Below are 72,089 nucleotides of genomic sequence, written 5' to 3' on the forward strand. Positions count from 1 at the left end.
AATTCGTACGATGCGCTTCCGATTAAATTCTCGATTCCGGAATTCATTTCCAATACGAACAATATTTAATATTTCCGATTCCGGAATTAATTTCCGTTTCGAACAAATATTTAATATTTCCGTTTCCGGAATTATTTTCCGATTCCGATAATATTTCCGATTCAGACAATATTTCCGTTTCCGGCAATATTTCCGATTCCGGCAATATTTCTATTTCCGATAATATTTTCCGATACGTACCATGTTTCCGTTTCCGGCAACATCTACGACTTGGATAATATTTATATTTCCGATACGATCCATATTTCCGTTTCCGGCAATATCATCGTTTCCGGAGTATTCATTTGCTTGCCTTTGACGATCTCAGCTCCCACTGGAACCAAGATCCGTCGATTCCGAATATCCATAGATGGAGTATTTAATGCCATTAAATACTTGATCCGTTTACGTACTATTTGTGTGACCCTACGGGTTCAGTCAAGAGTAAGCTGTGGATTAATATCATTAATTCCACTTGAACTGAAGCGGCCTCTAGCTAGGCATTCAGCTCACTTGATCTCACTGAATTATTAACTTGTTAATTAATACTGAACCGCATTTATTAGACTTAACATTGAATGCATACTTGGACCAAGGGCATTATTTCCTTCAGTGTGTGCTCTTAGGAAAAGTAGGATAAAACATAATGTGAAAGATGCATGTGAAAGTGTGAATAGTTGGTATTTTGGTAATAATGAAAATCACGTGATGCAGTAATCCATAATCACAAATTCTTATTTAAAAGTGGTGTACGATAAATATAGTACCTCCTCTGTTCTTATTTACATGACACAATGGGGTTTTTGACACTATTCACAAAAACTCATTTGACTTCCTTTTTTGGTTTATACTTAAGACAAAACATAGTCGTGTGAAATCTTATTAGATTCATCTCAATAAATATTTTTTAAATATCAATTTTTTAAAAAAAATTTCTTATCAATAATTGAAGATACTAATGTTTGAAACTGCATTGGCAAACGTGTCTAAATAATTGTGTCATTTAAAAAAGAACAGAGGAAGTATAGATTATCTTGTGCGCACAAGGTGTACAATAAATTTATTGTACACCAAGATAACTTTTACATAGTTTTTTGTAACTTTTACTATGTTTTGATTAACTTTTATATTATAACAAAAAACATTGATATATAAACATTTTAAACGGTTAAATAACTAATTTTATACACTATTAGTGATTTTGAAGAAATATTTTTTATTAAAATGAAAAAAAATAACTAAAACATTTATAACTTTTACATATATAAATGTAACTTTTAAGTATTTTAAGTTAACTTTAACTTCGGTGTACAATATTTATTATACACCACTTGTAAACAAGAATTTGTGGAGGAAGTATACCGTAGTATCAGTTAAGTCAAAATACAAAATTAATTACTCCGGTATAAAGTAAAAGTTATCTATATTTTAGTGATAAGTTTTTTCGCTTTAATAAAAAATATCTATTTTAAAATCATTAATAAAGTATTGATGTATCAAGGTAATTATGTAACACTTTGTTTGAGGGGTACGAATAACACTTTAAAATTTTATCCATAAAAAAAATATACTTCATCCATTTTAAAAAATTACAACACTTTGACTTAAACGTTTGCTAAGATACAACTTTGGCCGTAATTATCTATAATTATCTCTTTCTAATAAACTCTTAAAATTTAATATTATCTATTACCTTTATACTAAAACAGACACCAGAAATGACATGTGTCACTTCCTGGTGCAAAAGTTTCCCGCCAAAAATCATTTTTCTAAAAAAAATTATGTTTTATTTTATTATTATTCTCTATCATTTTTCATAAACTATTTATGTACGAAAAAAAAATATAAGTTTATGAATTATGGCAATAATAGATACTCATTTAACCAAATCGGTAATGTTAATATGGAAAACATATTCATTTGATATGTTGGTCACATTAGCATATTACACATATAATATGCATATTAGATGAATGCAATTAAATCAGTATATTCAAAATTTTTTAATTATGCAGTAGTTTGCTGATATTCAGTTAAATATTTTGTAAAAAAAATTTCATAATCCGTGCGTGCAAGGGATCTAATCTAGTAAAAGTATATAATGAAGTTAACTCACCGATATTTTACTTGATAACATTGCTTTTAATAAATTAATAGAAATATATGGTTAAAGTTAATGTATGAATAGTGATAAAACTAAAAGTGCTGTAATTTTTTTAAATAGAAAAAGTAATCTAAAAATTATAAAAGAAGAACATATTACTCTGTAAAAATTATAAAAACTGGGTAAAAATTACCTCAATATAAGATATTTTGCTCCAACAGGGGAGGAGAAAGGCCTAAAAATGGAAAGAAAAGGTGAAAAGAAAGAAACAAGGTAGCATTACTATAATTGTTGACTATGCCAAAACTGGACCTCTTCGTACGTGACCAGCACCAGCCTGTACATTATCTTTCTCTATTCAATTACTTGGTCCCACTTATCACTACCATTCTATCCAACGGCCAAGATTTTCTTTGAGATAATAATCATTTGAGTCCATCCATTTTAGCAACATACAAATATTTATTTTATTTAAAAAATAACTTGTTATTCCAATTTTAGATAATTTTGATTAAACTAATGTTTAGGAATATAAGGCAAGTAGGCTTTATTTCCTGAGGAAGGGGATGATTACTTGATTAGTATTATACGGACTTGTCCTATCGTTGTTGTTCTTGTTCTTGTGGTTGACATTTATGTGCCAGCCTTTGTCTCTCCATTATTGCTACCAACGGTGCTATTCGAGGAAGGACGAAGAAACCCATATCAGATATGTGCCTTCAAACACATATATGAGGGTATGATGGTAATTATACCATTATTTTAAAAGTTATTTGAAGTTTTAACTTCTAAGTACTACTTCCTCTGTTCTTTTTTAAATGACACAATTATTTAGGCACGTTTGCCAATGCGCAATTTCAAACATTAATATCTCCAACTATGGATAAGAAAAAATTATAAAAAATTGATATTTAAAAATATTTACTGAGACGAATCTAATAAGACCCCACACGACTATGTTTTTCCTTAAGTATAAACCACAAAAGGAAGTTGAAGAAACTTGTGTGAATAGTGTCCAAAATCCAATTGTGTCATGTAAATAAGAAATGAGGAAGTATATTTGAAAAATTAACACCATATCTGAATTTATGAGTACCATATTTGAAAAGTGAGTACCATATTTGAACTTATGAGTACCATACTTGAACTTATGAGTATCATATTTGAACTTATGAGTACATAACTCAAACCACATTTCCTAATATATTGTACCACTTTAATTTTATTTTGGTCTGATGATATTTTTGTGAAAACACATATGAGATTGGAATATAGTTCCTCCTATTCGAGGAGCCCATTCACGAGTTCACCTCTGCCCAACTCTCTTTTAACTTCCAAACTAATCCACCCGTGTTGGACTCGTCTTAAAATTTGCACAGACTTAAACTTTTTTTTTAGTATGACGACTAGACCATCTACAATGCTTAACTCGATCTACACCCCTTATTGAGAGTGAGTAGAATGCTAAGAACATATACATTGTAGCTCTTAAAGTGGCTCTCAAATAGCTCTCCAATGAGAGAAAATAAGATGCTAGTTAAAAGCCAACTATACCCAACATTAGGGCTCCAAAGTCTAGAGTGAACTTTAAGTAGCTCTCTATAGTTAAGTGTGGTATGTTATGTGTTCATGACTCTATTACTTATTTGGGACCAAAGTTAGGTGTATGTATATCGATATATGGAGAACTTATAAACGCTGGGTGTTTTTTAAAAAGGGCCAATTGATGATGTCCCGTAGAGATAGAGTGAAGAGTTAGTTGGAGAGCTATACAACATGCACATACTCTTTCTCTTATGAGTTTTTGTATATTATAGGCTACTCAACCTGAGTTGATTTCAAAATTGATCTTGATTTCACCAACATTGAAAACTTTAGTTCAATTCTAAAGGCGCAACGACCTTGGACATTCGATATACTGCTGGTACACGGCGCACACCACATGTCTTTACTAGTCGACAATACGCCGAGTTAGGGGATTAGTAAAGAACTACTATGGTTGTTTAATCTTTTTTGGGTTTATTTGGTTATTTTTAGATTTTTTGATTTAAATTGTTTTGGGGGAAAAAGTTAATCTTAATTTTATTAAATTAATTTAAATAATTAAAGTATGATTAACGGTAGAATATGATATGATTAGTGACAAGAATTGAGGGAAATCTGTTTCCTTGTCTTAGTATTCATTTATCACATGAGTATTTATACAACCTCTATTAAGGCCTAAGCCCATGATAAACTATCAACATAATGTAGCCCGTATTGACAAATATACACATACATAAATAAACCCAATACCCCCCTCAAGTTGGAGCATGCAGATCACAAATGCTCAACTTGCGAAGTAAATATACAAATTTACGCTTTCCTAATACCTTAATAAAAATATCGGCAAGCTGATCATCTGTAGACACATGGCTATTAGCAATTATACCCTCCTGAATGACGTCCCGTACATAATGACAATCGACTTCTATGTGCTTAGTCCGTTCATGAAACACTGGGTTCTGGGCAATGTGCAAAGCGGATTGATTGTCACAAAATAGGTTCATTGCCTGAGGATGTTCAACTCCAATACTCCGAAGAAGTGCCTTGATCCATTTTAATTCAGATGTGACTGCTGCCATAGAGAGGTATTCCGCTTCTGCAGAGGAGCGGGAAACAATATGTTGCTTCTTGGTGTTAGGTTATGACAAATATAAAACATATATTTCATGCGGAAAAACCATAAAGCCAGGAATCCAAATTAATTGCCACATAACAATTAGCATAATTTAGGATGCATACATTCGAAGCGTGCCTTCCCTAGCTTCTCCCGAACCGAACAAGAACAAGTTTAGGACTCCAAGTGTAGTCCCTCCGTAGATAGTCCACAGCACGTTCGGATCCGCCTTAGATTCAATTAACTAGAATTTAGCCTAAGGTTTTATGTTTATTCGATTATAATTTGTGGCAAATTATTAACTTTAGTTTTTAGCTTAAAACTATATGAATACTTGAATTGATGTGTTATAAATTGTGATTGCCATCACCTATTTATAGGGTAGGATTATTGGAACTAGAAACCTACTAGGATTTAATTAACCTAATCTTATTAGAATTAGATTCCAATTAAATCTATTAAGTTAGTGTTTAATTCAACAACTAACTCTAGTAGTTTTAGGAAAATAATAATTAATCCAACTAATCCTAAACTATTAAGGATTTGATGCATGCACGAACTCAACACACACATACGCACAACCCACGAAGGGCGCTGGGCGCGCGCGCGGAGAGCTTGGCCCAACAGCGCTGCAGCCCACGCTTGGGCGTGCCAGCCTGCTGGCCTCGCTGGGCCTGGCCTTGCGTGTTTCTTGGCTGGGCCTTGCGGTGCTTGCGGGCTGCTTGCTTGCCTTGCTGCGCGCGGGCTTCGCTAGGCGCAGGCCTGGCTTCGTGCTGGGCCTTGCGTCTAGCAAGCTCGTCCGATGTTTATTTCGTACGACGCGCTTCCGATTAATTTTCCGATTTCGGAATTCATTTCCGATTCGAACAATATTTAATATTTCCGATTCCAGAATTATTTTCCGTTTCGAACAAATATTTAATATTTCCGATTCCGGAATTATTTTCCGATTCCGATAATATTTCCGATTCCGACAATATTTCCGTTTCCGGGAAAATTTCCGATTCCGGCAATATTTCCATTTCCAATAATATTTTCCGATACGTACCATGTTTCCGTTTCCGGCAACATCTACGACTTGGATAATATTTATATTTCCGATACGATCCATATTTCCGTTTCCGGCAATATCATCGTTTCCGGAGTATTCATAATTTGCCTTTTGACGATTTCTGTTCCCACTGGAACCGAGATCCGTCGATTCCGAATATCCATAAATGGAGTATTTAATTCACTTAAATACTTGATCCGTTCACGTACTATTTGTGTGACCCTACGGGTTCAGTCAAGAGTAAATGTGGATTAATATTATTAATTCCACTTGAACTGAAGCGACCTCTAGCTAGGCATACAATTCACTTGATCTCACTGAATTATTAACTTGTATAATTAATTAATACTGAACCGCATTTATTAGACTTATCATTGAATGCATACTTGGACCAAGGGCATTATTGAAGGAAATAATGCCCTTGGTCCAAGTATGCATTCTATGTTAAGTCTAATAAATGCGGTTCAGTATTAATTAACAAGTTAATAATTCAGTGAGATCAAGTGAGCTGAATGCCTAGCTAGAGGCCGCTTCAGTTCAAGTGGAATTAATGATATTAATCCACAGCTTACTCTTGACTGAACCCGTAGGGTCACACAAATAGTACGTAAACGGATCAAGTATTTAATGGCATTAAATACTCCATCTATGAATATTCGGAACCGACGGATCTTGGTTTCAGTGGGAGCTAAGATCGTCACAGGCAAGAAATGAATACTCCGGAAACGATGATATTGCCGGAAACGGAAATATGGATCGTAGCGGAAATATGAATATTATCCAAGTCGTAGATGTTGCCGGAAACGGAAACATGGTACGTATCGGAAAATATTATTGGAAATGGAAATATTACCAGAATCGGAAATATTGCCGGAAACGGAAATATTGTCAGAATCGGAAATATTACCGGAATCGGAAAATAATTCCGGAAACGGAAATATTAAATATTTGTTCGAAACGGAAATTAATTCCGGAATCGGAAATATTAAATATTGTTCGTATCGGAAATAAATTCCGGAACTGGAAATTTAATCGGAAGCGTATCGTACGAATTAGCATCGGACGAGGCCTGCCGGACGAAGGCCCAGCACAAAGCCGGGCCATCGCCCAGCAAGCACGCGCGCCACAAGCCCAGCCAAGGCAGGCCCAGCGCGCGCCAAGGCCACGGATGCGTGGGCCGCGCTGCGTGGGCTGCTGCTCGCACGCGCATGGGCAGCCCTTGTGGCTGCCGTGTGTGTGTGAGTTTGTGCTCATGCGTGATTCCTAAATCTACAAGAGTTAGTGTATGATTAAATTCCTATTCCTAATTGGATAAATTAATTAAATAGAATTCATGTAGGATTCTAATTTCAATTAATTCGTATCCTACTAGGATTACGATTCCTTTTCCATAACTCTATAAATAAAGGCCTAGGGGTCATTATTTATACACAAGTTTTAAGTATTCAAAACTAAGATTTTTAAGCAGAAAAATCAGCCAATATTCTTGCCTACCTAACCGAAAATATTAGAACCTTAAGGGCGATTCTAGTTGGTCAATCTTAAGGCGGATCCGGACGTGCTGTGGACTATCTACGGAGGGACGACACTTGGAGTCCTAAAGACTTGTTCTTGTTCGGTTCGGGCGCAGCTAGGGAAGGCACGCAACAAAGAGTATGCATCTAAACTATGCTAAATGATTATGTGTAAATAATATGTTTCCTGGCTTTATGGTTTTTCCGCATGATTTATGAACTGTCATATGAATCATAACCTAACAGTGGTATCACGAGCCCCTTATTATTTTCATAATCTAAATTGCATGAACATGGTTAAATATTACAAATTTGCAAGAATTAAAAGGGGTGATTAATTTTCGTAATTGTTAATTAATTGCAAATTGCGTTTATTTAATTATACGTACGCAGTTTTTCGGCAGTTTCTTCGTTACTCATCCGAATTGAGTGATTTTTGTGTCAATTCCGCATGTAAAAGGCATTCTAAAATTTTGACAAAAATAGTATTTTTCTGCCGAACCCAGAATTCTCAAATTCGAAGCCTAACTATGACTTTTCGAAGGTTTTAGTTTTTCGAATGCAAAATTTCGTAAATTTAAGATGTTAAATTAAATATTTGCGATTCTTGTTGATAAATCTTGAATTTTTGATTGACCTACTGCATATGTTTAACAAGTTTGAATGCCTAGTCTTGTTAATTATGCAATCTAATTTGTAATTATGATTAATTTGTTGAAAATTAGAATAATTTAGAATTAATTTGATTTTCATAATTAATTGTAATTTAATTAGAAACCTATGATTAAAAACCACCATAAAAATTGTAAATTTATGATAAATTTTAAATTTTTATGACCTAGACTTGAATCCATAACAATCGGAAATCAATTGGATAATAAATTTTCGATTTTTCGCCCTAAAATTATGAAATTAATATTATTTATTAATTTGTCATTAATTTTAAATATAAATTTTAAATTTTTATGCGATTCGTTCATAAAACTTGCACGCACGAAGCAATGGACGCTTCGTGTTACCCTTAAGGGGTGTTGTATAATGCGTGCATGCGACGACGAGCAAGGGAGCTCGTCGCCCGTGCGGCACGAATGCAATGAGCAAGGGCGTAGTGCACGAGCACAAGGCAGCAGCCCTGCCTTGTGTCGTGTGCCACGAGCAATGAACGAATGGGCATGGGCGAAGGGCGAGCCAAGGCAGTCGCGTGTGGGCAGCAAGCGAGCTGCGCCACAACGCGCGCTGCCTCGCACAAGAGCGCGCAGCCTCGCGCGCAGCGAGCGCAGGCTCGCGTGCCACGAGCGCTGTGCCCAGCATTACTCGCGCGCACAGCGCGCGATGTCGCCCGCCCAGCGAGCGATGTCGCGCCCCAGCGAGCGATGGCTCGCGCGCACAGCGAGCGATGTCGCGCGCCCAGCGAGCGATGTCGCGCGCGCGCACTGCGAGCGATAGCTCGCGTACGATGAGCGCTGGCGCGCGCAGCGAGCACCTATGCGTGCGGAGGCTTGCGATGGGGATGCAGCAGCTATGCGACGAGCGCATGGGCTGCGCGCACATGGCCAGCAATGGCTGTGTGCGTGCGGCCCATGGGCGTGCAATGCGTAGGGTGTTTGCGTTACGATTAGATCGTTTTGAATGTTTAATTTGAAAATTTCAGTTCACGTAATTTTAATTAATTTTAAAATTAATAATTTAAATTATTTTCTTGGATTTTAATTTTGAATATTGTAATTATAATAAATTTTATTTATTCTAATTATTTTACTAAAATTAAAATCATGAATTAATTTAAATAACGACTGAAATTAAATTAAACTTTTTGGATTCAATTATAAATTTATATGAGCTTTAAATTTTAATTAAATTTGTATGTTTCCGGTTAGACTAGAAATACATTTTTATGTTTAAAATTAGTAAAGCATATGAATTTATTGGTTTAAGTGGGAGCGCTTTTTAGTCATAAACTCTTGATTAGGTCTACAAATCCTTAAGGTTAAAACAACTTGATTAGAATTAATAAGGACTGAATAATTGGTAGATTATTGGTGCCCTTGATTAATTGCTGCAAATGTTTACGTGATGCATAATGTGTTTTACTAACCAGCTATGTGGGCCATTCATGATAATGAATGGGTGAATGGTATATATTGTATATGTACTGTTTTGCAGGTTATGAAGTGACTAGTATGGCCCAAATAGGATAGAAAATATGGTCTGCGTACCATTAATTTGAATGTAATTGGTCTAAAGAACCAAAGTTATTTTTCAATTCAAATATGGTCTGCGTACCATCAAATAGTTGTAATTAGTTATAGCTTATCCTATTTGAAGAAAATGGTGCCTCCCACGGAGATTTTCAAGACGGACTTTGAAGTTAAAGCTTCAAGATGAAGTCGGGCCATACTAGATCACAAATATCTTATGCATGTTTTAAGTTATTTATTGTTTTTAAATATGTCTTAAAATGCATGAGATCAAAAGCTTGATTATGTTGCATGATTAAGGATTTTAGTTCACTTAAAATCTAACCAACATAGTAAGAGCTTTAAGTTCCAAACTTAAAAATTGAGTTAAAAGGTGCCATGCCAAAATATACACTTGCTTGGATATCCTTTACATCAATCTAGTAATAGTTTTCGCTCAGCGAGGTGTTACTTATTGGTCCTAAAGGGGCAAGGTACACAAATAATTGTGAGTACACGTTAGTTTTGGTGAAACTCAACGATATAAGTAAGGAGTCCTTTTATGTCGTGGCAAAATCGATAGGTTTACCTAATAAGTTCTTAGACGTACCTATCAACCAAGAATAGTTTCTAGACTATTAGCAAAAGGATTTTGCTTACCTAAGATATTTTAGGATTAAGTCGACAAACTGTGCTTAGTTCTTCAATGATTTTAGGATCTTGGAATCATTTTATTCACACCTGCCGGAACACATAATTCGAATAAAATGCTAATAACTTGTTTGAATTGCATGGTTGCTTTAATTTCAAGTTATTATTCATGATAAATGTTTAGACTTTGCATGCTTCAATGTATGTTTTAATTATTGTTTATAATTAAATATCTTGCACTGCAATAAATCCTTTTAGAAAGGTAACAGTAAATTTCCTCGATTGGTAGTGAATCCAAGAACGATTCACGGAAATGAGAGAAAGTGAGCAATTTAAAATGTACGTTTCTTATATCGACTTTTATGGTTCTTTTCGAATATCAAAATCGAATGGCAAACCAATTGGTGCTTGTGAATTCAAAATACACTGTAGTTTTGAGATCATAAAGCATTGAGTTTAATACGCTCAGCTTTACCAATGGTTAACAACCTAAAATCCTTTTTCCATTTAATTCTCGAATGAGTCTAGTTCCTAGACATTCGAATAGATCGATGCTTAGAGAACTTTAGAAGCTTCTGGTAAGATCATCTAGTTGAAACAGAATATTCAACATAAATTAAAATGGTAAAGAACCTTGTTGGTGACATTGGACATGTCTAACAAAGTATAAAAGTCAACACTAAAGAATTCAATTCTTAAGACTATAAGAAAGGGTACAAGAAATAGGAAAACGAGGAACAAATGAAAGGAATTTACGATTCCGTTTCTACCTATAAGTTTATGTTTAAAGAGAAGTGACCTAGCAATCAAACTTCCTTGGTATCATATACCGCTTGAGGTTCTTACTTCGGTAATAACTCAAACAATGGAAGCTAGGATACACTAATGACCTACAAGTGGGAAATGAAGCATGGCAATGCTACATTAGTTGTAGGGTCATCTAGTTTGTTTTAAGTCCTTTCAAAGGCTGGAACTTAATGGCTATTTTTTTCCATAATCAACATACCTAAATTTCTGTTTTCAAACACAGAAAGACTCACATTCAAGAAAAAACAAAAACAATGTTTGTTTGTTTATTTGAATAAAATGGTCAATTACAGGTTGAGTCAATATTCTTGATTAAAACAAACAACTCTTTAAAGAACTTTACTAGGTTCAAATCAAACCCTTGATTTGAGTTCCATTAAATCTTTGGCATTGTTGCTTAGACCATATCAACAAGTTAACATTCATAAGCTCTATTTTGATAGACTTTTGAAAGTTGGTTGATTTCTAGATCAACTTAAGACAAGCTAGTCTTACTTGTTGAAAGTAACAAAGAATATGAACTATTGTTAGAACGCCTAGACGATAGAGTTCAAAGCTAAAGAAAGGTTTTATGACTTTATTATTTCACATGGATTTGAGTGAATATAGGTTTATTTACTCAAATGTGATATAAGTTGAATCTGTTTGGCTAGTTCAAAGATTCAGAAGTATAAAATCCACTCGGCAAGAAATCATAAAGATCTAGGTTAGATCATGTTGATGATTACTTGAGACCAAATATGATCATCAATGATTGTGTGTTGTAATTTCACAATCTAGCTCCATAAGATATGGCATATCTACGTTGGAATGATCGAAGTCAATTAGTACTTGATTCGATCAATGATGAATCATAAAGACTTTTCCTATAATTTCTAAAACAAAATGCTCTACTACCACCAAACTAAACCAAATTCGTCAAAGTTATTGAAAAGTAATTTCAGGATATCTTTTCAATTATATATATCTAAAGAGTTGCTAAACTCAGTGGGAGCTTAGTGTTTGTTATTCAACAAACTAAGGCCCAAGTCTAGATATATGTTTCATTGTGATTTATTCAAATGAGACACAAGGGTATTGTTTCTACTACGAATTTTTGAGAACATAATGTTTGTTTGCTCGAAATAATGTCCTTTTGGAGATTCGTTTCCAAAATGACAAGTGGGAGAAAATAGACCTCGAAAGTTTTCGAGGCGAACAACAAACATAAACGGACATTCCGGAGGCTTTTCGAAGTGCTTCAGAAAATCCGAACTTATTCTTTAAGGACTTTAGAAGTGGCTTTAAAGAATAGATATCTAAAGTTTTCGAGGCGAACAACAAACATAAACGGACATTCCGGAGGCTTTTCGAAGTGCTTCAGAAAATCCGAACTTATTCTTTAAGGACTTTAGAAGTGGCTTTAAAGAATAGATATCTCTTAGAAGACTTTACAAGTGCTTCAAGGAGAACAGAATATTCAAAGGACTTTCAAGTGGCTATTGATATTCTATTGTTTGATGTTCTATACCCAAGTAGGCATAGAATTCAAGTCACTGAAACTATGAGATTCTTCTATTAGATAGTGAAGAAACATAGAGATCAGGTCAATGAAACTATGAGATTCTTCTATTAAATAGTGAAGAAACCTACAACATGCTGTCAAACTATTATCATGTAGATTAATGAGTTTGTGACTTGTAAGAAAGCTATGACGAAACCCAGATTCCCTAAAATGGTTAGAGGCCATATATAGACTCAAATGTTTTAAATGGTTAGAGGCCATAAAACATACTCAATGTTTTGATGACAAAATTGAAATTTTGTTGATTTGCAAGAATAGTTTCACACCTATTGGTTGCAAGTTTGTTTTAAGGATAAAAACCATCAAACATGGAATTGTGTTCACACACAAAGCTAGATTAGTTGCTAAAAGTTACAAGCAAATTCACAATGTGGATTGTGTTGAAACCTCATGCAAAATCGTAATGCTTCAAGTCTATAATTCAAGCAATGATTGCATATTGGTAAATATGGCAATTGGATGACAAAAGTATTCCTCAATCAAATGTTGGAATAAACTATGTACATGGCATGTCATAGGATTTGTGGATCCAAATAGATGCTTGAAAAGGAAAGCTAGCTTATAAAATCTAAGTACAGATTTAAGCAAGCAATTGGGAATTGGAACTGTATTTTAAGTGAAGCTAATAAGCATTTTAGTTTCATAAAATATACATGATTCTTATAGATGTGTAAGAGGTTTAGTGGGAGTACATAAAACTTAATTGGTCCTATGTGTATCACACACATATCTCTCTATTGTGAAATAACATTCAAATGCTAATGACTTAGATTTGAAATTATTCATCAATGATGGACCATGGCGAAACTTAGTACATACTGGGTATTAAGATCTATTTACAAAGATCTTATGATATTGTTTTGGATTAAGTAATGGCATTTACTAAATCAAACACGAAAATCTCCATTGGAGATATTCGACCCATGTGAATAAATCTAAGTAAAGGATGTTTGAACTATGTATAAGCATTTACTAAGTTAAACATCAAAGGATCTAAATAAGATTCTTAACCTATATTATATGTCAAAGAATTTAGCTGAATTTAGTATCTACTGAAACTAGATAAGCTAAAGTTACATGAATAGAATTCAATTGGGAATTATTCTGCAAAAGAATTTATCATGTATGATATAATATGAGGATCGCCAAAAACGTATCGTATGACTTTAGCCATGACGAACATATACCAATCTCTATTGATCTAAGTAAAGATCAACTAGATTGAGATCAAGAATTCTTATGGTACTTGAAAAGGTACATAGGAATAGTTCTTGATTCAAGGAAATAAAGATATGCTAAATATTGATGCTACACGCATAAACACTGGCAAAGGATCAAGCAAGACCCTTTGGAGTTAACCATTGATAAAGACGAGCTATAGAGCATCGTGTTTTGAAAATGGCAACATGGGTTGGAGACCATGAGTTGTTGCGTGGGAAATTAAAATAATAATTTCTATGTTCTAAGATATAGTTGGAGAGTCTTCCACATATCTATGAACTGCTTGGATAGGTAAATCCAAACAAAGCATCACTAGCAACCTGTACAGTTGAAGTAAAAGTACTTATTGCCTAAGAAGCAATAAAACAGGGTTGTTTGTTTATGTTAAAGAGTTCTTCACTGAACTTGGATGGATCATATGTCTTCTGACTTGATGGTTCTTCATTGCAAAATGCGTAGAACCACTAATGTAGTAAGAAAGACTAGATCACATAATAAACAAACTCGAAAAGATCTTATCATCATATCTCAAAGAACATTCGATGAAAAGGATGTTAAGATTGGCAAAGCATGATAACTAAACCTATGCAACAAGTGAGAAGCAACACTCACATTGTCGCACTGGAAATCAAGCATAGCTTTGAATTCCATGAACTGTTTTAAAAATGGGTTTGAGGCCCATGGTTGTAAAACATTGGGGTTGAACATTTATCATATATGAAATGTATTTTCATATTCCATTTAATCTTGGTTTAGTATTAAATGATGAGTCCCTTCAAATTTGACGAAATATTCAAGATAGACTGTCAGGACCAGTCCTGTGACTAAGAAATGTCTATCAAGTGAACTTGAATGTCAAAGGTTGAAAATGGTCCCTAGTCGGAGTTTTCTATAAAATTGGACGCATAGAAAACGTTAGACGATTAGAATGCAAGATGACTAGTAGTTCTGTTTCTTGAACTATGTGGACATGGCAATGTCATAATCATTTGCATAGATACTTACTTTGGGAAGACTAGTATCGGACAAGACCTATGAAACTTTACTGTAAGAGATGAAAGTCTGTCATAAGTAAATTTCATTAAATTATTAGACACTAAATCCTCAATACCTGAGTGATTTGAGATTACTTGTTTGAGAACTGGTTGCTTTGACGTTGACCAACCGTCGCACCGTAAAAGGAGGCTATAAAGGCAACGCTCAAGTAATCACCTATCAAACGAAGTCTAATCTCAAGATCGCAAGATTGGGATTGTCCTCCATAAATCGGGATGAGATGCTTAAAAGTTGTACAAGGCCACTCGGAGAGCTAGAAACTGTGAAATGCATGGCCGTGCTCGGATGAATCATAGGCTATGATTATCTGTTTATTTGATCAGTTGAACTCTGAAACCGAGGAACACCTCTGGACATAATAAGGATGACAACTCTTACCTTATGTTCAAGAGCAAGCATCGAGCGACAAAGGAATTAGGAAATGCACACTTGTCCCTAAGGACAAGTGGGAGACTGAAGGAAATAATGCCCTTGGTCCAAGTATGCATTCTATGTTAAGTCTAATAAATGCGGTTCAGTATTAATTAACAAGTTAATAATTCAGTGAGATCAAGTGAGCTGAATGCCTAGCTAGAGGCCGCTTCAGTTCAAGTGGAATTAATGATATTAATCCACAGCTTACTCTTGACTGAACCCGTAGGGTCACACAAATAGTACGTAAACGGATCAAGTATTTAATGGCATTAAATACTCCATCTATGAATATTCGGAACCGACGGATCTTGGTTTCAGTGGGAGCTAAGATCGTCACAGGCAAGAAATGAATACTCCGGAAACGATGATATTGCCGGAAACGGAAATATGGATCGTAGCGGAAATATGAATATTATCCAAGTCGTAGATGTTGCCGGAAACGGAAACATGGTACATATCGGAAAATATTATTGGAAATGGAAATATTACCAGAATCGGAAATATTGCCGGAAACGGAAATATTGTCAGAATCGGAAATATTACCGGAATCGGAAAATAATTCCGGAAACGGAAATATTAAATATTTGTTCGAAACGGAAATTAATTCCGGAATCGGAAATATTAAATATTGTTCATATCGGAAATAAATTCCGGAACTGGAAATTTAATCGGAAGCGTATCGTACGAATTAGCATCGGACGAGGCCTGCCGGACGAAGGCCCAGCACGAAGCCGGGCCATCGCCCAGCAAGCACGCGCGCCACAAGCCCAGCCAAGGCAGGCCCAGCGCGCGCCAAGGCCACGGATGCGTGGGCCGCGCTGCGTGGGCTGCTGCTCGCACGCGCATGGGCAGCCCTTGTGGCTGCCGTGTGTGTGTGAGTTTGTGCTCATGCGTGATTCCTAAATCTACAAGAGTTAGTGTATGATTAAATTCCTATTCCTAATTGGATAAATTAATTAAATAGAATTCATGTAGGATTCTAATTTCAATTAATTCGTATCCTACTAGGATTACGATTCCTTTTCCATAACTCTATAAATAAAGGCCTAGGGGTCATTATTTATACACAAGTTTTAAGTATTCAAAACTAAGATTTTTAAGCAGAAAAATCAGCCAATATTCTTGCCTACCTAACCGAAAATATTAGAACCTTAAGGGCGATTCTAGTTGGTCAATCTTAAGGCGGATCCGGACGTGCTGTGGACTATCTACGGAGGGACGACACTTGGAGTCCTAAAGACTTGTTCTTGTTCGGTTCGGGCGCAGCTAGGGAAGGCACGCAACAAAGAGTATGCATCTAAACTATGCTAAATGATTATGTGTAAATAATATGTTTCCTGGCTTTATGGTTTTTCCGCATGATTTATGAACTGTCATATGAATCATAACCTAACAATTATTTCCTTCAGTCTCCCACTTGTCCTTAGGGACAAGTGTGCATTGCCTAATTCCTTTGTCACTTGATGCTTGCTCATGAACATAAGGTAAGAGTTGTCATCCTTATTATGTCCAAAGGTATTTCTCGGTTTCAGAGTTCAACTGATCAAATAAACAGATAATCATAGCCTATGATTCATCTGAGCACGACCATGCATTTTACAGTTTCTGGCTCTCCGAGTGGCCTTGTACAACTTTTCAGCATCTCATCCCGATTTATGGGAGGACAATCCCAATCTTGCGATCTTGAGATTAGACTTCGTTTGATAGGTGATTACCCGAGCGTTGTCGTTATAGCCTCCTTTTACGGTGCGACGGTTGACAACGTCAAAGTAACCAGTTCTCAAACAAGTAATCTCAAATCACTCAGGTATTGAGGATTAATGTCTAATAATTTTAATAAAATTTACTTATGACAGATTTTCATCTCTTACAGTAAAGTTTCATAGGTCTGTCCGATACTAGTCTTCCCAAAGTAAGTATCTATGCAAATGATTGCGACATTGCCATTTCCACATAGTTCAAGAAACAGAACTACTAGTCATCTTGCATTCTAGTCGTCTAGTGTTTTCTATGCGTCCATCTTTATAGAAAACTCCGACTAGGGACCATTTTCAACTTTTGACATTCAAGTTCACTTGATAGACATTTCTTAGTCACAGACTAGTCCTGACAGTCTATCTTGAATATATCGTCAAATTTACGGGACTCATCATTTAATAAACCGAAAATTAAATGGAAAATGAATTCTATTCATTTATTGTGAATGATTAACCACTAATGTTTTACAAAGTATTAAACTCTAAAACTTTAAAACATTAAACAAGGACATCAAAGCCATTCTCCAATATGCTTGATTCCCATAGCTGCAGTGTGCGAGTTGTGCTTCGCCTGCGGCAGAGGTTTAGTCAATGGATCTGAGATGTTGTCATCAGTTCCAATCTTGCTTATCTCGACTTCTTTTCTTTCAACGAACTCTCGTAGAAGGTGAAATGTACGAAGTACATGCTTGACTCTTTGGTGGTGTCTAGGCTCCTTTGCCTGTGCAATAGCTCCGTTATTATCACAATATAGGGCTATTGGTCCTTTAATGGAGGGGACTACACCAAGTTCACCTATGAACTTCCTTAGCCATATAGCTTCTTTTGCTGCTTCATGTGCAGCAATGTACTCCGCTTCAGTTGTAGAATCCGCAATGGTGCTTTGCTTAGCACTTTTCCAGCTAACTGCTCCTCCGTTGAGGCAGAAGACAAACCCAGACTGTGATCTGAAATCATCTTTGTCGGTTTGGAAACTTGTGTCCGTATAGCCTTTAACAATTAATTCATCATCTCTACCATATACCAGGAAGTCATCTTTGTGCCTTTTCAGGTACTTCAGAATGTTCTTGGCAGCAGTCCAATGTGCCTCTCCTGGGTCTGACTGGTATCTTCTCGTAGCACTGAGTGCGTACGCAACATCCGGGCGTGTACATATCATAGCATACATTATTGAACCAATCAATGATGCATATGGAATCCCACTCATTCGTCTACGCTCATCAAGTGTTTTTGGGCACTGAGTCTTGCTTAGAGTCATTCCATGAGACATGGGTAGGTAGCCTCGCTTGGAGTCCGCCATCTTGAACCTATCAAGCACCTTATTGATATAAGTGCTTTGACTAAGTCCAATCATCCTTTTAGATCTATCTCTGTAAATCTTGATGCCCAATATGTACTGTGCTTCTCCTAGATCCTTCATCGAAAAACATTTCCCAAGCCAAATCTTGACAGAGTTCAACATAGGAATGTCATTTCCGATAAGTAATATGTCGTCGACATATAATACTAGAAAAGAAATTTTGCTCCCACTGACCTTCTTGTATACACAAGATTCGTCTGCGTTCTTGATGAAACCAAAGTCACTGACTGCTTCATCAAAACGTATATTCTAGCTCCTGGATGCCTGCTTCAATCCGTAGATTGATTTCTTTAGCTTGCATACCTTTTTAGCATTCTTTGGATCCTCAAAACCCTCAGGCTGTGTCATAAACACAGTTTCTGTTAAAACGCCGTTTAAGAAAGCGGTTTTGACATCCATCTGCTATATTTCGTAATCGTAATATGCAGCAATTGCTAACATTATCCGAATAGACTTTAGCAGTTCAACTGGTGAAAAGGTTTCATCGTAATCCACACCGTGGACTTGCCTGTAACCTTTTGCAACCAATCTAGCTTTGAAAACTTCTAGTTTCCCATCCTTGTCCTTTTTCAGTTTGAAAACCAATTTGCTTCAATGGCTTGGTAGCCATCTGGCAAGTCGACCAAATCCCAAACTTGGTTTTCAGACATGGAGTCTAATTCAGATTGCATGGCTTCTTTCCATTGCTTGGAGCTTGGGCTCGTCATAGCTTGTTTGTAAGTCGCAGGTTCATCACTTTCAAGTAATAGAACTTCATAACTCTCGTTCGTCAAAATACCTAAGTATCTTTCCGGTTGAGATCTATATCTATGCGATCTACGCGGGGTTACATTTCTAGATGGTCCTTGATTCTCCCCAGATACTTCTAAAGATCTCTGAGTTTCATCCTGAATGTCATCTTGAGCATTCTCTAGAGTTTGTTGTTCGACTCGAATTTCTTCGAGGTCTACTTTTCTCCCACTTGTCATTTTGGAAATGCGATATCTTTCCAAAAAGATACCATCTCGAGCAACAAACACCTTGTTCTCAGATTTATTGTAGAAGTAATACCCCTTTGTCTCCTTTGGATATCCCACAAGGATACATTTGTCAGATTTTGGTTGAAGTTTGTCTGAAATTAATCATTTGACGTATACTTCACAACCCCAAATCTTAAGAAAAGACACATTTGGAGGCTTTCCAAACCATAACTCATATGGAGTCTTTTCAACAGCTTTAGACGGAGCTCTATTTATAGTGAGTGCAGCTGTGTTTAGTGCATGTCCCTAAAATTCTATTGGAAGTTCGGCCTGACCCATCATTGATCTAACCATGTCTAGCAAGGTTCTATTCCTCCGTTCTGACACACTGTTCCATTGAGGTGTTCCAGGAGGAGTCAATTCTGATAGAATTCCACTTTCTTTCAGATGGTCATCAAATTCATAGCTTAGATATTCACCGCCTCTATCAGACCGCAGTGCCTTAATCTTCTTGCCTAATTGATTCTCTAATTCACTCTGAAATTCCTTGAATTTGTCAAAGGATTCAGACTTATTGTAACACCCTAATAATTCCTTGCTTTTATAAAACCATTTTCCAACTTAAAATAAAAGGAATTACTAAAGTATTACCGCCACAGTGATAACGGTTAAGGCTAGTACCAGAATTACGCAGCGGAATTTAATGTCGACTAACTTTTTTTTTTGACGGATAATGTCAACTAACTTTAAAAAAACATAAATAATAAATTATCGAGGCCTCCTACAAGTTGGAACCATAATGGCCCAAAAACCAAAGTATTCATGCGAGATCTTATTTTGTTCGTCTTAATGTGTAATTTAACAATATCAAATTTTTATATTTTCCTAACATACGTATTTGGAGATATTTACGTTTAAATATTGGGTTGAAAAGTCAAAACATGACTAATCTCTATTATGTAAGCTAAGAGGGGAGGATTATTTTCGTAATCACGCTTTTGGTGTCCTCCAAGGATTTTACTAAAATACCCTCTATGTTATTTAAGCATAAACTATTAATGAAAATACCTCATAAATATAACCATTAATGTAAATATGCGAGGATTTGTAATCCTTCTGTATCTCATGTAATTATTAGATACGTGATTAGCCGTTACCTAAGTTGTAGACTACAATTACGTAGATTAGTTTGTATATATGTTGACTTATGTCATTCTCATTTAATCAAGGAATATCTTCCAATAATATATATGGCTAAGATTTATATATATAATAATATACAAAATATACATATATACGCAATGCACGGATATGCACGCAAATTTCTTAAAAAAAAAACATTATTCTTTTACATACATACAAGAAATTACATATCAGCATTTAAATTACACATTCTTATTTATAAGTAGTGTATAATAAATATTGTACGCCGAAATAAAAAGTTCACTCAAAATACTTAAAAGTTACCTTTATATTTAATAAACCTAAATATTGATTTATTGATTTACATGCATTCTAAAATTCACGCACGCATCGCGTGCATAAAATACTAGTATTTAAGAACAGAGGGAGTAATGTATTAAAGGATAATGAAGGGTAAGTAGGAGCGAGATGATGAAAATCTCTATAGGAAAAGTGGGTAAGATGGTAAAGAAAATAGAATAAAGTAGATGTAGATATATTAAAAAAAAAAACACCTCTATTTCTTTGAAAAGTTGATACATAAAAAAATAAAAATAAAACACAGAGAGAATTTAATACTTAAAACTAAAGAATTGAGTACAACAATTTTATGTTAATGTTTTTTAACAACGAAATCTTTATACTTATTTGTTGATTATTTGAAATACATTGCTTGGAACATATAGAGAATTCAATTTGGGAAAGAAAATAAACAATAGAGGATTAGAGGGCCATAAATGGGTTATTCTCTTAATGCACTTGATTGCTTGAGGAGTACGGAGTAACGTGTAACTTTTAAAAACAGTAGTAAAAAAATTTAGGAGCCATTGGTAATTTGGTAGAAAATCTTATACTTCGTATTTTTTTTACCGGAAGTAATCCAACCCAAAAACTGTGTATGATCATGGATATTCTCCATCGTATCTGTTCCGGGTGTGGAATAAGAACAGCTGGCTATGGGATACTGAACTTCTGTTGGTAGTGCCGGCTGGTATCTGCACAACATAATAGATTAACTAGCCTCGGGGGTGGTTCGAGGATCCCCCTCCGATGCCTAAGTAAGATTACTGAAGTGATTAAGAGATAATCAAAGAGTAAGAAATAAGTGTGTTTAAGTGTTTGTGTACCTCATAGCAATAAATGAGGTGCTTCTTATATAGACCAATCTAAGGGCACGGTCCAGTGGGTCCCTTGTGGTGGGATAGCGACATGCTTGACAGTGACCCGTGGTTGATCGTTGGTTGGCCGTCTTCATGATATAGCCGTTAAGGGACTACAAATATGCCGGTAGGTTTTGTTTACCTAAGACGACCAGATTACCTGCAGGTTAATATTTACTTACGGGGAGTTCTACCGGTATCATGTTATGCCGGTAGGACTCCCCGTACAACTAGCCCCCTCAGAGTGAGCGCATCTATGATAATTGCTGCGCTTGCTCTGAAGAAAGGAAAAAAAATAAGTATTATTTTGTTACCTGTCAGTACAACTAGCCCCCTTAGAGCGAGAGAAGGCGGTGGCTGGGTTGCAAGTGTTCCTGAGAACAGTATTCGAACTAGTTGTCGTCTGCTGTCGCTCTTTAGAGAAATTTGGACGACTAGCCCCCTTGAAAAATATTTGGACGACTAGTCCCTTTGAAGAAATTTTTGGACGACTAGCCCCCTTGAAAAATACTTGGACGACTAATCCCTTTGAAAAAAAAATTGGACGACTAACCCCCTTGTAATATATTTGGACGACTAGTCCCTTTGAAGAAATTTTTGGACGACTAGCCCCTTTGTAATATATTTGGACGACTAGCCCCCTTTTTGAATTTTCACTTTACAAGTGGCGGGAGATTGTTAGACACGTTCTTCCACGTGGCTTTCATCCTAGGTCTCAATTCTTGCGCTCATTTTGGGCCGTTGATTCTAATCATAACTGTCTACTCAACTGCTTGACTCATGACCCTTCGCATACCTTACTTTGACCTTTATAACCCGAAATTTCTTCGGGACTTTACCATTTCCATCTTTCGAGTCTTCCTTGCTTTCAATTTTCTCTCTCTTCTCTTGGGGTTATTCGTGAGAGTTCGCCGTTGTCTTGCACACTTTACTGTTGTCGTGGTTTGATTTCGCGGAGGTTACAAGCTTCACTTCGTTTTGTTTACGAGTTTTGGATTTCCCTTCAAATTTTCGCTTTTGTGGTTAATTTTTCTCCGTTTTGGTGTTATTTGCAGGTATTTTCCTTTTTCCTCTTTTGCGTGCCTTATTGTTTTTCAAACTCCAGAAATTTCATAGGTACCCCCTCTTCTATTTTTCTCTTTTATGCTTACTTAGTTTTTTAGCCTCTTTGCTGTGTTCACTTTTTCTATTATCCGCCGCCATAGAATGACTAAACCTTTGGGTGGGGAAAATCCTTCTTCTCGACCTTCTGGGTTTTCTGGTTGGAGTGTTCCTCGAGAGAGTAACTGTAGTTGGGCCCAAGAGAGGCCTTCTTCTCAATCTAATTTTAGGCGGACAACTCCTCGTGAGATATACGAGAGGGTTTAAGTCAGGCTGAGAGAGAGCGTTGTTTTGGCCTACATCAACTGCGGGCTCGAATGATAAGGAAAATTCGGCCTCATGAGCGTGGTGCTCAAGATACTGAGCCTATATTAGATGTTTCCCCTATTTCAGTACGATATCACATTCGCTCCTACCGGGAATTTTTGGATTCTGCCGGTAGCGGACACGGGCAGTATGGAACTAATACTGGCAACTTCGGTGTTTCTTTTGGTCAGGCTGATAGGATGGCATCAGAACAACCTGCTAGTACTAGCGCCCGCCGCGCTGGCAAAGAGCCTATTACTGATGATGTGGATATGGCTACCAGCGAATACTCCGAAGGCGATTCTATTTTTGAGGATTCAGCTGGTAACGCTGTTGATAATCCTAGGGATAGGGATGGTGATGAAACCGGCGTTTCTGGTAGGAATGATACTGAAGCCGGCACCAATGATATTGGCTCTGATGATGATGATCCTGCTGACGTGATAGTGGCCGAAATTCTTGGGGATGAGGCTAAGGAGCAGCCTTATTTTTCCGACGACGACACACACGTCCATAGGAGAGAAGAGCTCCCTCCCTTAGACAGTCTTCCTTGTGAGACCGTAATTTTGACAACATGCCGTAATCTGATTATTAAGAAGAATCATGTGGTTCATGGGGCGACATTTCTGGGTTTGCCGGCTGAATATAAGTTGGTAGTGCCGCCTGAAGGTGCTACTATTTTTGATTGCCTCCCGGCCATATTGCTGTATATGCGAAGCATTTCTATTTTGGGCTTCTCTTTCCCTTGCATCCTTTTATTGAGAAGAAATTTCGGGCTTGGAATGTCTGTCTGGCCCAAGTTACTCCTACTACCATCAGAACTGTCATTTCTTATGTTTGGCTCTGCCTGTTTAAGCAATGGCCGCTGACGTTGAACTTATTCAAGCGGCTGTTGTGGTTAAAGAAGGATGGTGACACAGGGTGGATGTCGACGTATAGCGCATCAAAAAGGAAGACTGTGCATCCTACTATGTAGAGCTGCAAAGATTGGCAGGATCGCTTTTATTTTGTTCAAGTTCCCGACGATTTTTCTCTTCGACGGACTTTTACTAAACCCAGGCCTCGAATGGAGCAGTATAACCAGCGTGGTTTGGGCCGGCGGGAGAGAAAAGCGTTTGATTATTTGGAGTGTGATATTTTAGATGTCGGCCTCAGCAAAAAGCAGGCTGTAAATCGAAATTGGCTCCCTAATGCTTATTATATTTTGGGTAACCAACCCTTGTCTGCTGTCTGCCTATGATTACTCACTGCTTTGGTAAACACGCTTTTTAGCTGATTGGGCCGCCTTTATTTTTGTTACTTTTGGTCTAATCTAGCGCACAAGTATCCTTCCGGTTTTAATTGTTTCTTTTCCTTTTGCAACTACTAAAACTTTGGATAGAGATATTCTAGGTTTCGAAGAGAACTAAAGACCCGTGTGTACGCAGCCTCCTCAGCCTAAAGGCCGGTACGACACAATATCAACGTACTCCACGCGAGCCTCCTCCCGTCGTTCTACTGTTAACGTCGCTAAGAACCGTGTTGGTGCCGGCTCTAAATCCAAGTCGTCTTCTGCTGCTGTTTCTAAAGCTCCACTTCAATCCACAATGCAATCCAACCCTACCGGCCGAGGTGGAAAAAGCCGAAAGAGATCATCTCTCACTAGTGGTCGGTCTGATCCAACTAAGAAGGCGAAGGCTACTGGTGGGGATGATATCCTTGCTGCCGTCGAAACAAATGAGCCTTTCTTGGATGATGTCGCCAAGAAGATTGTGGATTCCACAGTTCTGGTGCACCAGTCTCCCCAACCCTCCATTGAGATTTTGGATATAGAGCGCGCTGATGGCGGTTCTGGACCTATACTTCAACACCAGGCTGCATCGGCCGCTGTTACAGGGGGTAATTCCGGTATGCCTCCTGTGAGTCGCAGTGAGAACAAATCTGGTGACTCTCGGCTGAATTACCATCTGACATTGCGTACCGGCGGTTGGATTGAGGACATCCCTTTCAAGATTCCGCCGGAAATGAGGTCTTGGTTTGGGTCGCCTGGAGGTGAACCTACAGATCAGTTCTACCCCAACATTGACCTGATGTGTGGGGAGTCGGTGGCCACTGATTCGGCTAAAGACGGTGGTGATTTAGGCTACCGTGCTTTCCGGGATTTGGTAACTCCTGCTGACAGGCCACAGGGTCAAATTGACGCTCCTGCTGCTCAACACTTCAATGATTTGTACAAGGTATTTTATCTTGATGAATTCAATGAACTTCCCAACCGGTCATATATTTGTTTTACTTTCAGGCCGTACAATCTAGCATGGGCTTGTACTATGTCTATCGCTAGAACCAGCTGCAGCTGACCCAGAAAAGCATAGATCTGGCTGACTTGAAGACGTGAGCGGAGACGGCGGAGTCTGCTTTGAAAGACAGTCAGACGAAGTTAGAGGGTGCATCTTTGGAGTTGGAGGCGGCGAAAAAGAGGCTTGAGGAAATTGAGCCAAAGCTTAAGTCGGAGACTAAGAGGGAAGATGGCCTAAACCAGAAATTGATTGACTTCAATAACGGTCTGCCTGAGGTGAAGAAAGCTTCCGCCAAGAGGGCTGTTGATAAGCTTCTTCAGTCCGACTGGTTTAACGATCTCCTTACTCAGCGCCACAATGGCGGTTGGTGCGCTGCTCATCGGGTTGTCTGCAATTTGAAGAAGTTGGACGAAGATGGATGGCAAGAGTATGAGGATGCCTATGAGGAGCATGAGTTGTTCAAGACTCCTACCGGCTTTGAGCCGTAAGATTTACCCGAGACGGTGATTTTCAATGCTAACCAGAGGACCTTGCCTCCTTTGGAAGTGCCGGAATCAGCCTATTGGTCTGATGATAATGCCGTTTGACGGTTTTGGCAGTCATCACCTTCCTCCTCTTACGGATCTTCTTCATTTCCTAGCCGGCCTCGTACATGTTAGGTTTAACTTTATTTTTAGGTGGTTGGGTTTTATCTCTTTTCGGTAAATGCTGTTAGGGCACTTGTTTTGATGTAATTATGCTGAACATCGTATAATTGTGGTGGTATTGGGTTTAACCGGTACCATTGTGCCTTGTGATCAGCTAGTCACTCCGCGAGATTTTTGGGTGATGGCTGTCGGTTTTTTGTGTTTGCTTTTTGTAATCGAATGTTTGACTACCCTTTTGATTGTTTTTTCTGCTGTTTATTTGTTTCTCATTTCAACTTCTTCTTGCCGTCTGAAATTATATGACGCAGATTATTTGCTATTGATTGTGTATGTTTTTTTATGGCGGAGATTGCACTCGGCATTCTTCGTGATTTATTTAAGTTTCTCTACGCCATACTTTTTCGTCTAAATACTTGTGTTTAGCATTGGAGTGCCGTCTGAAGGGTATTTATCGTCTCCAAAACTACTAATCACAACAACTTATTATGGACTGCTACGCTTCACAGTAAAGTGCCCATACGGCATTTATTTTCTTTACTGTTACTAATCACACCCATACATTACCTTTTGCTCGGAATTTGCAACGTTGTTTTTGGTTCTTCTCTTCATTTCTTTTGGACTGCCCGTATTTAAGGACCGCCCTAATATATACAATATAGCAAAATATAGATTGTTATAGTGATCAGTCTACGTACATATCATCACTACGCTTTCTCAAATATAGTACTTTCTCAGAGTACTGGCATTCCAGGAATTGAGTGTGGTACCATCCATCTGCATTAGCCGGTATGATCCAGGAACTATTTCCTCCCATATCTGGTATGGTCCTTCCTAGTTTGCTGTCAGTTTTACTTGAGCATTTCCTTTTCCGGTTGCGGCTGTTCTCCGCAGTACTAGGTCTCCCACTCCTAGAGGCCGGTGTTTTACTTTTTTGTTGTACGCTCTGCCCATTCTGCTTTTATACGCTGCCGAACTAATTTCTGCTTTTAGGCGGATTTCTGGCATGAAGTCTAGCTGATGCCGTAGCAATTGATCATTTCTCTCCTCATCGTAATGCTGGATGCGCATGGTTGGCAGAGCCATTTCTTCCGGTATGACCGCTTCAGACCCGAAGCTTAGCTTAAACGGACTCTCGCCGGTAGCCTCTTTGACTGTTGTTCTGTTACACCACAGAACTTCTGGCATAAGATCTGCCCATTTGCCTTTGCAGTCTTCTAACTTCTTTTTAAGCGCATCCAGTATTTGCTTGTTTGCTGCCTCTGCCTGCCCATTGCTTTGTGGGTGACATACTGATGAGTGAGCTAATTTGACCCTATACAATCCCAGGAAGCATTGTATGGGTGCACAATCGAACTGCGTCCCATGATAAAAAACAATTGCTTGTGGCAACCCGAACCTTGTAATTATATTTCGCCCATATGAACTTTTTCACCTGGTTCGCCGTTATTTTAGCTACTGGCTCCGCCTCAATCCATTTGGTGAAGTAATCCACCGCTACTATTAGGAATTTGCGTCCTCCGGCTGCCATTGGGAATGGTCCTACAATATCCATTCCCCACTGTGCGAATGGGATTGGGTTTAGAATAGGCATCAAGTCGTTAGCCGGCAAGTTGATCACTGCTGAAATTTTTTGGCATTTGTCGCACTTTTTTACGTATGCTCGACAATCTTCTAACATTGTTGTCCAGTAATAGCCTTGTCTTTGGCAGATGATGGCAAGTGGTTTTCCGCCGGAATGGTTTCCGCACGTCCCCTCGTGCATTTCTTCGACCAGCCTTGCTGACTCGAATGCCGTTAGGCACCTTAAGAACGGTAGGCTGAATGACTTTTTGTACAGCCGTCCCCACAGGATGATGTACCATATCGCATTTCTTTTTGTCTTTTTGGCCTCTGCCAAATCTGCTGGTAGAGTTCCAGACTGTATGTATGCTTGGATATTATCGAACCACTCTGCCTGAGTTGTGATGACCATGACCCGTATTTCATCCGACTCTGTACTTCGCTTGTTCATGACCTCCATCATGAATGTTCTTCTTAAGTCGGCGATATTCGAACTTGCTAATTTTGCTAGTGCATCTGCCAACATGTTTTCCGCCCTAGGTACTAGATTGATACTGAATTTTTCTAGTTGAGCCGACACTTTTGTCAACTTTGCCAGGTACTTTCTCATCGACGGATCTTTTACCTCGTATTCTCCTTTGAATTGGCTGGCTACCAGCTGTGAATCTGTTGTCAGTGTTACTCTTTTTGCATCCGCTGCCAAGCACATTTGGATGCCAGCGATTGCCGCCTGATATTCTGCTTCATTATTCGACGCAACGAAGGTAAATTTTATATCATACTCAAAAATGTCTCCCCCTGGTGATTTCATGATTATTCCAGCACCACTGCCTATCTGTGCTGCTGAGCCATCCACTGATACCTCCCATACTTCAGCTTGTACCTCGTCTTCTTGGTAGGAAGCTTCAACTATGAAATCCGCCAATGCTTTGGATTTAATTGCGGTTCTTGGCCGGAATTCCAAGTCAAACTCTGACAACTCTAGTGCCCACTTCAGCAACCTTCCTGATGTATCCAGTTTGTTTATGGCTTTTTCAAGAGGGAAGTTTGTCAACACCTCGATTGTGTGCGCATCAAAGTACGGTCCCAATTTTCTAGCCGCGACAAGGACTGCTATGCCATTTTCTCAACCAATGTGTATCTCGTTTCAGGGCCGTTCAGCACATGGCTGACAAAGTATACTAGTTGTTGCACTTTGTTCTCTGTTTCTGCTACCAGTACTGCTGCTACTGTCTTTGGTGACACCGATATGTATAACTGTAATTTTCCGCCTTCTTTTGGCCTTGCTATTGTTGGTAGGTTTTTCAGGTGATCTTTTAGGGACTCAAAAGCCTCTTGCTGTACCGGCCCCCACTTGAATTTCTTGTTTTGCCTCAAGGTTGTGAAGAAAGGCATCTGCTTATCTGCCGACTTGCTCACAAATCTGTTCAAGGCGGCTATTCTCCCTGTCAACCGTTGTATGTCTTTTACACTTTTGGGTTTTGGCAGACTGATGATTGCTTCTACTTTTTCTGGGTTAGCGTCTATGCCACGCTCACTGACTAAGAATCCCAAGAATTTTCCTGATCTTAACCCGAAGACACACTTCTTCGGGTTCAGCTTCATCCTGTACTTTCTCAGAGTTTCGAAAGTTTCCCGAAGGTCGGCTACATGATCTTTCTCCTGCCGGCTTTTCACGATAGAGTCATCAACATAGAATTCCACATTTCTTCCTTTCTGGTCGGCAAAAACTTTGTCGACCAGCCTCTGCTACGTTGCTCCTGCGTTCTTTAACCCGAACGGCATTGCCTTGTTGCAGAAAACTCCTGTATCTGTAATGAAAGCCGCCTTCTTCCTGTCTGATTTGAGCAGGCTAACCCGGTGATTGCAGGGGAATACAGTTAAACATAATAACATGTGCGGAAACAATCCCCAAAGCCAGGAAGCATGTATAAAGCACAGATTAAGAAGACTTACGTTTGAAGCGTGTTTTCCACAAATTGTCAACGAACACGAACTTAGAACTCCAGTTGTCGTTCCTCTACTTGGTTCACCGACACGATCAGATCCATCTTGATTATCGTAGCTTAGACAATCGATCAAGAGTTTGTTCTTTTGGGATGAACACACTTTGAAGGCACAGAGAGAATTAGGGTTCTCTGTTTTCTCCTAGGGTTGTGTGTAAACTGAATTGTGTTATGTTGGAAGTGGTTAGAAGGTTATTTTCATAACCTTACTAACCGACCAAGCAATAAGGCAAGGCCGGCTAGCAAGCCCGCGCAACACCACACGGACACGCACATCGAGCTGGGCCGTGGGCCGCGCTGCTGCTGCTGTGTTGTGGCCTTGGCCCGCGCGCACACAGCTCCTCGGCCATGGGCCAGCGCTGCTGTGTCGTTGCCTTGCTTGCTTGCCTAGCGCGCGCGCCCATGGGCTTTGAGTGCTTCGTGCACTCGGCTCGTGGGCCGCTCTTCGTATTCGCGATTAATATATTTCCGATATATTATTTATCGTTTCATATACGACGAATCACCGTCGTACGATACGATTTATTCGTCTCGCCTAGCTTACGAATACTCGCGATACGATATACGATTCCGATGCAAGGTCGTATCATATAATACGTTTTCCAACTAATTCCCGAAAAGCTATTAAATGAATTTCCGATTCATTTAATCCGGTGATCTGTTACGTGTCATTGGTGTGACCTTGTAGGTTCAGTCAAGAGTAAGCTGTGAGTTTAATATCCATTAGAACTCACTGATCGGAAGCATTGCTCCAGCTAGCTGTTCCGATCACTTGATCTCACTGAATTAATTGTTCGCAATTAACCTGAACCTTGGTATTAGACTTAATGCACCTTAGGTGAAGGACATATTTCCTTCAGTGATATCCTGAGAAGGCATCTAGGAAACTGAGTAGTGCGTGCCCGCTGGTAGAGTCTACTAGCCTATCAATCCTTGGCATGGGGTAAAAGTCTTTTGGACATGCTCTGTTGAGGTTGGTGAAGTCTACACACATCCTCCACAATCCACTCGGCCTTTTCACCATTACTACATTTGCCAGCCATTCAGGGTAATCGCATGGGTCAATGAAACCTGCCGCCAAGAGTTTCTCAACCTCTTCTTGTATTGCTGTCATTTTCTCCGTGGAGAAGTTGCGTTTTCTTTTTGTCTTACTGGCCTAATATTTCTGTCTGCGTTTAATCGGTGGACTATCACGTCTGGATCAATACCAGGCATCTCATCTGCGGAAAACGCGAAGACGTCGGCATGCTCTCTTAGCAGGCTTATGAGATTGACCTTCACGTCGCTTTCCATTTCTGTACCAATTACAACCGTTTGATCCTGCCGACCGATTTCCAATTATATATTTTCCGTCTAACCATCTGGCAGTGGTCTTGGTATTGTTTCTGGTCTTTCGTCAAAGTGCTCCATGTCCAGGTCAGTTCGGCCTCTTTTGGCCGTGGCTTTTCTTGTCAAGTTTATCTCAGGGACCATTCTTCCCGGCGTTCTCAACGCCGTTAAGTAACAGGATCTCGCCGCCTCCTGACTTCCCCTTATCTTTGCCGGTATTTCCAGGTTTGATATGTATATCATTGTCAAGTGATAAGTGGAGACTATTGCCTGTGTGTCGTGTATGAATGGGCGACCGATGATCACATTATAGGCCGCCGGCACTTTGATGATTAAGAATTCCACCATGAGGTCCAATTTTCACCGGCAGTCTGATGCTACCCTCTGGGTATACCGTAGATCCTGAGAAACCGATTACTGGGTAGTTCACCCTTGCCAGCTCTTCCTCTCGTATGTGTAGTTTCTTGAATGCATCCCAAAATATGATGTTTGCTGAGCTACCTCCGTCTACCAGTACTCGATTCACATCGGCATTTGCTATATCAATTGTCAGAACTAATGGGTCATCATGTGGGAAAATGATGCCTCTGTAATCCGATTCCGAGAAGGTCATCACTGGTATGCTGGGTGGGCTTGGCCAAGCCCTAGTGCTGTGATAATTCACCATGTGCCTGTGTTCCTCCAAACTCCTGTTGGCGCCGCTTATCGTCCCTCCATGGACAGGGCCGCCAGAGATGACAAATACATTCGGCTTTTTCCTGTTATCCCTTTGTTCTGCTCTAGCACTGGTTTTTGGTGGTCTTTGCTCTATTCTGGGCGGTTGATACGGCTGTTCGATTCCGGGATATTGTTGCTGATTTTGCTGTTGTTGTGGCCGGTAGGAATTGGCAGTGTTTCCTCCGGCCGGGTTGTAGTTACCATTTCCTTGTCTCGCCCTATACTGCGAGAAATATGTTAGGTTATGATACATATGACAATTCATAAATCATGCGGAAAAACCATAAAGCCAGGAAAACATATTATTTACACATAATCATTTAGCATAGTTTAGATGCATACTCTTTGTTGCGTGCCCTCCCTAGCTGCGCCCGAACCGAACAAGAACGAGTCTTTAGGACTCCAAGTGTCGTCCCTCCGTAGATAGTCCACAGCACGTCCGGATCCGCCTTAAGATTGACCAACTAGAATCGCCCTTAAGGTACTTAGAATTTTCGGCACTTTATAGGCAATTGTATGACTGAATTTTGCTCTCAAAAACTCACTTTGAATACTTGAATGCTCGATGTAAATATGTGACCCTAGGCACCTATTTATAGAGTTATGGAAAAGGATTTGGAATCCTATTAGGATACTAATTTATTTAATTATAATCCTACTAGGACTCTAATTAAATAAACTAAATCTTTTAGGATTAGATTTAATCATATGACAAATCCCGGTAGCTTTAGGATTCGAGTAGCACACAAACACACACGCACGCACAGCAGCCCACGAGGGGCGCCATGCGCGCGCGCGCAGCCCGCGAGCTCGCAGCCCACTGCCGCAAGCCCACACGCTGCCGTAGCCTTGGCGCGCGCTGGGCCTGCCTTGCGGTGGGCCTGGCGCAGCCTTGGCTGGTGCGTTTGTGGCGCGCTGGCTTGCTGGGCGATGGCCCGGCTTCGTGCTGGGCCTTCGTCTGGCAGGCCTCGTCCGATGCTAATTCGTACGATACGCTTCCGATTAATTTCCCGATTCCGGAATTCATTTCCGATACGAACAATATTCAATATTTCCGATTCCGGAATCAATTTCCGTTTCGAACAAATATTTAATATTTCCGTTTCCGGAATTATTTTCCGATTCCGATAATATTTCCGATTCTGACAATATTTCCGTTTCCGGCAATATTTCCGATTCCGGCAATATTTCCATTTCCGATAATATTTTCCGATACGTACCATGTTTCCGTTTCCGGTAACATCTACGACTTGGATAATATTTATATTTCCGATACGATCCATATTTCCGTTTCCGGAAATATCATCGTTTCCGGAGTATTCATTTCTTGCCTGTGACGATCTCAGCTCCCACTGAAACCAAGATCCGTCGATTCCGAATATCCATAGATGGAGTATTTAATGCCATTAAATACTTGATCCGTTTACGTACTATTTGTGTGACCCTACGGGTTCAGTCAAGAGTAAGCTATGGATTAATATCATTAATTCCACTTGAACTGAAGCGGCCTCTAGCTAGGCATTCAGCTCACTTGATCTCACTGAATTATTAACTTGTTAATTAATACTGAACCGCATTTATTAGACTTAACATTGAATGCATACTTGGACCAAGGGCATTATTTCCTTCAGTCTCCCACTTGTCCTTAGGGACAAGTGTGCATTTCCTAATTCCTTTGTTGCTCGATGCTTGCTCTTGAACATAAGGTAAGAGTTGTCATCCTTATTATGTCCAGAGGTGTTTCTCGGTTTCAGAGTTCAACTGATCAAATAAACAGATAATCATAGCCTATGATTCATCCGAGCACGGCCATGCATTTCACAGTTTCTAGCTCTCCGAGTGGCCTTGTACAACTTTTAAGCATCTCATCCCGATTTATGGGTGGACAATCCCAATCTTGCGATCTTGAGATTAGACTTCGTTTGATAGGTGATTACCTGAGCGTTGCCTTTATAGCTTCCTTTTACGGTGCGACGGTTGGTCAACGTCAAAGCAACCAGTTCTCAAACAAGTAATCTCAAATCACTCAGGTATTGAGGATTAATGTCTAATAATTTTAATGAAATTTACTTATGACAGATTTTCATCTCTTACAGTAAAGTTTCATAGGTCTTGTCCGATACTAGTCTTCCCAAAGTAAGTATCTATGCAAATGATTATGACATTGCCATGTCCACATAGTTCAAGAAACAGAACTACTAGTCATCTTGCATTCTAGTCGTCTAAAGTTTTCTATGCGTCCAATTTTATAGAAAACTCCGACTAGGGACCATTTTCAACCTTTGACATTCAAGTTCACTTGATAGACATTTCTTAGTCACAGGACTGGTCCTGACAGTCTATCTTGAATATATCGTCAAATTGAAGGGACTCATCATTTAATAAACCACAAATTAAATGGAAAAATGAATTCTTTTCATTTATTGTGAATGATTAACCAATAATGTTTTACAAAGATTTAAACTCTAAAACTTTAAAACATTAAACAGGGTCATCAAAGCCATTCTCCAATATGCTTGATTCCCATAGCTGCAGTGTGCGAGTTGTGCTTCGCCTGCGGCAGAGGTTTAGTCAATGGATCTGATATGTTGTCAACAGTTCCAATCTTGTTTATCTCGACTTCTTTTCTTTCAACGAACTCTCGTAGAAGGTGAAATCTACGAAGTACATGCTTGACTCTCTGGTGGTGTCTAGGCTCCTTTGCCTGTGCAATAGCTCCGTTATTATCACAATACAGGGCTATTGGTCCTTTAATGGAGGGGACTACACCAAGTTCACCTATGAACTTCCTTAGCCATATAGCTTCCTTTGCTGCTTCATGTGCAGCAATGTACTCCGCTTCAGTTGTAGAATCCGCAATAGTGCTTTTCTTAGAACTTTTCCAGCTTACTGCTCCTCCGTTGAGGCAGAAGACAAACCCAGACTGTGATCTGAAATCATCTTTGTCGGTTTGGAAACTTGCGTCCGTATAGCCTTTAACAATTAATTCATCATCTCCACCATAGACCAGGAAGTCATCTTTGTGCCTTTTTAGGTACTTCAGAATATTCTTGGCAGCAGTCCAATGCGCCTCTCCTGGGTCTGACTGGTATCTGCTCGTAGCACTGAGTGCGTACGCAACATCCGGGCGTGTACATATCATAGCATACATTATTGAACCAATCAATGATGCATATGGAATCCCATTCATTCGTCTACGTTCATCAAGTGTTTTTGGGCACTGATTCTTGCTTAGAGTCATTCCATGAGACATGGGTAGGTAGCCTCGCTTGGAGTCCGCCATCTTGAACCTATCAAGCACCTTATTGATATAAGTGCTTTGACTAAGTCTAATCATCCTTTTAGATCTATATCTGTAAATCTTGATGCCCAATATGTACTGTGCTTCTCCTAGATCTTTCATTGAAAAACATTTCCCAAGCCAAATCTTGACAGAGTTCAACATAGGAATGTCATTTCCGATAAGTAATATGTCGTCGACATATAATACTAGGAAAGCAATTTTGCTCCCACTGACCTTCTTGTATACACAAGATTCGTCTGCGTTCTTGATGAAACGAAAGTCACTGACTGCTTCATCAAAACGTATATTCCAGCTCCTGGATGCCTGCTTCAATCCGTAGATTGACTTCTTTAGCTTGCATACCTTTTTAGCATTCTTTGGATCCTCAAAACCTTCAGGCTGTGTCATAAACACATTTTCTGTTAAAACGCCGTTTAAGAAAGCAGTTTTGACATCCATCTGCCATATTTCGTAATCGTAATATGCAGCGATTGCTAACATTATCCGAATAGACTTTAGCATTGCAACTGGTGAAAAGGTTTCATCGTAATCCACACCGTGGACTTGCCTGTAACCTTTTGCAACCAATCTAGCTTTGAAAACTTCAAGTTTCCCATCTTTGTCCTTTTTCAGTTTGAAAACCCATTTGCTTCCAATGGCTTGGTAGCCATCTGGCAAATCGACCAAATCCCATACTTGGTTTTCAGACATGGAGTCTAATTCAGATTGCATGGCTTCTTGCCATTGCTTGGAGCTAGGGCTCGTCATAGCTTGTTTGTAAGTCGCAGGTTCATCACTTTCAAGTAATAGAACGTCATAGCTCTCGTTCGTCAAAATACCTAAGTACCTTTCCGGTTGAGATTTATATCTGTGCGATCTACGCGGGGTAACATTTCTAGTTTGACCATGATTCTCACCAGATTCTTTTAAAGATCTCTGAGTTTCATCCTGAATGTCATCTTGAGCATTCTCTAGAGTTTGTTGTTCGACTCGAATTTCTTCGAGGTCTACTTTTCTCCCACTTGTCATTTTGGAAATGTGATCTTTCTCCAAAAAGACACCATCTCGAGCAACAAACACCTTGTTCTCAGATGTATTGTAGAAGTAATACCCCTTGTTTCCTTTGGATAGCCCACAAGGATACATTTGTCAGATTTTGGATGAAGTTTGTCTGAAATCAATCGTTTGACGTATACTTCACATCCCCAAATCTTCAGAAAAGACACATTTGGAGGCTTTCCAAACCATAATTCATATGGAGTCTTTTCGACAGCTTTAGACGGAGCTCTATTTATAGTGAGTGCAGCTGTATTTAGTGCATGTCCCCAAAATTCTAATGGAAGTTTGGCCTGACCCATCATTGACCTGACCATGTCTAGCAAGGTTATGTTCCTCCGTTCCGACACTGTTCCATTGTGGTGTTCCAGGAGGAGTCAATTCTGATAGAATTCCACATTCTTTCAGATGGTCATCAAATTCATAGCTCAGATATTCACCGCCTCCATCAGACCACAGTGCCTTAATCTTCTTGCCTAATTGATTCTCTACTTCACTCTGAAATTCCTTGAATTTGTCAAAGGATTCAGACTTATGCTTCATTAGGTAGACATAACCATATCTACTGAAGTCATCAGTGAAAGTGATAAAGTAGCTGAAACCACCTCTAGCATTTGTACTCATTGGTCCACATACATCTGTATGGATTAAACCCAATAGTTCATTTGCTCTTTCTCCAACTTTAGAGAAAGGTTGCTTTGTCATTTTGCCAAGTAAACATGATTCGCATTTACCATAATCCTCTAAGTCAAATGGTTCTAGAATTCCTTCCTTTTGAAGTCTTTCTAAGCGTTTCAAGTTTATATGGCCTAATCGACAATGCCACAGATAAGTGAGATCTGAATCATCCTTTTTGGCCCTTTTGGTATTTATGTTATATACTTGTTTGTCGTGATCTAATAAATAAAGTCCATTGACTAATCTAGCAGATCCATAAAACATCTCTTTAAAATAAAACGAACAACTATTGTCTTTTATTAAAAAGGAAAATCCCTTAGCATCTAAGCAAGAAACTGAAATGATGTTTTTAGTAAGACTTGGAACATGGAAACATTCTTCCAGTTCCAAAACTAGCCCGGAGGGCAACGACAAATAGTAAGTTCCTACAGCTAATGCAGCAATCCGTGCTCCATTTCCCACTCGTAGGTCGACTTCACCCTTGCTTAACTTTCTACTTCTTCTTAGTCCCTGTGGATTGGAACATAAGTGTGAGCCACAACCTGTATCTAATACCCAAGAAGTTGAATTAGCAAGTATACAGTCTATAACGAAAATACCTGAAGATGGAACTACTGTTCCGTTCTTCTGATCTTCCTTTAGCTTCAAGCAATCTCTCTTCCAATGCCCCTTCTTCTTGCAGTAGAAGCATTCGGATTCAGAAGTGGGTTGACTGACCTTCCTCTTTACAGATTTGGCGCCAGTTTGCTTAGTTGGGCTGGCCTTGTTGCCACCTTTCTTAGCATTCCTCTTCTTTCCAGATTTCTTGAACTTGCCCCCACGCACCATAAGCACATCCTGCTTATCACTTTTGAGCGTCTTTTCAGCGGTCTTCAGCATACCATGAAGCTCAGTGAGCGTTTTGTCCAGACTATTCATACTGTAGTTCAGTTTGAACTGATCATACCCGCTATGAAGAGAATGGAGGATGGTGTCTATAGCCATTTCCTGAGAAAATTGCTGATCCAGCCGACTCATATTCTCAATGAGTCCAATCATTTTGAGAACATGTGGACTTACGGGCTCGCCTTTCTTAAGCTTGGTCTCAAGAATTTGCCTATGAGTCTCGAATCTTTCGACTCGAGCCAGATCTTGGAACATGTTCTTTAACTCACTGATGATTGTGAAAGCATCTGAGTTGATGAACGTTTTCTGCAGATCCGCACTCATGGTGGCGAGCATTAGACATTTCACATCCTTGTTGGCATCAATCCAACGATTGAGGGCTGCCTGAGTGACCCCGTCGCCTGCGGCTTCGGGCATCGCCTCTTCTAGGACATACTCCTTTTCTTCCTGCATAAGAACTATTTGCAAGTTCCTTTGCCAGTCAAGGAAGTTCTTCCCGTTCAACTTCTCCTTTTCGAGAATTGATCGAATGTTGAATGAATTGTTGTTTGCCATATTTAAAACTACAATTGAAAAGAATAAACAAATAAATAACCATTCACAGTTTCTCTTAATAAACTTAAATTCTAGCATACATGCATAATTCAATGTTTATTAAGCATTTTATTCAAGTTATGTGTTCCGGCAGGTGTGAATAAAATGATTCCAAGATCCTAAAATCATTGAAGAACTAAGCACAGTTTGTCGACTTAATCCTAAAACATCTTAGGTAAGCAAAAGCCTTTTGCTAATAGTCTAGAAACTATTCTTGGTTGATAGGTACGTCTAAGAACTTATTAGGTAAACCTATCGATTTTGCCACGACATAAAAGGACTCCTTACTTATATCGTTGAGTTTCACCAAAACTAACATGTACTCACAATTATTTGTGTACCTTGCCCCTTTAGGACCAATAAGTAACACCTCGTTGAGCGAAAACTATTACTAGATTGATGTAAAGGATATCCAAGCAAGTGTATATTTTGGCATGGAACCTTTTAACTCAATTTTTAAGTTTGGAACTTAAGGCTCTTACTATGTTGGTTAGATTTTAAGTGAACTAAAATCCTTAATCATGCAACATAATCAAGCTTTTGATCTCATGCATTTTAAGACATATTTAAAAGCAATAAATAACTTAAAACATGCATAAGATAAATGTGATCTAGTATGGCCCGACTTCATCTTGAAGCTTTAACTTCAAAGTCCGTCTTGAAAATCTCCGTGGGAGGCACCATTTTCTTCAAATAGGATAAGCTATAATTAAAACTAATTACAACTATTTGATGGTACGCAGACCATATTTGAATTGAAAAACAACTTTGGTACTTTAGACCAATTACATTCAAATTAATGGTACGCAGACCATATTTTCTATCCTATTTGGGCCATACTAGTCACTTCATAACCTACAAAACAGTACATATACAATATATACCATTCACCCATTCATTATCATGAATGGCCCACATAGCTGGTTAGTAAAACACATTATGCATCACGTAAACATTTGCAGCAATTAATCAAGGGCACCAATAATCTACCAATTATTCAGTCCTTATTAATTCTAATCAAGTTGTTTTAACCTTAAGGATTTGTAGACCTAATCAAGAGTTTATGACTAAAAGGGCTCCCACTTAAACCAATAAATTCACATGCTTTACTAATTTTAAACATAAAAATGTATTTCTAGTCTAACCGGAAACATACAAATTTAATTAAAATTTAAAGCTCATATAAATTTATAATTGAATCCAAAAAGTTTAATTTAATTTCAGTCGTATTTAAATTAATTCATGATTTTAATTTTAGTAAAATAATTAGAATAAATAAAATTTAATATAATTACAATATTCAAAATTAAAATCCAAGAAAATAATTTAAATTATTAATTTTAAAATTAATTAAAATTACGTAAACTGAAAATTTCAAATTAAAATTTCAAAACGATCCAATCGCAACGCAACAACCCCACGCAACGCACGCCCATGGGCCACACGCACACAGCCATCGCTGGCCATGTGCGCGCAGCCCATGCGCTGCGTCGCATCGCTGCTGCTGCTCTCCTTCGCAAGGCATCACGCGAGCTGGTGCTCGCTGCGCGCGCCAGCACTCGATGCACGCGAGCCATCGCTCGCTGCGCTCGCTCGCCAGCGCTCGCTTCATGCGAGCCAGCGCGCGCTCGCCAGCAATCGCTTTATGCGGGCCATTGCTCGCTGCGCGCGCTTGCCAACGCTCGATCCTGCGAGCCTCGCTCGCTGCGCGAGGCATCGACGCTGGGCGTAGCACTCGTGGCACGCGAGCTTGCACACGCTGCGCGCGAGGCTCCGCACGCTTGCGCGAGGCAGTGCGCGCTGTGGCGTAGCTCGCTTGCTGCCCACACGCGACTGCTGTGCCTTGCTTTCGCCCTCGCCCATTCGTCCATTGCTCACAGCCCACGACACAAGGCAGGGCTGCTGCCTTGTGCTCGTGCACCATGGCCTTGCTCATTGCATTCGTGCCGCATGGGCGACGAGCTCCCTTGCTCGTCGTCACATGCCCGCACTATACAACACCCCTTAAGGGTAACACGTAGCGTCCATTGCTTTGTGCGTGCAAGTTATATGAGCGAATCGCATAAAATTTAAAAAATTTATATTTAAAATTAATGAAAAATTAATAAATAATATTAATTTCATAATTTTAGGGCGAAAAAATCGAAAATTTATTATTCAATTGATTTCCGATTAACATGGATTCAAGTCTAGGTCATAAAAATTTAAAATTTAACATAAATTTACAATTTTTATGGTGGTTTTTAATCATAGGTATCTAATTAAATTATAATTAATTATGAAAATCAAATTAATTCTAAATTATTCTAATTTTCAACAAATTAATCATAATTACAAATTAGATTGCATAATTAACAAGGCTAGGAATTCAAACTTGTTAAAAATATACAGTAGGTCAATCAAAAATTCAAGATTTATCAACAAGAACCGCAAATATTTAATTTAACATCTTAAATTTACGAAATTTTGCGTTCGAAAAACTAAAACCTCCGAAAAGTCAGAGTTAGGCTTCGAATTTGGGAATTCTGGGTTCGGCCGAAAAACACTATTTTGTCAAAATTTTAGAATGCCTTTTACATGCGGAATTGACACAAAAATCACTCGATTTGGATGAGTAACGAAGAAACTGCCGAAAAATTGCGTACGTATAATTAAATAAACGCAATTTGCAATTAATTAACAATTACGAAAATTAATCACCCCTTTTAATTCTTGCAAATTTGTAATATTTAACCATGTTCATGCAATTTTAGATTATGAAAATAATAAGAGGCTCGTGATACCACTGTTAGGTTATGATACATATGACAATTCATAAATCATGCGGAAAAACCATAAAGCCAGGAAAACATATTATTTACACATAATCATTTAGCATAGTTTAGATGCATACTCTTTGTTGCGTGCCCTCCCTAGCTGCGCCCGAACCGAACAAGAACAAGTCTTTAGGACTCCAAGTGTCGTCCCTCCGTAGATAGTCCACAACACGTCCGGATCCGCCTTAAGATTGACCAACTAGAATCGCCCTTAAGGTACTTAGAATTTTCGGCACTTTATAGGCAATTGTATGACTGAATTTTGCTCTCAAAAACTCACTTTGAATACTTGAATGCTCGATGTAAATATGTGACCCTAGGCACCTATTTATAGAGTTATGGAAAAGGATTTGGAATCCTATTAGGATACTAATTTATTTAATTATAATCCTACTAGTACTCTAATTAAATAAACTAAATCTTTTAGGATTAGATTTAATCATATGACAAATCCCGGTAGCTTTAGGATTCGAGTAGCACACAAACACACACGCACGAACAGCAGCCCACGAGGGGCGCCATGCGCGCGCGCGCAGCCTGCGAGCTCGCAGCCCACTGCCGCAAGCCCACACGCTGCCGTAGCCTTGGCGCGCGCTGGGCCTGCCTTGCGGTGGGCCTGGCGCAGCCTTGGCTGGTGCGTTTGTGGCGCGCTGGCTTGCTGGGCGATGGCCCGGCTTCGTGCTGGGCCTTCGTCTGGCAGGCCTCGTCCGATGCTAATTCGTACGATACGCTTCCGATTAATTTCCCGATTCCGGAATTCATTTCCGATACGAACAATATTCAATATTTCCGATTCCGAAATCAATTTCCGTTTCGAACAAATATTTAATATTTCCGTTTCCGGAATTATTTTCCGATTCCGATAATATTTCCGATTCTGACAATATTTCCGTTTCCGGCAATATTTCCGATTCCGGCAATATTTCCATTTCCGATAATATTTTCCGATACGTACCATGTTTCCGTTTCCGGCAACATCTACGACTTGGATAATATTTATATTTCCGATACGATCCATATTTCCGTTTCCGGCAATATCATCGTTTCCGGAGTATTCATTTCTTGCCTGTGACAATCTCAGCTCCCACTGAAACCAAGATCCGTCGATTCCGAATATCCATAGATGGAGTATTTAATGCCATTAAATACTTGATCCGTTTACGTACTATTTGTGTGACCCTACGGGTTCAGTCAAGAGTAAGCTGTGGATTAATATCATTAATTCCACTTGAACTGAAGCGGCCTCTAGCTAGGCATTCAGCTCACTTGATCTCACTGAATTATTAACTTGTTAATTAATACTGAACCGCATTTATTAGACTTAACATTGAATGCATACTTGGACCAAGGGCATTATTTCCTTCAAAATACCCCTTTCTCACCATGTCCTCAATGTTGTCATTGAGGTCTCTGCAGCCCTCTGTGAGGTGGCCGTGTTCATTATGGAAGTCGCAGAATTTTTTGACATTTCTTTCCCTACTCTGCATTGGTGGCGGCCTTCTCCAACCGTCCATCTTGTTGTTTATGTTGTAAATTGTCGTCCGTGGTGTGTTCAACGGAGTGTAATTATCGAAGAGTCCGCGGGACTCCCTTCTATCCTGCCGGGGTCTCTGATTATGGGGATTGACATTTCTGTTGTTTTGATTTTTCTGACTGCTTCCTTGCTGATTATTACTTTGGTTTAAACTGTTTCCTCCTCTTCCCGTCTGCTGATTGTTATAGCTCGGATTATACCCGGCATTACCACCGGTTCCCACGATGACATTGGAGATTCTCATCATTTCGTCCCCCCTGATGTATTCATTTGCCTTATGTAAAACTTCACCCAGATTTTTGTATGATTTCCGGCTAAGGTATTTCTTGAATTCACATTCCTGCATTCCCCTCATCAAAGCTAGGACCGCAATCTTCTGCTGCAGGTTGGGGATGGTGATTGACTCGTTGTTGAAACGAGTGAGGTAATCCCTTAAAGACTCTCTATCTCTCTGGGCGAACGACATTAATTCTCCTGATGATTTCTTTCTCTTCTGTTTGCTCACAAAGCGCGACAAAAATGCCGCCTGCAATTGTCTGAAGCTATAGATGGACTGAGCATCTATGCTCTTGTACCAGCTCGCCGCGACTCCTAAGAGCGTGGATGGGAATACTGTAATACCTCATATTTTTCTATAATTATAAATATATTTTATTATATTTATAAAACATTTCTTCATATTTATAAAGTATTTTTATAAATTAATTTCATTTAATGAGAATTAAATGCGCTTTTATTTTTAATTAAAATCGAATTTTATTAAATAAATTCAACGAATTTAATCGGGAATTGTTGGGTCGTATTTCGAAAACAAATTTAATAAACTTAAAGGCCGGTTGTTTTGTTTTAATCAAACCCAACAAAGATTGCAAGGAGTAAACTTAAATGAGCCCGGTAATAAGTCCAACTCAAAATTACCCTAACCTAACCCACAAGGGAGAGAAAACCTATAAATAGACCTCATATCAAACCCTCACAACCAAAAATTCAGAAATCTCTCTCTCCTCTTTTTCTTCTCTCCTTGCGACACACTCCACACCCACACTCCCTCTCTTCTTCCTGCGCCCTTGCTTGCGGCGCAAGGCAGCCTCGCCGTCTCTCCCTCTCGCCTTCCCGCAGCCGCAACGTAGCACGTTGTGCCTGCATGCTGTGTGGTTGTGCCTTGCTGCGCTGCCCACTCGTCCCTCACCTCGTCTCGCGTCGCGTCGTAGCACAGCACCCCTAATGTGTGTGCGCGTCTCGCTTGTGCCCAGCGCCCCTCGTCGCCTGTCCCTTGCGCGCGTGCGCCCTGCTGTGGTGCGTTGAGCTGCTGTTGTTGTTGTGTGCTTGTCGTGTGCGATGGTCGGCACACACACACACGATAATTAATCGTTGTTTTAAATTGATCTAATTATTGTGATTAGTTTAAATATTTGGGTTGTTTAAATTAATTAAAACGGTTATGAACACCGTATTGGGTTAGTATTGTGTTTTAATTAAAGGATTTGGTTTTGATGATTGAGTTTATAATTATCAGATTTAATAAGGTTATAAAGTGTTGATTTTTAGAGTCAAAACATGCTTTGAAATAAACTATTGTTAGGGTTTTTGATTTCAATTTAATTAAGCAATTGATTCTGTTATTCCAGTAGGAACACGCACAAGAGGGGGGGGGTGAATTGTAATTAGAACTTTGATAAAGTTTCTTGCGGAACTTAAGAAACAATTAAGAAACTGAGAATAGAGAAGACAATAACAACAATTGTGAAAACTTCTTGATACTAATCAAGAAGAGAATTCTTTTATTATGGTAATGCCTCGATTACAATAATCTCTCCAACACAAGTTCCTCTCAAACTCGTGTTCCTCACAGTAATCTACTTCGATTACAACTCCTTAACTTCTCTCTCTCAGACTTAAACTCTAAGTCTAAACAGGATAACTCTATCCTTACTAATACAAAATATAATTCGTGTTTGGATAACTCTAGATATTAATAATGCTTTTGTGAGGATATAAGAAACTTAGGAACTTTGAATTAACTAGGACACAAACTGTTTTAGAAAATCTTAGACAAAACGTTTTTAGGAAAGCAAAAACTCTCAGAATGTTTGTGTACTTTAAACCAAAAACGATTTCCCTTTTATAGTGTTTATCCTTAGGGTTAGTTCCCTTCAAAACCTCAACTGCTAACTGCCAGCACTTTGGTCTCCACGTCCCTTGACTTGAGGAACAAGGGGAAGACCACTTCCCACGTTCAGCCATGAAGCAGTTGGTGATTTGACTTAATCAAACCCTAAAACATTTCTTTAAAACAGATTTTATTTATCTACAAAAACTTAGGAGAATTTTTAGGAAAATAAGTTTTGTTTAAATAAAATAAAACGTAAATCTATTTTATATTAAATATGCAAAACTTGTTTTTATTTATAAAATGTTTTCCATAAAAATCGCTTCCAATAAAATAAATGGCCTAATTAAATCATAAGTTCCTTGAGTACTCTATATACCATTAGCATAATTAATATTTACATAAAATTCTAAGTACAGTGGACTACCTAGACTTCATGTCTTCCCTTTGTCTGGAACTTGCAACTCAGAAGCTTCAGACGTTCCAGCCAAGGAACATTGATGAGTTCCTCTCTAGCTAACACAGGAACTCTTGGCTATGAGTCTGTAATAGTTCTTGTGGATATTCGGAACTCTTGATATGTAACTGTGTTGCTCCTCTTGTGACTTCAAACTGGAACAGATACAACTTCCAGCTCTGGAACTCCATTGACTGTTCCAAGTGTACCTCAGGAACTTCACCAGTTTATTCAAGTTCCTATCCTAATAGAAACTTGGGCATATGCCTGTTCAAAGTCATTTAGCAACCATAATCAGGAAGTTTGCAATATGTGTGTGTGTCATCAACCAAAACTTAGGAACAACAATATTCCCCCTTTTTGGTGATGACAACACTTGCAAACTTTTTACAAAGAGAGTAAGTACGAACAAACAAGAACTTATACAGACTATTGTGAAACAGAACATAAAAATTGAAAAACAGAAGAGAAAGATTAGAGAGAAGAAAGAGGAGCACCCTTGGCTTACAGAGAGATTCAGAGAGATTGATTCAGGAACTGGATTGAGTGTGCCTTGGAAGTTTGCACCCATGACTTCCCCCTGTTGACATCAACAAAAAGCATAGCACGAAATATAGCCATTCCAAACACAGTGCCCCACGATCAACGTTTGGCAAGTTAAGCTAGCCTCAAAGTATTAAACTAACTCATACAATAAATTGAAAGCAAGCAGTAATGATCAAGACTAGAAAGCATAGATATGTGTAACCAAGCAAGTCAAAATAAGATGGAACAAATACCCAAGTTTAAAAATTATACAAACCGAAAGCAAAAAAAAAAATTGTTCCATGGCAAAAGATAAAAGAAACATAGGATAGGGTGATTTAGGCTTGGGATGGGGAACCAGAACCAGCAGTTTCTTCTATCACAGTCTCCTCAAAAGATTCCAGATTGTTGATCTTGGTGAGGATTGTGGCACGAGTTGCATTGGCTTGTTCTGAGTAGTGGTGAAGATCGTTTTGGAGAGTCTTGACACTTGTAACCAATGCACCTATGTGGGCCTGCATTGAGCTAATCCTGTGATCTGTTCCCTCCTGTAGTTCCACCAGACGAGCAACTGTTGCCTTTAGCTCCAATATCTGATCATCCTTTGTGTTCCAGGCACCCCCATGATCTTGAACATGTTCCTGTTCAGATGGAACACAACGAGCTTTGGACTTTTTGGAGGATCTGGGTGTCCTTTTTCTTGGCCTAACAGTTTCAGGCAGTTCCTCTTGATTCAGGGGAACAGCATCCTCCTCTATGGGCATCTCCTTGACATCTCCTTCCTCATTTATTTCCATGAAGACAGGCCCTCTTTTCTTGTTCTCCTTCATTGCTACCCTCATGCTCTTTCTTTTTCCTACACTCTTCCTGTTCCCTCGAGGTAAGGGGACCTCTATTTGTTCGAGTTCCTCCTCCTCCTCCACTTCTTCTTTAACTTCAATTCCTTCCTGATCTTCCTCATCTTGTTTCTCTTCCTTTCCAGCCCTAATGACTTTACCCTGAACCACTTTAAGATTTAACAGATGGAGCATTTCAAGTTGAAGGATTTGGGTGGATTTTAAGGGAATCACAAAGTATGGGCTAAGGTCAACTGAGAAGCTTTTGAAGATTTCTGTGAGAAGGGAGGAGTATGGAATTTTGAATTTGGGGATACAGGTGGATAAGTGTTTGATCATGATTGCAGGAAAGTTTATGGGAATTTTCCTTTCAAGACAATACATGAGACATGCATCAAACAGACTTGCTATGTTCCTTTTCTGAGTTCGAGGAACTACACCTCTCCACACAATATTAAACAGTAATTTTTGAAGAGGTGAAAAGCAGTTGTGTGAGGTGGAGGTGGATACTTTAGAATCTCCTCCAATGGAACCAACTATATCTTTCTCATCTACATTATCTATGGTCACTGTGATTTGACCTTTGAGCCACATATCAAAACCCCTATTGGGTGTACCAAACAGCTGTTCCAGATAAGAGGCATCAAATTCGATGCGAGTTCCATTCACTTTACTTGAGCATACATTATCAACACATGCAAAGTTCTTGCAAAATTCTTTCATAGCTTCAGGAATTAAGGGGGATTTGGCATAGGTACTTAACAGACTTACCCACTTTTGTTGTTCAAGGATTTCCATCAACTCTTTAAATTTCGTGGCTTCACACCATGTTGAGTTGATTGCGAACCCCTCGACCAGATTGTTTTCCTTTGCAGTGAGTTTCTTGGACCCTTTTACTTCCCCCTGAGTTTGAGCAATCTCCTCTGTTTCCTCGATGTTTTCACCAGAAGTTTCCACTCGTCGTTTTTTGGATTTTCTTGTGGAGGATCTAGGGTTTGAGATTGGGGATTTCATTTCGATGTCAGTGTTGGTTTGTTCCCCCTGAGTGATTGCGAGCATTGGATTGTGGGATCGAAGAGGAATTGGCGATTGAATGGGTGAGGTATCCATGGGAACAGGTGATGAAGGGTTTCTCTTTCGTTTGAGGGATGTGAGATCAGTGTTGTTGCTTGTGAGAACCATGGTTGAGGTTTTTTATTTTATAGGTGGAAGGAGAGGTGATGTCAGTGGAGAAGGCGTGTGAGAGAGAGAAAGGGGGTTGCATGGATTGATTGTGGAAAGTGAAGAGTTTCTCCTATTTATTGCCAATGGAACCGTTCCAAACATTCTTTGAATATGGGTATTCGGTTTTTAATTAAAAAAAAAAAAAATAGATAAAAATAAAAGGAAAATAAAAAATTGTGTTTGACTTTGACTTGCTTAATTTCGTATCTCTGACTTAACTAGTTTGAAAGGAACTGCTTACCTTGCTCATTTGAAGTGTGAGTGAATTTGCCACGATGGTAAGCTTCAACTATGTTTGCACACAAGATTTTGTGTTTGTAATAGTCTATATGTACCATGATTTTTGCTTTTGCCTTAGAGGAACTCCAATTTGGCAATTACCTTAGCTTGATCATTCCGAGTTCCATTCTCATTTTCTCATGTTTCTCTCTGTTCAAAGGCTTAGTTAAAATATCAGCAATTTGGTGATCAGTTTGGCAAAAGTCTAATTTGATCAAACCTTTCTCAACATTATCTTTAAGGAAATGGTGTCTGATGTGGATGTGTTTGACTCGGGAATGATGAACCGGATCTTTTGAAATACAAATAGCACTAGTGTTATCACAATAGATAGGAACACAATCATAGATAATACCAAAATCTCTTAACTGTTGTTTTATCCATAGAATTTGTGAGCAACAAGCTGCAGCAGCTACATACTCAGCTTCAGCTGTGGATAGAGCAACAGTATTCTGTTTCTTGGAACCCCAAGAAACCATGCATGGACCTAGGAACTGTACCATACCTGATGTGCTTTTTCTATTCACTAAGTCACCTGCATAATCAGCATCTGCATATCCTCTTAGCTCGAAGGATCCACTTCTTGGATAGTAAAGGCATAGGTCATCAGTTCCTTTGAGATATCTTAGTATTCTTTTCACTGCAGTTAGATGGGACTCCTTTGGATTTGATTGAAATCTTGCACATAGTCCTACACTAAAAGAAATGTCAGGTCTACTGGCTGTTAAATATAATAGAGATCCAATCATACCTCTGTATTTTGTTTGATTCACACTTTTCCCATTTGGATCAGTGTCTAATCTGGTAGCAGTTCCCATGGGAGTGTGATTTACTTTGGCTGACTCTAGCTCATATTTCTTTAGGAGTTCCTTCACATACTTTTGTTGGTGTATCATGATTCCCTCCTCGGTTTGCTTGATTTGTAAACCAAGGAAGAAGTTGAGTTCCCCCATCATACTCATTTCAAATTCACTGCTCATCAAGCTTGCAAAATCCTTGCACAAATTTTCATTAGTTGCTCCAAATAATATATCATCAACATAAATTTGAACTACTAACAAGTCAGTTCCTCTAGATTTTAAGAATAAGGTTTTGTCTATTCTACCTCTTTTAAAATCATTTTGAAGGAGGAACTTTGATAATCTCTCGTACCAAGATCTAGGGGCTTGTTTTAGTCCATAGAGAGCCTTATCTAATTTGTAAATGTGATTTGGAAATTCGGGATTTTCAAATCCAGGGGGCTGTTCCACATAAACATCTTCCTCTAAGAAACCGTTTAAGAAAGCACATTTAACATCCATTTGATAAAGTTTAAAACCCATGAAAGCAGCAAAAGCAATTAAGATTCTAATGGCTTCTAATCTAGCAACAGGTGCAAATGTTTCTTCAAAGTCAATGCCTTCCTGTTGATTATAACCTTTGACCACTAACCTTGCTTTGTTCCTTATGATTGTTGCATGTTCATCTTTCTTGTTCCGGAACACCCATTTTAGCCCTATCACCTTCTGGTGCTTTGGTTTGGGTTCCAAGTGCCATACCTTGTTTCTTTTGAATTCATTTAATTCTTCTTGCATGGCAATGATCCAGTCAGCATCTTCCAGAGCCTCAGTGTGATTTTTTGGCTCAAATATGGAGAGGAACGCGTGGAATGCGCAGAAGTTCCTTAGTTGTGACCTTGTCTGAGTTCCTTTTCTGATGTCACTTACAATGAGTTCCATTGGGTGGGACTTTAGATGCTTCCAAGGTTTAGGTTGAAATTGAGCTACTGGTGTTGTGGCATTTTCGTCAGTTCCTTCTATGACCTGAGTTCCCTGTTGGGGTTCCTCTGGTGTTGTTTCTGGATCTTCTTGGTTTTCTGCTTGTTCCTCTAGTACTGGAACTTCTTGATTTTGTTGAGCAGTTCCTCTTGCTGTGTGTTTGCTTATTTGGAACTCCTCATCATTTTCTGCAGCACGAGATAAACCAATCTCGAAAAATTCTTGTTCCTGTACTATGTCAGTTTTGTTAGATTCATCAAATATTATATGTACACTTTCCTCAACACACATAGATCTTTTGTTATAAACTCTATAAGCCTTGCTATTTAAGGCATATCCTAGGAACACTGCCTCGTCGCTTCTTTCATCAAACTTCCCCAAGTTCCTTTTTCCATTGTTGTGGACAAAACATTTGCTCCCAAAGGCTCTAAAGTAAGAGATGTTGGGTTTTATACCTTTTAGTAGCTCATAGGGGGTTTTGTTTAGGATTGCTCGAATCATAACTCTATTTATAATGTAACAAGCAGTATTGACTGCTTCAGCCCAGAAGTTCCTAGGCAAGGAACTGGCTATTAGCATGGTTCTTGCCATGTCCTCTAGGGTTCTATTTTTCCTCTCAACAACTCCATTTTGTTGTGGAGTTCTGGGAGCTGAGAAATTGTGGTCCATACCTTGTTCCTTGCAGTATTCATCGAATTTGTAGTTTTCAAATTCTGTTCCATGATCTGATCTTATATGGATCAGTTGGTGACCTGTGGTTTTCTGGATTTTCTTTGAAAATGTAACAAACTCATCAAACGTTTCATCCTTGCTTGTTAGAAATATGACCCAAGTAAAGCGAGAGTAATCATCAACAATAACTAATACATATTTTTTCCCACTTCTGCTTTGAATTCTCATTGGTCCACATAAGTCCATATGGATGAGTTCCAATGGTTTTGTGGTGCTTACCAATTTCTTAGATTTAAAGGAACTTCGGACATGCTTGCCTTTTGCACATGCATCACACACTTTATCAGTTAGGAACTTGATTGAGGGGAGTCCTCGAACCAGTTCCTTTGATCTTAGTTTGTCAAGCAGCGAGAAACTAGCATGTCCAAACCTCCTGTGCCATAGTAGGGAATTTTCTTCAAAGGCACTGAGGCAGGTTAGATTGTTCCTGGGAACTGTATTGAGATCCACAGAATATGTGTTCCCTTTACGAGTTCCTTCCAAAATAACCTTCCCAGTGTTATTGTTTATGATTTGACCGTTTTCAGAAGTAAAACTTACAGAGTTTCCTTTGTCACAGAATTGAGAGATGCTTAGTAGACTGTGCATCAAACCCTCGACTAAAAATACATTTTCAATGGCGTAGGAACTTGACCTTCCAACTTTTCCAATTCCAATAATTTCTCCTTTCATGTTGTCTCCAAAGGTCACAGTTCCTCCATTGTAGGCTTCTAGTGAGAGGAATTTAGATTTGTCTCCTGTCATGTGTTTGGAACACCCGCTGTCGAGATACCACGAGCTGTTCCCCTTCACTAGAATCTGTAAAGAGATCAAAGGTTAGTTACAGGAACTCGGGTTTCCTCGAGTTCCTTTTCAACTATAACTTCAGACTTCTTAACCCATTTTTGTTTTACATAATTTATGTTTCTTTGATCCTGTTCCTTCATCTTGGAACACTCAGTACTTATGTGACTTCCACTTCCACATGAGAAGCATACTTTTACACTAGGAAGATCCACATACTTCTTCTTATGACTATTTTTATGGTTAAAGCCCAATCCTTCTGTTCTCTTAGATTGAGCATTCTCAATCCATTTGGGAGGAACTTTAGGTGGTTGTCTCTGTGCCCTGGCCATGGATAGTTCCCTTTCCAGTTTCTCTTTTTGTTCCTTGGTGGTGATTAGATCTTTGTTTAAATTTTCTAAGTCGATGTTAAAAATACCCATGTTGATTTCCAAGGATTTTGTAGGATCTAAACTTAAATTAAACATCTTATATTGACTGAGTTGAACTTGTAGAAGGATGTTTTCATTTCTAATTTTTTCGAATGACTCATTAATAGAGGTATTTCTATCTAGTAATTCAAAGAACCTGCCTTGGACATCAGATCTAATATTGTTCAGATAATTTATGTGGTCTTTACTGAGTTCCAAGGCTCTATCACTTTGTGCTTTTAATATACTTAGCTTTTTGTAATCATCTAGAGTTTCTAGCAACAGTTCAATTAGTTTTGACTTTGAGAGACACTGAAGAGTGGAGGAACTTACTTCTTCTGATGGAACTTGATCAGTTCCTTCTGTTCTAGCCATAAGGCAGAGATTTGCAGTTTCTTCATTTGGTTGTTCCTCATCGTCTTCTGAGTCTGTTGCTTCGCCCCATGCAGCTATCATGGCCTTCTTGAAGTTTGGTCTGTTGAAGGTAGACTTGTTAAAGCGATCTTTGACCTGTTCCTTCCCTTTTCCTCTGGTCTTGTCGTTCTCCCACAGAGGGCATTCACGAATTTGGTGATCAGTTTCTCCACATTTGAAGCAACCTTGCTCAGTTTTGGAACTAGTGATTTTCTTGGCAAAGTTCCTTCCTTTCTGGTTTCCTGGTTTGAAGTTCCTATAGAGCTTTCTCATTCTTCTGACCAGCATGGCAGCCTCTTCTTCATCTGGTTCAGATTCATCGAGTTCCTCAGCCTTTAGAGCAAGTCCTCGATTTCTTGAGCTCTCGGGAACAGCAGCTCCAAGATGCAGTTCGTGTGTCATCAAGGAACCAGCAAGTTGTTCAATGTTGAACTTGGTGAAGTCCTTGGTCTCAAACAGTGCAGTGACCTTTGTTCTCCAGCGATCATCTTGTGGCATGCTTCTTAGTATTTTTCTTACCTGTTCATCTGTGGGAATGATTCTACCAAGAGAAACTAATTCATTGGTTATGTTAGTAAATCTAGTGAACATTTCTTGAATAGTTTCTTTTGGAAGCATCTCAAATCTTTCATATTTAGACATCAAAAGGTCAATTTTGGAACGCTTAACTTCATTAGTTCCTTCGTGGGTTACTTGAAGTAGTTCCCAAATCTGTTTTGCGTTCTTGCACCCCATGACTCTGTTGTGTTCATGAGGTCCAAGCCCGCAATGCAAGATTTTGACAGCCATGGCATTCATCTCATATTTATCAAAGTCTTCTTTAGAAAATTCAGACATTGGTTTAGGAACTACCTCGTTTTCAGCATTGGTCTTTGTTACCTCGAAGTCTCCAACTTCAATTACACGCCAAACTTGGTAATTTTCAGCTTTGATGAATATCTCCATTCTATTCTTCCAGTATGAGTAGAACTTGCCATTGAACATAGGTGGCCTTTGTGTCGAGTAACCTTCTTCCAGTTTCTCTTGTGAGTTCATACTTTCAGGAACTTGACTCAAACAGGGTTTCCTGTGTTTTGGTGAGTACTGGCTCTGATACCAACTGTTATTCCAGTAGGAACACGCACAAGAGGGGGGGGGTGAATTGTAATTAGAACTTTGATAAAGTTTCTTGCGGAACTTAAGAAACAATTAAGAAACTGAGAATAGAGAAGACAATAACAACAATTGTGAAAACTTCTTGATACTAATCAAGAAGAGAATTCTTTTATTATGGTAATGCCTCGATTACAATAATCTCTCCAACACAAGTTCCTCTCAAACTCGTGTTCCTCACAGTAATCTACTTCGATTACAACTCCTTAACTTCTCTCTCTCAGACTTAAACTCTAAGTCTAAACAGGATAACTCTATCCTTACTAATACAAAATATAATTCGTGTTTGGATAACTCTAGATATTAATAATGCTTTTGTGAGGATATAAGAAACTTAGGAACTTTGAATTAACTAGGACACAAACTGTTTTAGAAAATCTTAGACAAAACGTTTTTAGGAAAGCAAAAACTCTCAGAATGTTTGTGTACTTTAAACCAAAAACGATTTCCCTTTTATAGTGTTTATCCTTAGGGTTAGTTCCCTTCAAAACCTCAACTGCTAACTGCCAGCACTTTGGTCTCCACGTCCCTTGACTTGAGGAACAAGGGGAAGACCACTTCCCACGTTCAGCCATGAAGCAGTTGGTGATTTGACTTAATCAAACCCTAAAACATTTCTTTAAAACAGATTTTATTTATCTACAAAAACTTAGGAGAATTTTTAGGAAAATAAGTTTTGTTTAAATAAAATAAAACGTAAATCTATTTTATATTAAATATGCAAAACTTGTTTTTATTTATAAAATGTTTTCCATAAAAATCGCTTCCAATAAAATAAATGGCCTAATTAAATCATAAGTTCCTTGAGTACTCTATATACCATTAGCATAATTAATATTTACATAAAATTCTAAGTACAGTGGACTACCTAGACTTCATGTCTTCCCTTTGTCTGGAACTTGCAACTCAGAAGCTTCAGACGTTCCAGCCAAGGAACATTGATGAGTTCCTCTCTAGCTAACACAGGAACTCTTGGCTATGAGTCTGTAATAGTTCTTGTGGATATTCGGAACTCTTGATATGTAACTGTGTTGCTCCTCTTGTGACTTCAAACTGGAACAGATACAACTTCCAGCTCTGGAACTCCATTGACTGTTCCAAGTGTACCTCAGGAACTTCACCAGTTTATTCAAGTTCCTATCCTAATAGAAACTTGGGCATATGCCTGTTCAAAGTCATTTAGCAACCATAATCAGGAAGTTTGCAATATGTGTGTGTGTCATCAACCAAAACTTAGGAACAACAGATTCACAAAATTTAATGACAATCTTAATTATGGGAATCAAATTAAATTTTCAGATTATTTATAAGCTTTAAAAAGTTGGTTTTTAAGGGTTTTAAAGCTAAAAAGTCAATGTTTTTATGTTAGGATTTGAGTTGACTATTTGAGACTATTAAATTAACGATTAACGATTGATTTCTAATTAAACTAAGAGTTTTAGAATCTTAAATAGTTGCTGGAAATTTAGTAAACATGGATAATAATTTAATTCTCTTGTTTTGTTTATAGGAGTTGATTTCTAGTGAGTCGTGATTCGCAAAGTGGACCCCGTACTTAGGTATTCCAGGTACGTACAAGACTAGGGTGACCACCCATCCCTTGAGGACTTTGTGAAGTGTATTGAATGTGAATCATGTGAACTTATATGTTGGAAATTCATGTTTCATGTTTGAGAATGAATATGTTATTATGGATTCATGTTTGATATTGAGAACGAGCATGTTTTTATTATTATTGAATCTATGTGAACGAGCATGTTATGAATTGAATTATGCTTTATAGATTCTATTGAACTATCATGTTATGGACTTTTATAATCTTTGAATTATGTCAAGCATGTTGTTCAAGTTAATTTGCATGAATGAGTATTGCGCATGCAAGTTATTATTATTATGCTATAGTCATGATGTCTAGCATAATTATTGAGCCAGTCAAATATTGCCAGTGAGCAATATATATTTTACCAAAGGGGTAGAATGTGTTATAGAGTCTATGTGAATTGAATTAAGGACAATTCGTGCTAAGGGCACACCCCGCTTGTTAATAGACAATGTCGGGTTATCTCAAACAGTGTTTTTGAGAAGGAACAATGGGAGTAATTTCACTTGAGTCTATGTTTGATCACAAGTCTTAAAGAAGTAAAATAATGAAGAGTCATTGTTGAATTGTTTAATTGTTTAATTGTTTGTATGTTGAGTCTTGTGTAGAGTCTTGAGTCGCCTTGAACATAATATACTAATTAACGTAAAGTGTAACCCAAAGAGCTTCAAAACTCTTGGAACGTATATACCTTGAGTATGAACAATGAGGGGAGTCTTGCCGGAAAACTTGTACTCTTAGAATGATACAAGACGTTGTTTCATTCTCTTTTATGCCGTTGTGCATTGGAATTCCTGTCGGTATGGTCCGACTGTCGGTAGTAGCCCGACTTATTTTGGTGTATGGTTGGCTCCCATCACCCTTTTCTTTCCTTTTGAGGATAATTTACTTTACCCGTTCGAAGCTACTTTTTTTTTTATTAAACTGTGAGTCAAGAGTCGTGTCAAGTGTCGAGTCTTGTCTCCATATTTAATTGTTTATTATATGGCTTTTGCATGTGGATTATTTAATCTGTCTAGTGAAGCATGTTAGAATAGAATGTTATTCTAGCTTGTTGGTACTCAGCTTTTGCTGACTTCGTGCTTCATGTCTTCTGGTCATGGTCTTTGCCTTAATGACCCTATGATGATCCATCAATTGCATTTGCGTTGTTGGGGAGTAGATTTTTAATAAAGCAGGTTGTAGAGATAACTTGCGGGAGAAGTTATCTTGGGATTCGTGTTGAGAGTTTATTCTTCCGTACTTTATAAACTCTATATTTTTTATTTAAAGTCATGACTACTATTTTCAGTTAATGAATTTCAAATGGTTTAACACTTTGGATTTGGGCCTCAACGGTTCCAACTTGTTTTTATAACCATTAACTATTTGTTTAATATGTTTTGAAAGTTAGTTAATTTCGCTGCGTAATTCTGGTAAATAGCCTTAGCCGTTATCATGGTGGCGGTAATATCTTGGTAATTCCTGTGTTTTAAGTCGGAAAATGTTTTATAAAAAGCAAGGAATTATTAGGGTGTTACAAATACCTTGCACCACATGGCGTCGGAATCTGTGTATAACATCATGTGTTGCTCAAAGGTGGTGCAATGATCTTCCGGATCCGTCGTTCCACCATATTTTTCAGTAGGGATTTTTATCTTTTCCATTCTTTCTTCTAGGATTTCTCGGCATAGGGGAAAGTCTTTTGGCTGGATTGTTTGCCTTCTGGAAATCTGTTGTACCGGCGCTCTACGCTCGTACTCTGGGGTGGGATGTGGTTCTGTTTCAGGTTCTTCATTTTCGTGAGGGTCAGGGCACTTTCTTTTTTGTGTTGTGTTTTCTTGGTTGAGGGAGGATAAGAGATTTCTGACGGGCAGGTGGGGATTTGCTGATCTGGCTTTTTTAAGACTACCGACTGAACCCGAGTTTTGGGCGGGTGGTAATTCTGATAAAGCTGCCATTACAGTTGACAACTCTTTTAACTGTTCTCCCGTGAATATAGCCGACAAGGGCGACAGACGTTCCTGTAGCGTCTGCTCTAGGGGTGTTGCGAATTGTTCCCTGGCAGGACTCTCTGTTTCTACTTCATCATCATCCTCCACTATAAAATCTTGCACTGGTTGAGGGATGTTTCTCATCACTGGGCTTATTATAGGTTGTGCTTGTAAAGGATTCATTAAACTTATGGGTGCGGGCTGAGATTTGGCAACTCCCGTTGATTGGAAGTTGCCGGCTTTTCATGATTTTTCTTCGATTTCTTGTTGTTGTCTTTTACCGAGGTATCCATGTTAACTGTTTAACCGTTTCAAGGGATGAGGTCCCCTCCTTCTAGCGCCAATTGCTCCGGGTGTGGAATAAGAACAGCTGACTGTGGGATGCTGAACTTCTGTTGGTAGTGTCGGCTGGTATCTGCACAACAGAATAGATTAACTAGCCTCGGGGGTGGTTCGAGGATCCCCCCTCCGATGCCTAAGTAAGATTACTGAAGTGATTAAGAGATAATCAAAGAGTAAGAAAGAAGTGTGTTTAAGTGTTTGTGTACCTCATAGCAATAAATGAGGTGCTTCTTATATAGACCAATCCAAGGGTACGGTCCAGTGGGTCCCTTGTGGTGGGATAGCGACCTGCTTGACAGTGACCCGTGGTTGATCGTTGGTTGGCCGTCTTCATGATATAGCCGTTAAGGGACTACAAATATGCCGGTAGGTGTTGTTTACCTAAGACGGCCAGATTACCTGCAGGTTAATATTTACTTACAGGGAGTTCTATCGGTATCATGTTATGCCGGTAAGACACCCCGTACAGTATCCAATGCACATATTGTACCATTAATATGATTAAATTATGTACAAAGCACTCCCTTCATTTCACAAAACGTTTCTTGTTTTTCTTTTTGGACGTTCCAGAAACGTTTCACAAATTCTTATTTATGGGTGGTATACAATAAATATATATTGTTCACCGAATTAAAATTTAACTCAAAATTTTTAAAAGTTACCATTATATATGTAAAAGTTATCCACTTTTAATAATAATAAATTCCATTCTAAACAAAATTATTTCTTCAAAATCACGAATAATGTATAAAATTAATCATTTAGCCCTCTAAAATATTTTTTTATCAATTTTTTTTATATGATATAAAGTTAATGAAAACATAGTAAAAGTTACAAAAGTCAAGTAAAGTTATTTTGGTGTACAATAAATTTATTGTACACCTCGTGTGTGCAAGATCTTTTGAAAACGTTTCCTGCATCTATTTTTAGCTATACATTTTTCTTGAAATTTGTGTTAAAAGAACAATAAAAAATAAAAATTGATTGTTTTCTCTTATACAAATTTATTTTTTCCCACCCATTATCTCCATGTCTACTTTTTTTTTATACACCAATATATATATATATATATATATATATATATATATATATATATATATATATATATATATATATTACTTTTCCATTAAACATTCATTTTCTTTCTTCATTCCTCGTAAAAGTACATAACAATGATTGTCATACATGAATTTCTTAACACCCGTGTTTTTCACATAATAGGAAATGTTTTATGAAACAGAGGGAGTAAGAATTATGAAAAATTGATATTAAAAATGTAAATTGTGAGTAATCAAATAATGAAAAATAAAAATAAAAACGCGTCTCCTGTGTGATCCGCCACACCATCAACTTGATGGTGTGACGCACACTCGCGACTACTACGGTTATTAAATGGTGTTTCTTGACCTTCTATTGTGGTGTTACTTATACATTGTATTCGCTGTCACTTTTCTTGTTTTATTGCAGTTTCTTAAATTTCAAGTTAGATGTTCCTTGTATAAAAGTATCTGAGCTAAAAACTATAAAACCAACTCCCCCCAAAACTATGAAAGTACCTCCTCTAAAACTATAGAAATATCTTGACTAAAACTATAAAAGTACATCCCCTAAAACTACAAAAGTATCTCCCATGAAACTATAAAATTATAGAAGTACGTATCTTGAATAAAACTATAAAAGTAAATCCCCTAAAAATATAAAATTACCTCTCTTAAAACTATAAAAGTGCCTTATCTGAATCTACAAAACTATAGAAGTACTTTAACTAAATCTATAAAAGTACCTTCTATGAAATTATAAAACTATAGAAGTCTTTGGCCTAAAAACTATAAAAGTACCTTCGTGGAACTATAAAGCTATAGACATATCTTGACTAGAACTATAAAAGTACCTAGCCTAAAACTATAAAAGTAATCAACCTATATCTATAAAGTAACAGTCCTAAAACAAAACTGTCATTAATCTCCATTGATGGTCTTTAAACGCGTTGAGTTTATTGACAAATATAAATATTTCACACCATCAAATTGATGGTGTGCATGGTCTCATATAAAATTTTAGATAATTTTATTAGTATTAATAATAGAGCAAGTGGAATAATTTTAGTAAAATGTAACAAGCAATAGTATGAATTCAGCCAAATCAGAAAAGCCAACAACCTTGATTCCATCTTTTTATTCGTAAGAGATTTTGTACTAGTAACAGAACAAAACTTGGGAAAAATCAACCTAAAACAAATGAAAAGTTGAAATTGGTTAAATAAAAAAATCAGTTAGCCCTACCAATCTTATAACAACAAGTCACCTCAAAATCTCAAATGAGCATTTTATGAAAAAATATCCATGACATGAACAAGCATTGCAAGTAGCATATCACACGTGTCATATGTCTAACATAAATTGACATACACGTTTGAGAGGGGATTTTTTGGAAGTATATGACCTACAACCACTCATATTTGAGTGGAGCTAATATCGATCATCAACTTCCAAACAAAATTCTTATTAGTGAAGAAAAACCTTAATGGAGACAACCACATTAATGATTTATTTCAATTTATTTTCTTGCAATGTATGTGCTAAAATCAATTTTTAGCTCGTTAAAAATATATATCGTCGTTTTTTTTAATCCAAACATATAATGTGGATTAATTCAATGACTAGTTAATGATATTAATTATCAACGTAACATCACTATCATTTTATAATCTGTCAAAATATTTCATACATCGTATTATATAAATAGCTTATAAAAAATATTAAATAAAGTAAGTATTACTTAAATGTACCACCGAATCCTTTTTCTATTTGGAATTAGTTGTCCAAGTTGTTCTTCCGGGGTTTGAACGTGAAAAAGATATAAAAAGTTAATTAATATTAATATGAATTTTGAGACAATAATGGCATTCTCGCTCTTGATTAGCTTGATAATTTTACTGCAATTATTGGAATTTGAATGATCATAAGATCAATCTCAAAAGACAACAGTAAGAGATAAACCATTTCATATAGGTTAATGTATTGTTTCATCAACCAATAAGTTCTTGACCTAGTGGTTAAGACCGAAGATCTGTGTATGATAGGTTTCAAGTTAATTTGTAATTTATATTGCTCTTGTACCTCATTCGCAAAATAAAAATAAAAAAATAGTACCGTTTCATCAAATTCTAGGCATACTATTGTAGTAAAAAAAGAAAAAAAAAAGCCTAAATTTGTTCTAGTAATGAATTGACATGAAGAAATTTATATGTGAAAACAAAATTATCTTAAGGATGGGGTCATGCCAATTATTGATAAACGACATCAATTTTTTTTTTGTTTTGGGTACTTTTATGTGAAACTCATCCATTAGTATATTTTAATTATGTTCTCTTTCTACAAACGTAATATTATGTTTGTTTCATAATGGGTTCCAATTTAGATTTTTAATTACACTATTTACAACTTAAGAGAATTTTCTAACTTATTTCCAATATATACGAAAAAAACATATTCACATGGGTTCTTGTTTGATTTTTTTCAATGAGTAATTTAAGAATATCAGATTTTATAATTTTTTTTTTTGAGGGAACCCCAACGGGATAGATTATAAAATTAAATCTGCCGCAACCAAAACCAAAACATTATCCGGCAACTCATCGTCCCACACTCTAGTCCCAAACTCCCTAGGTTGGAAGTGAGCGAGAGCGTGGGCTACCTTATTGCCACTACGTTTAACAAAAGACCATACAATTTCAGAAAAATTAGAACTTAAATCTAAAATGTCATCAATAACTAATGAGAAACTACTGCAGCCTTGCATCTTTTCCCGAAGGGCACGAATCACCATCAAACTGTCTCTCTCCACTTATAAGTTTTAATATTACGTAATTAGAGATAAAAATGATGGAAAATGTGCATTAACAAACGTAAAAAAATATAAAATATAACAAAATCTCACTTTTGATGTTAAATTCCAACTATTATACGCTCTCTGTCTCTTTTTATTCTTCCTATTTTGACCATTTTTGTCTAAAAACATACTCCATAGGTCCAACTATTATACCCTTTTCCGTCTTTTTTGTTTTTCTTATTTTGACTATTTTTGTCTTGCTCAAAAAAATCAAATAGGAATAAGAACAATAAGAGACATAGGCTAATACTCATACGTAAATAGGTTTGAACTCTCGACCTTGAGTTTAAACATTCAAGCCTCTACCACTAAAACATGACATGTTTCATGTTATCATTGCAAATAAAGAAAAATATAACTAATAGTAAATGTTATTAATGTAGTAACTCGGGACATCGCCCGAACTCAAAGTCTAGTGATCGAATAGATTAAAAGATAATTGTAAAATAAAAATGTGAATGTCTACTGTCTAGAGGATACATCAGAATATATTCGATGTAGAACATGCTCACCACCTTTTAGAAAAGTGTTCATATTGTCTAGAAAATATCATGAAATTTATATACAAAGTATATAATTAACTAGGATTTTATGGAATCCATATCCTTAAATAAGATCCGACTAAGAACCAATCTAGACCTTAAGTATTCTATGATAAATACGGAGAGAGTATAAAATATCATGAATACTCCATATCAATGTCATCTAACAAAGGGAATACACAAAAAATGATTAAATCTACACCATTCACATCCTTTTCGCCCTTGTTCCAATCTAGGAAGGACGAAAAAAGGCATATTAAGAGGACAAACTATGACAGGTCATCGAATTACATTAAATCATGCCACTTAGTCGAATATTTTCAACTAGGGACGAAGCACCCATCAAAAAAAAAAACAGAAAAGAAAAAAAAAAACCTAGGAACGTAACTACTCCGTAGAACATAATAACCCCGATTAAATTCAACCAAAATTTTAAAGCAGCCACGTGCAAGATCTATTGTTTTTTAATATAGTATTAGAGCATCTCCAATTATTGTAGTTAGGGACTAGCTTGAAATTTATAAAAGTTTTAAGCTAATAGTTAGACCATTGGAATGAAACTAATAAATTAGCTTGACCAAGTAAATTAGCTTAAACAGATATGGTCCGTAGTTTCTCAGTATTCTGAAGAATGACAGAGCTCATTGGCCCCAACAGCGTTCCTTCTGGGTTGGCAACAACCACTAGCTAAATATTACGCATTTAAACTTGATTCAATTACACAGATATTTACAATTTCTTTAATTACAAACTTTTCTATAAGACGGTCTTACAGGAAAGACCGCCTTGATGGCCTCCAACATGCCACGTAATTGCTGACATCAGCCCGTATATATTTTTTAATAAATATATATATACATTTTTCATTATTTTTCATTTCATTTTCACATTTTCAACCTCAAAATCTGATTCTCTCTCCTCCCTCAGAATTCTGGATATGGCTCTCTCTCCTCCCTCAAATTCTCTACCAAATCTTCGCCGTCGCCGCCGCAGTCGGTCTTCGTCGCCGCCGTGTCATCCTCGACGTTATCGTCGCAAGAATAGAAGAGAGGAATGGAGATGGTGGAGCACCGTGGGGATGGGAGAAGCAGGGAGTTGAGGCGGCGGTTTACCTCGCATCAGCGGCGGCCTGCAGCTGTGGTCTCGGCTTCGGCCTCGGCGTCATCGGCGGTGGCTGCAACGCAATGAGAAGCGGGGAGTAGAGCGTCGAATGAATGAGAAGAAGGAGAAGTCGACAACGGTGGTAACGAAGGCCTTCTCTCGCCACCAAGGCCGTCCGCCTCAGCCACCGGATTCCGCCTTCAAAACAGGTTAGGTTTTCTACAATCTGTAGATTTTCATTTTATTTATATGAATTATTATGTTCTTATGCTAGAGTTTTTGGATTTTGATTTTTGATGTAATTAGGTCTTGCGATTTTGTTTTTGATTCGATTAGGTTTTTGTTTCGTTTCGATTGAATTGATTAGGTTTTTGTTGTCAATCCTTTAGGTTTTTGGTGTCGATAAGATTGGATTGTTTAGGTTTACTTTTTTTTCAGCTTATGTGGATGTAATTGATTTGTTCTTGTTTCCGACAGGAGGAGGAGGCTTTGCGGTGGTGGCGGTCTGGATGATGGTTGTGATGTGTTGGTGCTGTGGTGTGATGCCGATTACAGTGATAGAATCGCGTCACACTGTGGATTCGTAGCTGGAAGCACTGGTGTTTTAGGTTTAGTTAAGAATTGTAATGTTTTAGTTACACTTTTTTTATATTTAGTTAAGAATAATTATGTTTTAGTTTTAGTTATAATTCTGAAATAATGATCTTCTCGGTGGAATTGTTGGACAGATTTTCTATGTTTTAGTTAATTATGAATTTTTAAGTTTTAGTCACGATTTTTTTGGTTTTAGTGAAGGTTTTTTGAGTTTTAGTTACGTATTTTTGAGTTTTCATTCAGGGCTTTAGTTATGATTTTTCGAGTTTTAGTTACGATTTTACCAGTTTAAGTTACGATTTTCTTGGTTTTAGTTAACATTTTTTGAGTTTTAGTTATGTATTTTTGAGTTTCAGATAACGAATTTCAGATTTTTAGTTAAGGTACAAATTTTTAAGCATTGAAAATAATTAGTTGAGCAATTGAATCAATTAGTTAAAAATGAAACTAATAAGTTAAGCTTCAGAACCAATTAGTTAAGCAATGTAATAAATTAGTTAAGTAATGTAACATATTAGTTAAACCATGCAACCAATTAGTGAAGCACTAGAATCAATTAGTTATGCACTGGATTTAATTAAGTTATCACTGGAACTAATTAGTTAAGTTTAAAATTCAATTAGTTAAGCAACGAAATCAATTAGTTATGCAACGAAACCAATTAGTTATGCAACGAAACCAATTAGTTAAGTACTGAACCAATTAGTTAAGCACTGAAACCAATTAGTTAAGCAATAAAATCAATTAGTTAAGCATTGCAACTAATTAGTTAAGATTTTATGAGTTTTAGTTAATAATAAGTACGTTTAAAATCAATAACTATTTGGCTCATAAGTGTAACTATTTGTCTTTATACCTTAACTATTTTGTTATTCAATTAAATATGATTTTTATTACTTTTAGTTATGTTTTACACTAGTTTAGTTAGTACCAAAAAAAATTTGAAAATTTTAATTTCCAAAAAAAATTCGAAAAAAAAAATTCGAATCGAAAAAAAAATATTTAAGCCTGAAATCCAATTAGTTAAGCTTAAAGTCCAATTAGTTAAGCTTGAAGTCCAATTAGTTAAGCCTGAAAAAAAAATCAAAAAAAAATAATTTCGAAAAAAAAAATTTCAAAAAAAAAAAATTCAAAAAAAAAGTTACATGCTGACGTCAGCATGACGTCAGCACACGCGCCAACATGGCTGCCAGCAAGAGTGCCAACAAGGCGGTCTTTCCTGTGAGGCGGTCTCACACAAAAGTTTCTCGTTCATATTAATTAATAATCCTAATTAATTAAATTAATGTTACCCTTAGTTTCTGGCCTTATATATATAGATACTACTCTATTGTTTATGAACGTGATGCGTGTGTAACATATTTTAAATCTGAATGTTATAATTTATAAAATAAAAGGTCATATACGAACTTAAGGATAATTTAGTTGCTTTTTTTTTGAGGGAAAGATAATTTAGTTGCTTTGATAAATAGAAAAAAAATCTATTTTTTTTTTTTGATATTATCATTAAGGGTATAATATTTTCAATAGATGGATTACTTATTTTATTTCATTTAAAAAATTTAACAAGTTGGTAAGGTTATAGTAGGTATATATTTTAAGGAGATACAAACATCAAAAAGTCAACATTCTCGGACGTTCTCTTATAAAATAAAAATATTGTGTATATTATAAAATAACGAGTATACCCTTAAGCTCTGTTATGCTCAACTGGCCCTGTTTAGTTCACCTTATTTCTTCTGATCTGATCTGGTCTGATCTGAACTTATTTTTTCTGATTTGAACTTATTTTTTCTGATCTGATCTGATCTGGTCTGGTCTGGCCTGATCTGATCTGATCCGATTCTTCATAATTAAGTTTAAACAAAAATCTACATTTATTAATATTAAACGACTTACGTGTAAAATAAATGTTACACAAATTTATAATAGTATTATTATTATTATTATTTATTTGACTTTGCTCATGATTTAATTATTCCTTATATTAGATAGTCCTAGACATGATCTAGATAGATCGGTTATGATCTAGATATGATCTGTACATATCAGTTCTGATTTGGATATGATTTTTACAAATCAGTTCTGATCTGGACATGATCAGTTCTGATCTGGATACGATCAATTCTGATCTGGACATGATCTGTACAGTTCAGTTCAGACCTGGACATGATATGTACAGATCAGTTCTATCTGGACATGATCTCTACAATTAAGTTCTGATCTGGACACGATCTGTAAAGATTAGTTCTGATATGGATATTATCTGTACATATCAGTTCTAATCTAGTCATGATCTGTACAAACCAGTTCTGATCTGGTCATGATCTGTACAAATCAATTCTGATATTGACATGATCTTCGTAGATCAATTCTGATCTGAACATAATATGTACAGAGTCGATATCTAGACTAGTTATAATTTGGACATATCGATTCTGATCTGGACATGATCTGTACAAATCGATTTTGATCTGAACATATTGGTTATGTAAGGATCAGTTCTGATGTAGACAAGTTCTTTGCAGATTTGAACATGATCTATATAGATCAGTTATGATCTGGATATTATCTGATTCTATCAAGTATGGTCTGGATATATAATGGTTATGATCTATAAAAATCAGTTCTGATATGGACATGACTTGATCATATCGTTTCTGATCTGAACTTAATGTTTTAATTTGGACATGATGACTTTGAATGTTTTGTTAATGTTTTTTTTTTGTGTCTTAAATAATATATTTTAATTGCACCGACAACAACATTTTTTTTATTACAGCAATAATAGTAATAAAATATTAAATATAATAACAATGAAAGAAATATATATAATAATAATAATAATAATAATAATCTAGTCTGATCTGATCTGATCTGATCTGAACTTATTTTTTATGATCTGATCTGATCTTAACTTATTTTTCTGATCTGATCTGATTAAATCTGAAATAAGTAATAAGGTCCTGAAATAAGGTGAACTAAACAGGGCCTTATTTCGACTTATTCAGATAAAATAAGTTCAGTTAAGTTCGGATACGTTCAGATAATATAAGTTCAGCAAAAATAAGTTTTTTTCAAACAATTTCACACACAAATAAGTTTATTTCAGACAAAATAAGTTATTTTCAAATAAATTAAGTTAAGATAAATCAAGTTAAATTCAGATAAGTTCAAATAATATAAGTTTCGTCAAAATAAATCCAATATAAATAGAACAAAGACTTAGTATTTTCTAATAGATTCAGTCAATTTAATGGGTTACCGACTAGGGCAACCTACGTCCTTTAATTCGTGGGTTTGGAATACTTTAGGGCTTGTTGTTTGGCTACAAAAGCTAAGATTGTTGGTTGTGAACTTGTGACAACAATTTTGTAGGGTTTCTATCAAACGTAGTCATCACCCTTGTTCAGATTCTTCCCATGGGTAGTGGTAGGACAAGGTTCTCTTAGCATCAATTATTACAGTTGTGTTAGGAAGTTTAAACAATTTTTGTACATGCGTTATAAAGGGTGAGCCCTTTCAAAAGGTATTGTATACAACAAGTGTGTTAACGAGTACGTAGTATGTTATAACAGATGCAAAGAAAGAATAAATAATGTAATAAAGAATACAGAGAATTTAACTTGGTTCACTAACAATGTATTAGCTACGTCCACAGACAGAGGGGAGAAAAGTTTTATTGATCTTGAGGAGTACAGATTACAGAATACAACTAGGTTATGACCTAGAGGGTTTATATAGTACTCTCCGTGATGGGACGTTGGAGTAAGGGGCTTGACCGATTCAAGGCATTATCTAACATAGTATAATACGGATTATAAAGTTAATCAAATCGAATTAAAAAAAAGACTAAACCGTCATGAATTTGATATTCATGTAGTTTCATGTGGTCAAACATGTTGTATATGATACAAATTAAGTAGGGCATGCATAGAACAATGAGTTGCAGGGTTAATATATTACATGCCTAGTTGATAAAAGAAGACATTTATAGAAGCTAATTAAAAGTTGAAATAACCAAAATTAGTAGAATGTGACAATGTTATTGGCCAAACTTGAGAAATTAATTAACAATAGTTTTAGCTAGGCATCCATGTTAGGATTAATTTACTACAAAATAATCATTTTATAGAGACGAGGAATATCGACTCTATAAAGTTCAAATCCGTCTTAAAATGATGCTTAGAGACGGATTTGAGACCAAAATAGAGCGTCTCTATAGAGGGGCGTCTTAAAAAAGAATTGACACGGAATTCTTTCAAATCCATTACAAATTTGAGACGGAATTTTTGAAACTCCATATAGACTTCCATCTCAATTTTAATTAAGAGACGAAGTTTTAGTAATTTGTCTCAAGTTCGAGACGTTTATGATATCCGTCTCAAAATCCATATCTAATTGATGCATAATTTTGTAGTGATTAAGCCTAGACTCTTAAACCAGACAAGATAAAACTTTGTTGCGCCACAACACCATCAATTAATCATGCGCCGAATCCTAGCTAGTTTGGTTTATAAGGCTTTGAAGCAACTCTTTTGTAGATAGATGTTCAATTTATAAGGGTAAGAACCATTTTTTCATATTATTATTATAATATGATTTTAAGATGAAACTTTATTTAATCTTGTGAAGTGAACACTCTATAATTATGATAGGAGCAGCCATGCTCATATTTAACATGGTATTAGAGCTATTTGAGACCTAATACTATGAGCCAATTCAAAATTGAATTCATATTAGAGCTATATGTTTGATCCAACTGTAAGTTGGGAATTCTGAATTTTCGGCACATATCACATTCTACAAAGAGAAAGAAGGATAGAACAAAACTCACCCTTTGATTCAAGTTGTAAGAGAATGGTCTCAATTAGATGTCTTGAATTCGAGTTATAGCTAGAATTGAATACACCAATGTTCGTCTAAATAGTTTCTTTAATTAAGTTCACCTTGACTCGAATATGAATTCATCTAAGTCTAATGCTCGCTCACAAATAGGATTACTAGTTGATAAAAATTACAAAGTATTCCCTTTCCCCCCTCCATACACAAATGGTTGGTTTAATATACGATTTGTCGGGTCGTATAAAGAATATATTATCTATCTATTACTATATACTAAAAGAGACATCAGGAATGACACGTGTCAATTTCTGGTGCGATTTTTTCCCGCCAAAAACCACTTTCCCAAAAAGTGTATCTGTTTTATTTTATTTTTATTCTCTACTTTTTTTATAAACTATTTATGTATGGAAACAAAATTTAGTTTATAAATTATGGCAATAATAGATACGACGTAATAATAATTATTCTAAATTGGTAATATTTTAGTCAAAGCGCTATATTAATAATGGAAAATATATCACTCAATATTTTGGTCAAATTACCATATTACCATTTTAAATATGCATATTAGATGAATAAACCCAAATTCTTATATGAGACTGTCCTCACCATCAACTGATGGTGAGACCAATTCACACTTGCGATGTATGTTACTTCTATAGTTTAGACATGTTACTTTTTTTTATAATTTTAGAGGAGGTACTTTTTTTAGTTTAGGTATGTTACTTCTATAGTTTATAAATGTTACTTTTTTTATACGGAGTAGTTTTATGGGAAATACCTTCTTAGTTTAGGTATGTTACTTCTATAGTTTAGACATGTTACTTTTTTTTATATAATTTTAGAAGGAAGTACTTTTTTTAGTTTAGGTATGTTACTTCTATAGTTTATACATGTTACTTTTTTTTAATACGGAGTAGTTTTAGGGGAGATACCTTCTTAGTTTAGGTATGTTACTTCTATAGTTTAGACATGTTACTTTTTTTTTAATAATTTTAGAGGAGGTATTTTTTTTAGTTTAGGTATGTTACTTCTATAGTTTAGACATGTTACTTTTTTTTATACGGAGTAGTTTTAGGGGAGGTACCTTTTTAGTTTAGGTATGTTACTTCTATAGTTTAGACATGATACTTTTTTTATACGGATTAGTTTTAGGGAGGTACCTTTTTAGTTTATGTATTACTTCTATAGTTTAGACATGTTACTTTTCTTTATAATTTTAGATGAGGTACTTTTTTAGTTTAGGTATGTTACTTCTATAGTTTAGACATGTTACTTTTTTTTATACGGAATAGTTTTAGGGGAGGTACATTTTTAGTTTAGGTATGTTACTCCTATAGTTTAGACATGTTACTTTTTATATATATAATTTTAGAGGAGGTACTTTTTTAGTTTAGGTATGTTACTTCTATAGTTTAGATCTGTTACTTTTTTTTATACAGTTTTAGAGGAGGGTACGCTATTGGTTTCGCGCTTGTCACACCATCAAGTTGATGGTGTGACTGGTCTCAAAGGAGACGCGCTGATGAATAAATTTAAGCTAGTATGTTAAAAATATTATAATTATGCAGTAGTTTGGAAGATATTCAGTTAAATATTTTGGTGAAAAAAAAAAATCAAAATCCATGCGTGCACAAGATCTAATCTAGTAATCGATAATATAGTCCCATTTAAAAGGAGTATCACACTAACACTAAATAGGTGAGAGTTTATTCAAGTATTCATATACTTCTAGTTCTTTGGGTATATTCTAGTAATAATTATAATTTTTCTTTGTATTCTAGTAATAATTCATAATTTTGGTATGGTGAACAATATGCCAGCAAAACCTCATCATCTATGTCACCCAATTTGCCACAACTGGTTGCTACACAACCAAAGTTGTACACATCATCTATAGTGCAGTTGTTACACTAAATGAATTGCCCACCATATAAGTTATATGTATGAAAAATGTAAAAAATTAAAGAGTGAGCCAATCAATGACTCAACAAACTTCAGTTATGGGTAGGGCTGACACTAAAAAAAACCGGGTAATATAAATTGGAATTGAAACCTGTTAAGAATCTGCGGTTTTAAAATCCGAATCTGAACATAAGTTTCGGTCCAGGCTTCCAGCTAACAAAATTGAAAATTTATTACAATATATATATATATATTTTTTTTTCTTTTATTTTTTTCGGTTCACAAACTTTTGAAACTGGAACTTTTAGATACCCTGTAAACAAACTATATTGTTATTAAAACTCCAAGTTAAGTAAAGAATGTCATCTCGTCACATACCTCATCATTTTTGACATGCCATTTCATATTCCCTCCATCCCTTAATACCCGTATCGCTTTCCTTTGCTGGTCGTCCCTTAATATTTGCACTGCTTCTATAAATGAATTTTTTTTACCAATATTATATTATTTCTCACACTTATCTACTAACCCAGCCACTCCTTACAAAAAATCATTTAAAAATTACACCCCACTACCCACTTACACATTTCTCACTAACTATATTAAAAACATACCTCACTATTAACTACCACCATTTAAATTAATAAGTCAATTCAAGTGTCTTAAACTCCGCATTGGTCAAACCGGTGCGATTATTAAGGGACGAAGTGTAACGCCCCGACCTCTAATTCACTTATTAAGGCATACTTAGCAGCGGAAACATCCTAATATGGTCGGGACATTACTGCCGTAACTCCCTCTTGGGAATTACAAGGCAACCATCACAATAATTACTCCAAAACTCCATATTAATCCTTTTAATTCCTTAATCAAAGTACATAACTTAATCAAGAGTCATACTTAAACTTGTTACAACTTAACATTAACTTAGGTGAACATTGCTATAGTGAAATCCTCACCACTACTCGTTTCCGTGGTCCCCAACAATACCTAAAACAGAAAAAAAAACGGTGAGCCGAAGACTCAGTAACGAGTTACCCTAGCATTGTAACATCATTTCAAGTCATTTTATTTAATAAATAGGGAGAATAGAATATAGTAATTTTTTTAATAAATCATCATTTCAGAAGCATCATTTCAAGAATATTATTTCAGGAACATCATTTCTTTAACCTTTTTCCTTTTAACAGTATAATTCTGATCGTCAGGACTTTACGGGAAAACATGGTAGGATGTCTCCTACGAACAGGGGAAGCCAGTGTTTCATAACAGGGGGAGCCAGTGCTCCATACAGGGGAAGCCAGTGCTTCTTATGGGGGAACCTTGGTTCCATATCAGGGAAAGCCATTGCTTCTTATCAAGGGGAACCTTGGTTCCATATCAGGGGAAGCCAGTGCTTCTTATCAGGGGGAGCCTGAGATCCATAACAGGGGAACTTGACCAGTTCTTACACTTTTATTTATCATGTTTACATTTCTTTTAATGGAAAATTAACCAGGGAAAACTCATTCATTCAGGATAGTTCAATAAACCATTAAATCTCGTTAATTCATAAAATCATTCTTTCGAGAATAATAATTCATAAAATCAATACTTTTCATAAAGGTGCATTATCATAAAACAATTCAATCAAATCATACTTGTAATCCTGCAAATCATAAAACATTATTATAAAACAGCAATCATTCATCACATCATTCGTACAAAAATTCATTTCGAAGGGTTTGCGGGTACTAGCAATAACCGTTACCTCAACCGTTGTCTTATATTTCCTGTTTGATGGACCGTTCTTCCTGAGCTTCGAGTCCAATTTCTTTCAAAATATTAAATTATTGAATTAGTAACTAAAACGATAAAATAATTTAAAATCAACATTTTATAAATAATATGTTTTATAAGAATTCATTTATAAGTAACGAATTTTAATAAAAACATAATTTCATAATTTAATGAAAATATTATTAATCGAAATATATATTTATATTTCATAAATCGATTTACACAAAATATCATTTAAATTCCATTTTTGATAAACATGGCTAGTAACTTATTTTTAGTAAAACCGATAATAAAGTAAATTTTCCTACCTGAAATAATAAACAATTTTATTAGTAATTATTTATATAAACATATATTGAAATACTTTAACAAATT

At 37.1% G+C, this 72,089-nt stretch overlaps 2 protein-coding genes and 1 long non-coding RNA gene across 3 annotated transcripts in view; all 3 read right to left on the minus strand.

The window, feature by feature from the left end:
* Window positions 1–26,836: 26,836 nt before the first annotated feature.
* On the minus strand, window positions 26,837–29,170 carry LOC110804190 (uncharacterized). Its single transcript, XM_056834325.1, has 3 exons — window positions 28,720–29,170; window positions 27,430–28,675; window positions 26,837–27,317 (listed from the first exon to the last, which is right to left on the minus strand). The coding sequence occupies exons 1-3, from the start codon at window positions 29,168–29,170 to the stop codon at window positions 26,837–26,839; spliced, it is 2,178 nt and encodes a 725-aa protein (XP_056690303.1).
* A 2,037-nt stretch (window positions 29,171–31,207) lies between these two features.
* Window positions 31,208–56,859, minus strand: LOC130465528 (uncharacterized). Its single transcript, XM_056834326.1, has 3 exons — window positions 56,269–56,859; window positions 42,312–42,989; window positions 31,208–31,840 (listed from the first exon to the last, which is right to left on the minus strand). The coding sequence occupies exons 1-3, from the start codon at window positions 56,857–56,859 to the stop codon at window positions 31,208–31,210; spliced, it is 1,902 nt and encodes a 633-aa protein (XP_056690304.1).
* A 10,000-nt stretch (window positions 56,860–66,859) lies between these two features.
* LOC130467848 (uncharacterized) overlaps window positions 66,860–72,089 on the minus strand; it is a 5,936-nt gene continuing 706 nt past the window's right edge. The window contains exons 2-3 of the long non-coding RNA XR_008927809.1: window positions 71,686–71,748; window positions 66,860–70,925 (exon numbers count right to left, since the gene is read on the minus strand). This is a non-coding gene — a long non-coding RNA (uncharacterized lncRNA). The remainder of the gene's footprint in view (window positions 70,926–71,685; window positions 71,749–72,089) is intronic.

This window comes from Spinacia oleracea, chromosome 1 (genome assembly GCF_020520425.1).
Source record: "Spinacia oleracea cultivar Varoflay chromosome 1, BTI_SOV_V1, whole genome shotgun sequence".
Lineage (NCBI taxonomy): Eukaryota > Viridiplantae > Streptophyta > Magnoliopsida > Caryophyllales > Amaranthaceae > Spinacia > Spinacia oleracea.

Bases quoted from the DNA above. Each gene is read 5' to 3' on its own strand.
- LOC110804190 (XM_056834325.1), bottom strand. From the start codon at position 29,170: ATGAAGCTGAACCCGAAGAAGTGTGTCTTCGGGTTAAGATCAGGAAAA. The intron at 28,676-28,719 runs GCCCTGAAACGA...ATGGCATAGCAG, and splicing joins TGTCAGCCATGTGCTGAACG to TCCTTGTCGCGGCTAGAAAA. The intron at 27,318-27,429 runs GTTCATATGGGC...GGGATTGTATAG, and splicing joins ACGGCGAACCAGGTGAAAAA to GGTCAAATTAGCTCACTCAT.
- LOC130465528 (XM_056834326.1), bottom strand. From the start codon at position 56,859: ATGAGAAACATCCCTCAACCAGTGCAAGATTTTATAGTGGAGGATGAT. The intron at 42,990-56,268 runs GTATTTGTAACA...AGACAATTGCAG, and splicing joins CCGACGCCATGTGGTGCAAG to GCGGCATTTTTGTCGCGCTT. The intron at 31,841-42,311 runs GTGAGAAAGGGG...TATTTCTCGCAG, and splicing joins ATGACAACATTGAGGACATG to TATAGGGCGAGACAAGGAAA.